This window comes from Bos grunniens, chromosome 16 (genome assembly GCF_055505025.1).
Source record: "Bos grunniens cultivar Pamir isolate PY7600 chromosome 16, Bosgru_T2T1.0, whole genome shotgun sequence".
Lineage (NCBI taxonomy): Eukaryota > Metazoa > Chordata > Mammalia > Artiodactyla > Bovidae > Bos > Bos grunniens.
This window is the reverse complement of record NC_141180.1, coordinates 81,622,668-81,681,097: the sequence shown is the minus strand read 5'-3', so window position 1 is coordinate 81,681,097 and position 58,430 is coordinate 81,622,668. Positions and strand designations below refer to the sequence as shown.

The window sequence follows — 58,430 nt, the reverse complement described above, 5'->3', positions numbered from 1 at the left end:
CTAATTCACTTGAAAAGACCTTGATGCTGGGAAGGATTGAAGGCTGAAGGAGAAGGGGGCAACAGAGGATGAGATGGTTGGATGGCATTACCAGTTCGATGGATATGAGTTTGAGCAAGCTCTGGGAGTTGATGTTGGGCAGGGAAGCCTGGCGTGCTGCTGTCCATGGGGTCACAAAGAGTCAGACACATATGAACAACTAAACTCAACTGCATGGAGCAACGAAGCACACACGTTTGTCCAGAATGCTGTGTGTGCATGCCCTTCTGTTCCATATTGGTCGATTTAAGTCTTTGTTCTGGTCCCAGAACTGGGTTACAATAAATCTTCAGTTTAAATACCTGTAAAATGAGGTTAATAATTGACCCAGACTCCTCTGGCAACTAGGACTTCCCCAGTGGCTCAGCAGTACAAAATCTGCCTGCAGAGCAGGATACTCAGGAGACAAGGTTGTGATCCCTGACTTGGGACTATCCCTTAAGGGAAGAAATGACAACGCACACCAGTATTCTTGCCTGGAAAATCCTATAAACAAGAAGCCTGGCGGGCTACAATCCAAAGGGTACAAAGAGTCAGACATGACTGAGCGCACACATTGGGCAAAAGAGCTTAGGAGCAGTGGGCCTGGATTCTCATTCTAAAGCAGAGAGACCGTCCTGCTGCTGCTGCTGCTGCTAAGTCGCTTCCGCCGTGTCCAACTCTGTGCAACCCCATAGACGGCAGCCCACCAGGCTCCCCCGTCCCTGGGATTTTCCAGGCAAGAACACTGGAGTGGGTTGCCATTTCCTTCTCCAATGCGTGAAAGTGAAGTCGGTCAGTTGTGTCTGGCTCTTAGCGACCCCATGGACTGCAGCCTACCAGGCTCCTCCGTCCATGGGCTATAAGCGTACTGGAGCGGGGTGCCATTGCCTTCGTGAGCAGAGCTTTTAAGGCAGGGAAAAGCTCTTTTCTGCTGCCATCTAGTGTGCATCTTGGGAATAACACTTGAGTGGAGGTTACCAGGAAAAGTTCTCTCCAAAGGTTTCTGAGCCAGTGAATCAGATCCAGGGCCATGCCCCAGATGCAGTCATCTGTACCCGGGATGCGGCCCACTGGAAAATGGAGTCTTCAAGGAGAGACCTAGAGCAGAACCTGACATACCCTGCATGGACCACCTTCTCACCGGGCTCTGACCTAGGCATACCTTTTGTCACCTCCCACTCTTGGTTCTCTGCCTTCCTCAGGGTAGGTTTTGAACTAACAGAGTGCTCAGATAGCCTCTGTAAATTATCACATCTGAGGACAGTGAGGTGCAAGCCAAAGATTTATTTTTCAAGTAAAATAAGGCAGCCCAGGAAGAGCAGAACGGGGCTGCTGACAGAGGCTGCCCAAGGCTGAGAACAGAAAGCTTGGATGAGGAAAGACGCAGGAAGCCTGACTGTAGCCACCAGGGAGCGCTAGGGAGGTGGGTTGGGGAATGGTCCTGGGCCCTTACCCAGGTGCTGGGGCTGAAGGGGCCTTGGAGACTCAACTCCAGGTGCAGAGTTTGCAAGAGGAGCTGAATACCAGGCTCCTCGGGCTGCTTTGCTGGAACAACCACCCCCTGTACAACTGTAGTAACTGGACCGCTCCAGAGGGTTGGGGTGAAGCCCATCAGCTTTGCCCTGGCATGAAGCGTCTTTTCCAAGGCTGGAACCATGCTCAGGTTCAGAGGGCTGGGGTGGTGCAGAAACATCAGGTTCTGGGGGGGTCTAAAGGCATATATGGAAGACCTGGGGAAACAGCAATGATTCAAACAAGACTCCTCCAAAAGATCTCAAACCCACAGGCCAACACACAGACAGCACAGTCAGTAGGCCGTAGTCAGGCAGCAGTTCAACATGCCATGGCCTAGGGCCAGGGAAAGTCAGACACCCCAGGTAGAGAACAGCCATTCCTACAGCTGGAGCACAGCTCTACAGGAAACACCAGGGCTGCAAGTGCCACAGGTGGCCATCATGTGCAGATCCAACCAAGTAACGGTGAGGGCCAGTGGGGGCCACACTGAAGGCTGAGCACAGGCTTCCTCCTTGAGAAGACAGGCTGAGCGCCCTCTGCAGGGAAGCGCTGGTCACCAACACCCTTGGCCAGCACCGGCACAATCATAAGGAGGAAGAAGAAAGTGTGAAAAGAGAACGGTTGCAACAGCTTCCTCAGCTCCTGGGGGAAGAATTTGAGAAATCACAGTACTGGGGCAATTATTTCCTCAGAAGAAGCCAGAACCTAAGGTTCAGGGAGGTGGGGCGGGGAGGGGGGTATTCATACTTTACCCAGAATTTTGCCTCTGGCTCCTAGCCCCTTACTCACTCAATTCCTACTGCAATGTCTTGATGAGGGGATACCAACTCTGGTTACAGAAGAGGCCAGCAAAATCATCTGTGTCCAGTTTCCAAACCATGGACCCTGCAGTGCTCTCTGTTTCAGAAAGCTGAGCTGTGTGAGGGTGAGACCGTGGTGGAGGAGCCCAGGGAAGCCTGGGCAGAAGCCCAGAGCCAGCTTTCTCATCTACGCAGAGTTCTCTTCTCCACACCCCCACAGGACCACGAGTCCTGATTCCTGCTAGGAATGATTCATTCTGGAATCTTATGCATAATATAAGCACAGTGGGGGTGGGCATGAGGGTAGGGGTATGAGGAATATATAGGTTTGTGGCCTTCCTTAGACTGGAAGCCTTAACATCTCAGCCTTTTCTGTTTGGGGTGCTGTCTGCTAATTGTGAGGAGTTCAGTTACCATAGGGAATGACTAAGCTTCCCCAAAGACCTGAATCCATTTCATCTTCACGTATTTTTCCATCCCAAGGGCCTTCTGTCCCCCACCAGTTCTCTGGGGCTTCTTTAGGGGATGGCTGTGTGTCCCTTCCGAGTAGGCTTTCCTGGCCCCAGCCCCGTTAGGGGGCCAAGGCTTACCTCTAGTGTGGTGCTGGCGTTAGAAGGTAGGGGTGGTCTGGCCCCAGTCTCCCTCCCTTTTGACACCAGTCCCCACTCAGGCCTCCAACTTGTTCTCAGAGGCCATCTTCCCCTTTCCCCTCCACCATGTCCTTCTCTTGCACTTTCCTCCCCAGAAGGCCCAGCTTCCCTGCTTTAAGACTTCCACAAAAGGTCTTCCACCACAATCCATCCTCTCATTTTCCCCAGCCAGGATCATGCTTCCTCCTCAGTTCCTCCAGGGCATTTTGTCTACACCTCCGGAAGAACCTGCCTCTGTCTGCCCTTCATAACTGACATGAGACACGAAGATGAACAAATGCAGGTCCCTCTACAGGAACCGACGACCTCACTGAGGAGAAAGACGTGGAGACAAGTAAATTACTCAAGTTTTGAGCCACCAACTTTGGGCAGCAGTGGAGAGGGTGTCATGTAAGTAAATCAAAGGGTCTATAATTTGAACATTCACCAAATATTGTCAATGGATTGAATAAAATGACATGACTTAAGGAGTTTCAAAAGGGAGGAGTTATGTGTCTACCTACGGCTGATTCAGACTTCCCTAGTGGCTCAGGTGGTAAAGCGTCTGTCTACAATGTGGGAGACCTGGATTCGTTCCCTGGGTTGGGAAGATTCCCTGGAGAAGGAAATAGCAACCCACTCCAGTACTCTTGCCTGGAAAATCCCATGGACGGAGGAGCCTGGTGTCCATGGGGTCGCAAAGAGTCAGACACGACTGAGCGACTTCACTTCACTTATGGCTGATTCATGTTGAGCTTTGACAGAAAACACCAAAATTCTGTAAAGCAATTATCCTTCAATAAAAAATAAATTCATTTTTAAGATGATATGCCTTACTGTATGCAGTTTTCCTCTTATATGACTGTATAATTAGTATTTAATAAAATACGAGTATTTTCAGAGTGACACTCAGTACAGAGCAGTTTTTGTCATTGTGTCTTTTCTTGCCAAGTGATAAGGGTACAGAGTGTTATCACATGGGGTTCTGTGAGATGCTGGGATATTTCTTCCTGAAGAGATATCTCTTCTTGAAGAAATAAAAGGATATTTCTTCTTGTAGAGATTCTTAATACTGTCGTTGTTTTCGACAGGCCTTGGGCACAGAACCACCTTCTCCTAGAAGGGCTGAGTCTCACCTTAGTTTTGAAGCTCTCCACATCATCAAAACCTACCCACTATGCCCTGAAAGACATAGGGCACCTTCTGGTCCTTGATTCTGTGCTCAGCAACACCCTTCCAGGAGCAGACCTGTAGGAGAAGAAGGCAGAGCTGGAAAGGCGATGAGAGGCACTGCATGCATTGTCTCCTTGTTATGAGGAGACTCAGTTCAGTTCAGTCACTCAGTCGTGTCCGACTCTTTGCAACCCCATGAACTGCAGCACGCCAGGCCTCCCTGTCCATCACCAACTCCCAGAGTTCACTCAAACTCATGTCCATCGAGTCAGTGATGCCATCCAGCCATCTCATCCTCCATCGTCCCCTTCTCCTCCTGCCTCCAATCCCTCCCAGCATCAGAGTTTTTTCCAATGAGTCAACTCTTTGCATGAGGTGGCCAAAGTATTGGAGTTTCAGCTTCAGCATCAGTCCTTCCAATGAACACCCAGGACTGATCTCCTTTAGGATGGAATGGTTGGATCTTCTTGCAGTCCAAGGGGTTCTCAAGAGTCTTCTCCAACACCACAGTTCAAAAGCATCAATTCTTCGGTGCTCAGCTTTCTTCACAGTCCAACTCTCACATCCATATATGACCACTGGAAACACCATAGACTTGACTAGATGGACCTTTGTTGGCAAAGTAATGTCTCTGCTTTTCAATATGCCATCTAGGTTGGTCATAACTTTCCTTCCAAGGAGTAAGCATCTTTTAATTTTATGGCTGCAATCACCATCTGCAGTGATTTTGGAGCCCAAAAAAATAAAGCCTGACACTGTTTCCCCATCTATTTTCCATGAAGTGATGGGTTCTGGCTGCCTAAAACCAGCTTGAACATCTGGAAGTTTATGGTTCACGTATTGCAGAGGCCTGGCTTGGAGAATTTTGAGCATTACTTTACTAGCATGTGAGACAAGTGCAATTGTGTGGTAGTTTGAGCATTCTTTGGCATTGCCTTTCTTTGGGACTGGAATGAAAACTGACCTTTTCCAGTCCTGTGGCCTCTGCTGAGTTTTCCAAACTTGCTGGCATATTGAGTGCAGCACTTTCACAGCATCATCTTTCAGGATTTGAAATAGCTCAACTGGAATTCCATCACCTCCACTAGCTTTGTTTGTAGTGATGCTTTCTAAGGCCCACTTGACTTCACATTCCAGCATGTCTGGCTCTAGGTGAGTAATCAACATCGTGATTATCTGGGTCGTGAAGATCTTTTTTATACAGTTATTCTGTGTATTCTTGCCATCTCTTGTTAATATCTTCTGCTTCTGTTAGGTCCACACCATTTCTGTCCTTTATCGAGCTCATATTTGCATGAAATGTTCCCTTGGTATCTCTAATTTTCTTGAAGACATCTCTAGTCTTTCCCATTTTGTTGTTTTCCTCTATTTCCTTTCACTGATTGCTGAGGGAGACTTTCTTATCTCTCCTTGTTACTCTTTGGAACTCTGCATTCAGATGCGTATATCTTTCCTTTTCTCCTTTGCTTTTCACTTCTCTTCTTTTCACAGCTTTTTGTAAGAGCTCCCCAGACAGCCATTTTGCTTTTTTGCATTTCTTTTCCATGGGGATGGTCTTGATCCCTGTCTCCTGTACAATGTCATGAACCTCCATCCATAGTTCATCAGGCACTCTGTCTATCAGATCTAGGCCCTTAAATCTATTTCTTACTTCCACTATATAATCATAAGGGATTTGATTTAGGTCACACCTGAATGGTCTGGTGGTTTTCCTACTTTCTTCAATTTAAGTCTGAATTTGGCAATAAGGAGTTCATGATCTGAGCCACAGTCAGCTCCTGGTCTTGTTTTTGCTGACTGTATAGAGCTTCTCCATCTTTGGCTGCAAAGAATGTAATCAATCTGATTTCAGCGTTGACCACCTGGTGATTACCATGTGTAGAGTCTTCTCTTCTGTTTTTGGAAGAGGGTGTTTGCTATGACCAGTGCATTTTCTTGGCAAAACTCTATTGGCCTTTGCCCTGCTTCATTCCGTACTCCAAGGCCAAATTTGCCTGTTACTCCAGGTGTTTCTTGACTTCCTACTTTTGCATTCCAGTACCCTATAAAGAAAAGGACATCTTTTTTGGGTGTTAGTTCTAAAAGGTCTTGTAGGTCTTCATAGAACCATTCAACTTCAGCTTCTTCAGCGTTACTGGTTGGGGCATAGGCTTAGATTACTGTGATATTGAATGGTTTGCCTTGGAAACGAACAGAGATCATTCTGCATTTTTGAGATTGCATCCAAGTACTGCATTTCGGACTCTTTTGTTGACCATAATGGCTACTCCATTTCTTCTAAGAGATTCCTGCCCACTGCCGCTGCAGTCGCTTCAGTCATGTCCGACTCTGTGCGACCCCATGGACTGCAGCCTACCAGGCTCCTCCATCCATGGGATTTTCCAGGCAACAGTAATGGAGTGGGATGCCATTGCCTTCTCTGTTCCTGCCCACAGTAGTAGATATAATGGTCATCTGAGTTAATTTCACCCATTCTAGTCCATTTTAGTTCGCTGATTCCTAGAATGCCGACGTTCACTCTTAGCATCTCCTGTTTGACCACTTCCAATTTGCCTTGATTCATGGACCTAGCATTCCAGGTTCCTATGCAATAATGCTCTTTACATCATCAGACCTTGCTTCTACCACCAGTCACATCCACAACTGAGTATTGTTTTTGCTTTGGCTCCATCCCTTCATTCTTTCTGGAGTTATTTCTCCACTAATCTCCAGTAGTATATTGGGCACTTACCGACCTGGGGAGTTCCTCTTTCAGTATCCTATCATTTTGCCTTTTCATACTGTTCATGGGGTTCTCAAGGCAAGAATACTGAAGTGGTTTGCCATTCCCTTCTCCAGTGGACCACATTCTGTCAGACCTCTCCACCATGACCCACCCATCTTGGGTGGCCCCACACGGCATGGCTCAGTTTCATTGAGTTAGACAAGGCTGTGGTCCATGTGATCAGATTGGCTAGTTTTCTGTGATTATGGTTTCAGTGTGTCTGCCCTCTAATGCCCTCTCGCAACACCTCCCGTCTTACTTGGGTTTCTCTTGCCTTGGATGTGGGGTATCTCTTCAGGAATGCTCCAGCAAAGCGCAGCCACTCCTCCTTACCTTGGACGAGGTCACCCGTCTGACCTTGAATGTGGAGTAGCTCCTTTCGGCCCTCCTGCGCCCTCGCAGCTGCCACTCCTCGGACGTGGGATAGCTCCTCTCAGCCGCTCCTGTGCCATCGCAGCCTGGCACTCTTGGTCCCATGAGGAGACTAGAGACTAAAAATTCATGTCTGAGAAGCCTGGAGAACCGAGGAAGTTCTAGACTGAGTGATCTAGAACTGTGGATTTAGTGAGGCACCTGGGCTTAAGGATAAAACCAAAAGGACATACATGGGATGGAATTTATCAGACCAGAATTCACTATGCCTGGCATCCTAGTTCAGAAGTTACGGGAGAAGGAGCCCCTGCTCTGCACAGTACTCAGGGTGGTTCTGGGTTTTCTTACTTCATGGTAAGCTAGCAGTCTTTGGTTCCCCTCCGTCTTTGGTGAAGGGATCAGGAATTCCATGCCCTGTGGCTTGAGCCCTCACTGTGGTGTCCAACGAGGAGGCCAGGGTAAAGGATCGTCCGTAGGTGGGCATAGCCACCATTGTGTGGCAGAGTCCTGGTAGTAGATGAGGAGTGTCAGGGTTAATTTTCTTTGCCTTCAAACTGGGTCTGCTCATCCAAGGCTGGTGGCTCCAGAGGAGTTTCATGAACCTTTACTGGGGCTCCAACCCTGCCACCATCCTCTTTAGATCCTATCTTAGACCCTCAACCCAGTGAGAGAAGCTACATGGACCTATAGCCAAAGGCTTGGGCTCTGGAGTCTGATGGTCATTGACTGAGTAAATATTTATTGAAGGCTTGCTGTGTGCCAGGTACTGTCCTAGATGCTTGGGATAACTCAGTGAGCAAAGATCCCTGCCTTACTCAGCAACTTATTTGACTGCTAAGCCTCAGCCTTCCTATCTATAAAATGGAAGTAATAAAAGTATTTGTCTCTAAGAGCATTGTGAAAATTAAAAGATATAATGCATGTATAAGATCTAAGACAATGCAATAAAGGGGAGCTGTGATTATGATCATTACAATCACTGCTGTTTCACCTTCAGTACAAGAGCAGAGAATTTTATTTATCTCTGTATCCCCAGTGCCTAGAACAACACCTGACACTGAGATGCACGAATAGAACAAATGAGCACAGGGCTTCTTCACCACCTCTGCACAAGGCCTTCTCCCATCGTGTACTGCTTGACATAACACCCCCAGGCTTACAACATGAGGAGGTACACCATACAGCCCTGTAAAATAAACAAATAACGAAGACTCTTCCTTGCCAGGATGATGGGCTCATTTTCTCCAAGAAGCCATTCTGCTTTAGTCCAGATTTCCTAGTTACTCTAGCAACCTCTTAGCACTTAGGTTATTTTCACTGTACTGACTGACGTGTATTTCTTTTTGATGGTCTGTAAGATTTACCTCTTTGATCAAATTAGAGCTTTCTGAAAGCAGAGATCAGAGCACCCTGCTAAGCTCTGTGGCGTTTTTATCCAAATTTGGAAAATTCACCCCTCTGATCAGAAGCAGTCTGACAGGGCACACAGTACGCAGAGTAGAAGGCCTCTTTGTAGGAGGGGAAAGGCCTCCATTCCCCCAGATTGACCCAGAGCACACAGTTTGGAGGGCACCATGCCAGTGGGGGTTCTACCCCCTCACTTCTCAACTGAAGGGCTTTGTGTGTCTCCCCACATACCCGGGCTGGCTTCCCCTGGGACCCATACAGTTTTCCAGGTGAGAGTGGAGGGTTGGGCTGTGTGAGATCTAGACACCTGGCCCCAGTGCCTAAAGAAGTATACTTTATTTGTGAAAGAGTCACACAAGTCCTTAAGGTTCCACCTAGCTGACACACAAAGATGTGGGCTCCTCAGAATTAACAAATACTTTAATTTAGGACACTTTGTTGTTCTTGTTTATGCTAAGAAGGAGAAATGATATGGCCAGTCTTGACTTTTAAAACATAGGATGGGCTTATAAAACCATCTAGCCTACTCAGTGAGGAAGAGCTGGGCAGGAAACCCCCCCACCCCTACCCCAGTCTGGATTCAGGTCTGCCCTTTCCAGGGACTGGGGTGGGGTAGGGGTGGCTCTTCCCTGAGTGACGTCCCCTGAGATGCTGTCAACTTGGGAAAGCTCTTGCCTGTTAAAGCACTTTCCAGAATGTCAGTTAGTGACAAGGAGCAAAAGTTATCCATTATTGTGAAGGAAACGGGATTGAGGGTATATGAAGGGAGCAGGAACCATTTGAACTGGAAACTTGAGCTCAAAGACAGCCTCCCAAATAGTCACTGGTTTATATGATACTGTTAGATTGGTTTATTGTGTCTAATATAAGCCAAAATGCTACACATTCTGTCACATCAAGAAGAATAAAATACCTAGGAATAAACCTACCTAAGGAGACAAAAGACCTGTACCCAGAAAGCATGAAAGCTGGCTCCTGCATGGAACACTAAAAACCAACTTTTATTATCTACAAGAAGTGCCTATCTTAACACTGAACGTTAGTGAAGACTTTAAAGGAAAACATGACAGTCTGGTTGAAAAGGTAAAAGACTTTTTGAGCACTTTGTGATCTCGCTAAAGGCTACACGCAGCCAAATGATTCCACCTTCTTCAGCTTTGTATCTGCATAGGTCCATTTTCATATGACTCTCTTCTAAACCCAAGTTTTTAACTACTTTTGTTCCAAAAATATTTTTTTTATATGAATCCTATACAAAAGTTAAGGTCTGCCTAGTCAAGGGTATGGTTTTTCCAGTGGTCATGTATGGATGTGAGAGTTGGACTGTGAAGAAGGCTGAGTGCCGAAGAACTGATGCTTTTGAACTGTGGTGTTGGAGAAGACTCTTGAGAGTCCCTTGGACTGCAAGGAGATCCAACCAGTCCATTCTAAAGGAGATCAGTCCTGGGTGTTCATTGGAAGGACTGATGCTGAAGCTGAAACTCCAATACTTTGGCCACCTCATACAGAGAGTTGACTCATTGAAAAAGACCCTGATGTTGGGAGGGATTGGGGGCAGGAGGAGAAGGGGATGACAAAGGATGAAATGACTGGATGGCATCACTGACTCGATGGACGTGAGTCTGACTGAACTCCGGGAGTTGGCGATGGACAGGGAGGCCTGGTGTGCTGCGATTCATGGGGTCGCAAAGAGTCGGACACGACTGAGCAACTAAACTGAACTGATATAAAAGTTTATAACTAGCTTCTCTCTCTCTCTCTCTCTCTCTCTCTCTCGGGGATTTAAAGAAGCAAAGACATTTAAGTATCCCTTACAAGAAGGAGTCTGGGGGTAGGTGGTTCCAGAATCATTATAGTAGTTAAACTACATCATAAAGGATCCAGCCTCCTTCTGTCTTTCCTCTATTATCCTCCTCAGATGGTCGACTCTTTCTTTTTTCCTGGTGCTTCTCATCTCACTAACCAGTTTCTTAGCTGGAAACTTTAATGCTACATAGCAAATGGTAATATGTCCTGTGTAAGTAAATTAGTGTATCTATTAAAAATTGAAACATGTAATTTAAGGAATCCCTTGTGGCTCAGCTGGTAAAGAAACCACCTGCAATGTGGGAGACCTGGGTTCGATCCCTGGGTTGGGAAGATCCCCTGGAGAAGGGAAAGGCTACCCACTCCAGTATACTGGTCTGGAGAATTCCGTGGACTGTATAGTTCATGGGGTTGCAAAGAGTCAGAGTTGACTGAATGAATTTCAGTCACTGAAAACTATAAGATGCTGATGAAAGAAATCAAAGAAGACACAAACAGATGGAAAGATATATCATGTTCATGGATTGGAAGAATTAATATAGTCAAAATGTCTATATTACTCAAAGCAAACTACAGATTCAATGCAATCCCTATCAAATTACCAACATCATTTTTCACAGAACTAGAACAAAAAATCTCAAAATTTGTAAGGAGAAACAAAAAACCCCAAATACCCAAAGCAATCTTGAGAAGGAAAAGTGGAGCTGGAGGAATCAAGCTCCTGGCCTCAGACTATACTACAAAGCTACAGTCATCAAAATAATACAGTGCTGGTGCAAAAATAGAAATAGAGATCAATGGAACAGGATAGAAAACCCAGAAATAAACCTACGCATTTATGATCAATTAATCTATGACAACAGAGGCAAGATTACAATATTGGAAAGATCCCTTCAACAAAGGTACTGGGAAAACAGGACAGCCACGTGTTAAAAAATGAAATTAGATCTTTCTTTAACTCATTTACAAAAATAAGCTCAAAATGGAATAAAGACCTAAATGTGAGACCAGACACTAAAGATCTCCTAGAGGAAAACATAGGCAGAATACTATCTGACATAAATCACAGCAACATCTTTTTCAATCCATCTCCTAGAACAATGGAAATAAAAACAAAAATAAACAAATGGGACCTACTTAAACTCAAAAGTTTTTCTTTTGAAAACTTAACCAAGTTTTCAAAAGAAAACAATAAACAAAATGAAAAGACAACCCACTGATTGGGAGAAAACATTTGCAAATGATTTGACTGGTAAGAGATTAGTCTCCAAAATTTATAAACAGCTTATAAGGCTTAACAGCATCAAAGCAAACAATCCACTCAAAAAATGTGTAGAAGACCTAAACAGATATTTCTTTAAAAACAAAATACAGATGGTCAATAGGCACATGAAAAGATGTTCAACATCACTAACTATTCAGTTCAGTTCAGTTCAGTCACTCAGTCGTGTCTGACTCTTTGCGACCCCATGAATCACAGCACGCCAGGCCTCCTTGTCCATCACCAACTCCCAGAGTTCACTCAAACCCACGTCCATCGAGTCAGTGATGTCATCCAGCCATCTCATCCTCTGTCGTCCCCTTTTCCTCCCACCCCCAATCCCTCCCAGCATCAGAGTCTTTTCCAATGAGTCAACTCTTCGCATGAGGTGGCCAAAGTACTGGAGTTTCAGCTTTAGCATCATTCCTTCCAAAGAACACCCAAGACTGATCTCCTCTAGAATTATTAGAGAAATGAAAATCAAAAATACAATGAGATATCACCTCACATCAGCCAGAATGGTTATCTCCAAAAAAATCCACAAAAATGCTGGAGAGGATGTGGAGAGAAGGAACCCTCCTACACTGTTGCTGGGAATGTAAATTGGTACAGCTACTATAGAGAACAATATGGTGGTCCTTGAATAACTAAAATTATAGCTACCATTAGATACGGTGTTATGTCCAACTCTTTGCAACCCCAAGGATTGTAGCCTACCAGTCTATGAAATTCTCCAGGCAAGAATACTGGAGGGGGTAGCCATTCACTTCTCCAGAGAGCTACCATATGACCCTGCAATCCCACCCCTGGGCATATATCCAGAGAAAAACATGATTTGAAAAGATACATGCATCCCAATGTTCATTGCAGCACTGTTTACAACAGCCAAGACGTGGAAGCAATCTAAATGTCCATCAACAGATGAATGGCTAAACAGGATATGGTGTGTGTGTGTGTGTGTGTGTGTGTGTGTGTGTGTAAGAATGAAATGATGCCATTGGCAGCCACATGGATGGACATAGAAAGCTCATACTGAGTGTAGTACATCAGACAGAGAAGAGGAAATATCATATGACATCCCTTATATGTAGAACCTAAAAAGAAATGATACAAATGAACCTACTACAAAACAGAAAGAGACTCACTTAGAAAGTGAGACATGGTTGCTGGGGGAAAGGATAGTTAGGGAGTTTGGGATGAACATGTACACACTGTTATATTTTAAATGGATAACCAACAAGGACCTACTGTATAGCACCTGGAACTCTGCTCAATGTTATGTGGCATTGGATAGTAAGGGATCTTTGGGGGAGAATGGATGGACACATGTATATGTTGTGACTGAGTCCCTGTACTCTTCACCTGAAACTATCACAATATTGTTAATCAGCTATTGCTGTTCAGTCGCTCAGTCATGTCTGACTGTTTGCAACCCAATGAACTGCAGCACAACAGACTTCCTTATTCTTTACTATTTCTGGGAGTTTGCTCAATCTCATGTCCATTGAATTGGTGATGCCAGCCAACCATCTCATCTTCTGTCATCCCCTTCTCCTCCTGCCTTCAATCTTTCCCAGCATCAGGGCCTTTTCCAGTGAGTCAGCTCTTTGCATCAGGTTGTCAAAGTGTTGGAGTTCCAGCTTCAGCATCAGTCCTTCCAGTGAATGTTCAGGGTTGATTTCCTTTAGGATTGACTGGTTTAATCTCCTTGCAGTAGAAGGGACTCTCAAGGGTCTTTTTCAGCACCACAGTTAGAAACCATCAATTCTTTGACACTCAGACGTTTTTATGGTCCAACTCACATCTGTACATGACTACTATAAAAATCATAGATTTGGCTATACAAACCTTTGTTGGTGAAGTGATATCCTGCCTTTTAATACTCTGTCTAGATTTGTCATAGCTTTCCTTCCAAGGAGCAAGCGTCTTTTAATTTCATGGCTGCATTGATTTTGGAATTAAAAAAAAAAAGCCTGTTACTGTTTCCATTGTTTCCCCATCTATTTGCCATGAAGTGATGGGACTGGATGCCATGACCTTATTTTTTGAATGTTGAGTTTTAAGCCTGCTTTTTCACTCTCCTCTTTCACCTTCATCAAGAAGCCCCTTAGTGCCTCTTCACTTTCTGCCATAAGAGTCGTAACATTGCATATCAGAGGTTATTGGTATTTATCCCGGCAATCTTTATTCCATCTCAAGCTTCATCCAGACCAGCATTCACATGGTGTGCTCTACATATACGTTAAATAAGGAGGGTGACAACAAATAGCCTTGATACTCCTTTCCAAATTTGGAACCAGTCCATTTTTCCATGTCTAGTTCTAACTGTTACTTCTTGACCTGCATATATATTTCTCAAGAGGCAGGTAAGGTGGTCTGGTCTTCCCATCTCTTTAAGAATTTTCCATAGTTTGGTGTGATCCACACAGTCAAAAGCTTTAACAATGAAGCAGAAGTAGATATTTTTCTGGAATTCCCTTGCTTTCTCTAGGATCCAATGAATGTTGGCAATTTGATCTCTGATTCCTCTGCCTTTTCTAAATCTAGCATGTATATCTTAAAGTTCTTTGTTCACAAACTGTTGAAGCTTAGCTTGAAGGATTTTGAGCATCACTTTGCTAGCATGTGAAATGAGTGCAATTGTGTGGTAGTTTGAACATTCTTTGGCATTACCCTTCTTTGTGGTTGGAATGAAAACTGACCTTTTCCAGTCCTCTGACCACTGCTGAGTTTTCCAAATTTCTAATGGCATATTGAGTGCAGCACTTTAATAGCATAATCTTTTAAGATTTGAAATAGCTCAGCTGGAATTCCATCACCTCCACTAGCTTTGTTTGTAGTAATGCTTCCTAAGGTCCACTTGACTTCACACTCCAGCACGTCTGAATGTAGGTGAGTGATGATACCACTGTGGTTATCCCAGTCATTAAAACCTTTTTTGTATAGTTCCTCTGTGTATTCTTGCCTCCTCTTCTTAATATCTTCTGCTTCTGATAGGTCCATATTGTTTCTATCCTTTATTGTGCCCTTTTTTGCATGAAATATCCCTTGGTATCTCTAATTTTTCTTGATGAGATCTCTAGCCTTTACCATTCTATTGTTTTCCTCTATTTCTTTGCACTCTTCACTTAAAGCCTTCTTATCTCTCCTTGCTATTATTTGGAACTCTGCATTCAGATGTGCATCTTCCTTTTTCTCCTTTGCCTTTAGCTTCTCTTCTTTTCTCAGCTATTTGTAGGCCTCCTTAGATAACCATTTCCCTTTTTGCATTTCCTTTTCTTGGGGATGGCTTTGGTCACTGCCTCCTGTACAGTGATAGGAACCTCTGTCAGTAGCTCTTCAGGCACTCTGCCAGATCTAACCCCTAATCTTCCAGATCTAACCCCTTGGCCCTATTTGTCACTCCCGCTGTATAAGCATAAGAGATTTTACTGAGGTCATACCTGAGTGGCTTAGTGGTTTTCCCTGCTTTCTTCAACTTAACTCTGATTTTGCAATAAGGAGCTGATGATCTGAACCACAGTCAGCTTCAAATCTTGTTTTTGCTGACTGCATAGAGTTTCTTCACCTTTGGCTGCAAAGAATATAATCATCTAATTTTGATATTGACATCTGGTGATGACCATGTGTAGAGTTCTCTCTTGTGTTGTTGGAAGAGGGTGTTTGCTATGACCTGTATGTTCTCTTGCCAAAACTCTGTTAGCCTTTGCCTTGCTTCATTATGTACTCCAAGGCCAAACTTGACTGTTACTCCAGGTATCTCTTGACTTCCTACTTTTGCTTTCCAGTCCCCTATTATGATAAGGACATCCTTTGGGGGTGTAGGTTCTAGAAGGTCTTGTAGGTCTTCATAGAACTTTGGCATTAGTGTTGGGGTACAGGATTGAATTACAGATGTTCAATTCCAGATGTTCAAGCTGGACTTAGAAAAGGCAGAGGAACCAGAGATCAAATTGCTAATATCCATTGGATCATTGAAAAAGCAAGAAAGTTCCAGAAAAACATCTACTTCTGCTTTATTGACTATGCCAAAGCCTTTGACTGTGTGGATAACAACAAACTCTGGATAACTCTTAAAGAGATTGGAATACCAGACCACCTTACCTGCCTCTTCAGAAATCTGTATGCAGGTCAGGAAGCAACAGTTAGAACTGGACATGGAACAACAGACTGTTCCAAATTGGGAAAGAAGTAAGCCAGGGCTGTATATTGTCACCCTGCTTATTTAACTTATATGCAGAGTACATCATAAGAAATGCTGGGCTGGATAAAGCACAAGCTGGAATCAAGATTGCCAGGAGAAATATCAATAACCTCAGATATTCAGATGACACCACCCTTATGGCAGAAAGTGAAGAACTAATGAGCCTCTTGATGAAAATGAAAGAGGAGAGTGAAAAAGTTGGATTAAAGCTCAACATTTAAAAACTAAGATCATGGCATCCAGTCCCACCACTTCATGGGAAATAGATGGGGAAACAGTGGAAACAGTGTCAGACTTTATTTTGGGGGGGCTCCAAAATCATTGCTGATGGTGATTGCAGCCATGAAACTAAAAGACGCTTACTCCTTGGAAGCAAAGTTATGACCAACCTAGACAGCATATTAAAAAGCAGAGACGTTACTTGGCCAGTGAAGGTCTGTCTAGTCAAAGCTATGGTTTTTCCAATAGTCATGTATGGATGTGAGAGTTGGACTATAAAGAAAGCTGAGCATTGAAGAATTGATGATTTTGAACTATGGTATTGGAGAAGACTCTTGAGAGTCCCTTGGACTGCAAGGAGATCAAACCAGTCAATCCTTAAGGAAATCAGTCCTGAATATTCATTGGAAGAACTGATGCTTAAGCTCCAATAATCTGGTCACCTGATGCAAAGAACTGACTCATTTGAAAAGACCCTGATGCTGGGAAAGATTGAAGGCAGGAGGAGAAGGGGACAACAGAGGATGAGATGATTGGATGGCATCACCAGTGCAATGGACATGAGTTTGAGTAAGCTCTGGGAGTTGGTGATGGACAGGGATGCATGGCATGCTGCAGTCCATGGGGTCACAAAGAGTAGACATGACCGAGTGACTGAACTGAACTGAACTGACTGTGATATTAAATGGTTTGCTTCAGAAATGAACTAAGACCATTCTGTCATTTTTGAGATTGCACCCAAGTACTGCATTTCTGACTCTTTTGTTGACTATGAGGGCTACTCCATTTCTTATAAGGGATTCTTGCCTACAGTTGTAGATATATTCATTATCTGAATTAAATTTTCCCATTCCCATCCATTTTAGTTCACTGATTCCTAAAATATTGATGTTCACTCTTGTTCCTGCTTGACCACATCCAATTTACCTTGATTCATGGACCTAGCATTCCAGGTTTCTTTGCAATATTGGTATTTACAGCATTTGACTTTGCTTTCACCACTGGACATATCCACAGCTGGGAGTAATTTCCTCTTTGGCTCAGCCTCTTCATTGCTTCTGGAGCTATTTCTCTGCTCCCCTCCAGTAGCATCTTTGACACCTACTGACCTGGGCAGTTCATCTTTTAGTGTCTTATCTCTTTGCCTTTTTATATTGTTCATGGGGTTCTCAAGGAAAGAATTCTGAAGCAGTTTGCCATTCTCTTCTCCTGTAGACCACAGCTTGTCAGAACTCTCCACCATGACTCATCTGTCTTGGGTGACCCTACATGGCATGGCTCATGGTTTCATAAAGTTACACAAAGCTATGATCCATGTGATCATTTTGGTTAGTTTTCTGTGATTTTGGTTTTCATTCTGTCTCCCCTCTGATGGATGAGGATAAGAGGCTTATGCAAGCTCCCTGATGGAAGGGGCTAGCTGTGGGGAAAACTGTGTCTTGCTCTGGCAGGCAAGGCCATGCCCAGTAAATCTTTAATCCAATTTTCTGCTGTTGAGTGAGGTTATGTTCCCTTGCTGTAGTTTGGCCTGAGGCCAAACTATGGTAGGGGTCATTGTGACCTTCTCCAAAGGGACTTATGCCAGTTCACCATGCCTCCCAAGACTGCTGCTGTCTGTGTCCCTGACCCTGCGGCAGCCCACTGTTGACCCACGCCTCCACCAGAGACTCCCAAACACTTGCAGGCAAGTCTGGCTCAGTCTCTTTTGGGGTTACTGCTCCTTTATCCTGTGTCCTGGTGCACACAAGGTTTTGTTTGTGCCCCTCCAAGTCTTGTTTCCCCAGTCCTGTGGAAGTTTCTCCTCGGCAGTGACATGCAACAGGAAAATAAAGCAAACAAACAAGCATGAAACAGACAAATCCTGTCTTCTCCATGCCTTGCTTGGTATCCTGCTTTTCCCTTCCATTAGGTTTCTTAAGGCTGGAAAGGGGCCACTGGAAAGGGCCTGTGCAGGGCGTTTTCTATCACTTCACACCTTGAGCCTGTCCATGACGCCACACGCTCCCTGCCTCTTAGAGAGGGAGCTGTCGTGCCCTGTAGTCTTCTCCCAAGAGCCATGGAAGTCATAGGCCATCAGGCTTTGGAAATCCAGGTTCCTGCATGAGGCATGGGAAGAGAGGGTGAGGGGCTAGTGAGTAGGGTGGAGCTCTCCCCCTTGCTCACTCCTTCCTTCCCCGCACGGTGTGTGGCCTGGGGAGAGACCAGCCAGCCACACGCTGGGTGGTGGGAGCAGGCTCTCTCTGGCTCTGGGAGACACGAGACCCCGGTGGCACTCCCCAGTCACTGCATTATCCAGGCCATTCTCATTCTTGGCAGCTCGCGTCTTTAGCATGCTCCCCCATCTGTCCCCTCAGCACCCTCAGGACAGAGTCCATTCAGGATGCCTTATGCTATTTTGAAGGGAAATCTAGTTCAGCATTTCTCAAATTTTAGTTGTACAAATAAATTACCTGAGAATCTCATTAAGGTAAAGGTTCTGATTCTATAGGTTTGGGGTGGGAAGGAGCTAGACAACTCATTCTCCTAGAGATGCTAAGGGCTTCCCTCTTTCCCCTCCCAGGAGTATTTCAAGACTGAATTCTTAAGGGAAGGTCCAGGGCTCCAAAGAGAGGGACTCCAGAGGAGTGAAGTAGCAGATATGGTAAGCAAATCCTTTCTGGGTCTGCTGGTGGTACAGGTGAGTCCCCACTCTGAGGGAGGCTTAGCTTGCCCTTGGTCTCTCTCCCCTGCAGAGAACACAGAGTCCACGCCATCTGCCTGAGACTCACAGAGCAATTTTGTCCACCTCATTCATATCCAGCTTCTTTGTAGGGTCGTCCTGCTGGGATGGCTCAGCTCAGCAGAAGGCATGCCTTCCTTGAGGTCTGGGCTTCCTGCTGAAAGGCATTGACCAGGTCCTGCAAGAGTAGCTCAGAGTAAACACACAGGCAGGGACCATGTAGCACAGTGAACCCCAAGCAAATTTTCCCATGCAGGAATCTGAAAACTGACCACAGGTCGATACTTTGTAGATAAATAAAGCAGCTGAGCCTGGGGCAGAGCAGCACCTATGTGTCCCCCTGACCAACTAGATCTCTCCTACCTCACCCAATCATACCTGCACCAGGGCGGTGAAGTGCTGCTTATCTGAAGGAGGGTTCCCTCAGCTTCCTGGGTACTCCCAGTCAAGGACAAGGCCATCAAAGTCATATTTGTGCAGAAACCTGATGGCTGAGTCGACAAAGGTCTGCCAGTTGTTGACTGTAGCTACCATGTCTGTCCTGAATATTCACTGGAAGGACTGATGCTGAAACTGAAACTCCCATACTTTGGCCACCTGATGCGAAGAGCTGGCTCATTTGAAAAGACCCTGATGCTGGGAAAGACTGAAGGCAGGAGAAGGGGATGACAGAGGATGAGATGGCTGGATGGCATCACTGACTCGATGGACGTGAGTCTCAGTGAACTCTGGGAGTTGGTGTTGGACAGCGAGGCCTGGCGTGCTGCAGTCCATGGGATCACAAAGAGTCAGACATGACTGAGCAGCTGAACTGAACTGAACTGAAGTGAACCAAGTCCGTGAACCTGTGGGGTGATGAAGGGCAGTGTGGGCCTGTCTTCATGTGGTACAGTGGGTCATGCTTCTTCAGAGTCATGAGAGAAACTTCTCAGGATATTGGCACTCAGCTATCTAGGCCAGCACAGTGCTGGAGGCATGCTTCAGAAGCTGCTGGCTATTTGCTGGGGGGTATAGGCCCGGCTAAGGGAAAGGGACAATGTAGAAGTGTGCTCTGCCTCCAAACACTGACATCAACAGGGGCACACTGACTCATTAAGAGCTCTGCTTCCCAAAATTTCCTCCAGAAGCCTACTGCCACTTCCCTGCCCAGAGATTTATCCTACTCTGAATCAGAGCTGGCTGTCAACCTAGCATGGAGGTTGGGAAAAAGGAGAGGAGTCAGTTTCTAAGATGAAGAGGAAGAGAAGCCCAGCAGGTTAGTGAGGATCTGGGTAATCTTGAGAGCCTGCTGGGCTACTTCCTTGGCAGGATAACACGGTCACTTTTCTTCTAAGTCACATTTGTAGAGTGCGTCGTGGCTATTATTATTACTGTTACTAATCCAGAGCTCTTTAAAAATCCTAAGGTGCCCCAGGAACTACCCCACCACATCCCACTTTCTCAAGAAGTCCCTGGACTACTTGGGGGTCTTGAGTTTTTAAAGACTATTTCTATCTCTATTTTTTTTATTTATTAATTTGACTTATTTAATAGCATCAATTTTTAAGTGGGGTTTGTGTGCCCAGGAACTCCAGGCTAAGAACTCTGAATTTCAATGAAAAATCTATATAACTAGTGTTTTGGGAAGGGGAATCATAAAATTCATCAGGTTTTTAAAAGCGGTCATGATCCAAAAATATTAGAAAGACTGGCTTAAAATTTAGGGGACCACATATTTATGACTTTCTAGGAAAACTCTGATTCCAAATATACCATTCCACTATCTCCATAAATAATCAAAAATATCTTAGAAATGTCAATATTCTGCTATCCCAGCTCGATCTCACTGACTGTCTTTGACACCCAGAAAGGAAACAAAAATCCCCAGATATACTGTTTCAGAGCTCAGAAAGTATAGACATTAAATGTTGTCTGGGATTAGTTGAGACTCTCCCTCTACCCATTTCATGGAGGAAAAGGCTGAGGCCTGAGACGAGGTCAGAATCTCTGGGTCGCATTTAAAGCAAGACAATATACAATGGCCTGGAGCTAAAGCCACTCCACTGCCTCCCAGTGAGGTAGCAAGAACTCAGAAGGAAGCTCAGCTCTCAGAGTCCACTCTTCCCTCTCACCCCCCCTCACCCTGGCCACACCTTAGCATGGCTGATTCCCTGACGGGGGTCTCTCTGGCCAGTTCCCCATCAGGGACCCTGCCATGTAAATGCCCACAACAACTCACTTCTGAGTGCCAAAGCTCCAGCCCCCAATGGCCAGCAGCGTCTTCAGCTTGGAATTCCTAGGGAAGACAAGAGAAGGGCCAGGATTGATCCAGCCAGATCCTGGGACTCATTTCACTAACAAGGAAGCAAGGAGACTTGCAGGGCTGATGGGGTGAGGTTCAGTTCAGTTCAGTCGCTCAGTCGTGTCCGACTCTTTGTGACCCCATGAATCGCAGCATGCCAGGCAAGATTGGGGACATCTAAATCCCTATGCTCAAAATCAGTACCAGGGAAGCTCTAGATTGGGAAAGAAAAGACATATTCTGGCCTTTAAGGACCTCTTCTCTGGCTGGGGAGCTGTACACTCAAGGAACTCAGAAAGCAAGAGATCAGGGCAGATCTTCAGACAGGCTTTATTAAGGTAGTAATAACACTTGAGCTGGGCTTCCCTGGTGGCTCAGCAGGTAAAGCGTCTGCCTGAAATGCAGGAGACCTGGGTTCGATCCCTGGGTCAGGAAGATCCCCTGGAGAAGGAAATGGCAAACCACTCCAGTACTCTTGCCTGGAAAATCCCATGGACAGAGAAGCCTGGTAGACTACAGTCCATGGGATCACAAAGAGTCGGACACGATTGACCAACTTCACTTTCTTTCTTTCTTAACACTTGAGCTGAAAGATAGATTTTAGGAGAAATAAGGGCACTCATTCCCAGCAGAGGAAAAGTTTCACAATCCAGATTCCATGTAGACCTAAACTGGAAGGGCCCTAAAGAAGTCTTTATCTACACTCGCCTCTTCCATATAAGAACAAGAAGCTCAGAGAAGAGATGAGGTTTGCCCAAATCCACATAGCAGGTCTGTAGCTAGATTGCAGTGCTGGGGAAGGTTTCTGGCTTTGAGAGGAGGCACCTGCTTTCTCCACCTCCCACCCTGACTCCCTCCACTGCAGCTCACATCTTCCGCAAGCCATGGAATTCCTTGTAGAGTGTCTCTTCATTCCACTCTATGGAGCTGAGCTGGTGACTGTCCATGCCAGCAAAGGTACGGATGAGGTGGGTATACAGACTGGGGTCCACATCCTTGGGTAAGAAGCAAGCAGCCCCCTCTCTGTACTGGACCCAGTTAGTGAAGTAGCAGACCAGTTTTGCAGCAGAGCCTGGCCAGTCGGGGCAAAGAAAAGAAATGGCAATCAGAAAGGCCTGCTGTGGACTGGCACCTTCTGCCTGGAGGCAGAACCTACGTCATGCCAGAGTGTGTTAAACATGGCCCTTTGTCAACTGAAGGCAGAGGCGGGACTTTTAAAACACAGCTTGGAATACTTTAGAATGTTAATTAAAACACAAATACATAAGGTAGCAGAGAGGAGGCCACAGGCGCAGGCTGAGTTTATGTTTCTTTAGTCTTGCTTCAAAGAGGTTTGCGTTTACTTTTATCCCCATGGGGTTGCAAGGAGTAGAACACGACTGAGCACCTTTCAGTTTCACTTGCAGGGCACCTGTTTATTAATATTACTGACAGAAAGTAAAAGTGTTAGTCACTCGGTCGTGTCCAACTCTTTGCAACCCCATGAACTGTAGCCCTCCAGGATCCTCTGTCCATGGGACTCTCTAGGCAAGGATACTGGAGTGGGTTGCTGTTCCCTTCTTCAGGGGATCTTCTTGGCCCAGGGATCTAACCTGGTCTCCTGCATTGCAGGCAGATTCTTTACTGTCTGAGCTACTAGGGAAGCCCAAGGTTCTAATAAAAAGTGTATCTTCTCTAAGAAACGGCAGCTTGTTTCTGGCACCCTCACAGCCTGTGGAAGGAAGGACTCTGTGTGTAGGGCTTCTCCTTCCAGGTAGGAGGTTGTCTAGCAGTGATGGCTCCCACCAAAGGCAGCACTGTGTTAATTTGGCCAGAACATCAGGAAACAAGGATCTCTGCAGCTGCCAGAAATATACTTTGGGCTGATCTTCTCTTTAGCCTTGGCTTAGAGGTCCCAATCTGAAAATGACAGTTTGGTCTCTGAGGGCTTGTTTAGCCTCGAGACTATGATTGTGTGTGTTATACAGGCCAACATTTTATGCCAGAGACTTGGCAGAGTGAGTTTGGACTGGAGCATGTCTGTGGCCGTGGTCTAGACCCTAGAATTTCGTTTTGCACAGACAGCTTCTCTCAGCAACCCCCTCCAGTCCCCATGTGAGCAAAGAGAGGATGGGGTGGGGGGGGCAGTGATGAGTGGCTATAGGAGGGTGTGTGGGAACCCAGAGCATGGAAAGCTGGCTGAGACCCCCCACCCCCAAGCCCATGGAGCACTCCCAGGAGGGGGAGTCAGAACCCTCAGGTTGTCACTGGCCCTAACCAGTGGTACGTGGGGGTGAAGTTTGCCTGAGTGATATAGAAGGAGGATTAATGACTTTCCCAAAGCAAAAGAAGGAAGGAAGGGATTAACCCATAGAACACATACCTGGGACCATCTAAGAAGAAGTCAGGAGGCTTTTTTAAAATTTTGTATCATCTTGCCATAGCATATGGAATATTGTGCATGTATTTTTGTACTATATAAGCAACGAAGTCTGGTTAACAACAGGAACCTTGGAATTTCATGCCTAGGTTGAAATCCCAACTCTGCAACTTTTTAGCCAAATAATTCAACTCTCTCCTTCATAAAATGGGAATGATGATTTTTCTTATTTCCGGGGCTATTGTGTGAATGGAGATGTGTGTGAAACACACAAAGGAATGTTGCCTTGGTAAGTCTGTTTTACATGCTTTACGTATATTAACATTAACCCTTCATCCACACAAGATTCTATTGTCATAAGTAAGAGTCACACAGCAAATTCCCACTAGCTATCTATTTTACATATGACACTATATAGGTTTCCATGCCACTCTCTCCATACATCCCACCCTTTCCTTTCTTCCAACCATGTCCGCAAGTCTGTTCTCTATGTCTGCATCTCCAATGCTGCACTGCAAATAGGTTCATCAGTATCATCTGTCTAGATTCCCTGCTGCTGCTGCTAAGTCGCTTCAGTTGTGTCCGACTCTGTGCGACCCCATAGACGGCAGCCCACCAGGCTCCCCCGTCCCTGGGATTCTCCAGGCAAGAACACTGGAGTGGGTTGCCATTTCCTTCTCCAATGCATGAAAGTGAAAAGTGAAAGTGAAGTCGTTCAGTCGTGTCCGACTCTAGGGACCCCATGCACTGCAGCCTACCAGGCTCCTCTGTCCATGGGATTTTCTAGGCATGAGTACTGGAGTGGGCTAGATTCCCTATATATGCATTAATATACCATATTTGGTTTTCTCTTTCTGACTTTAGGCTCTAGGTTCATCCACCTCATTAGAACTGACTCAAATGCCTTCCTTTTATGGCTGAGTAATATTCCATTGTGTATATGTACCACAGCTTCTTTATCCAGTTATCTGTCGATGGACATCTAGGTTCTTCCGTGTTCTAGCTATTGTATATAGTGCTGCAATGAACAATGAACATGTGTCTTTTTCAATTTTGGTTTCCTCGAGGTATATGCCTAGGAATGGGATTGTTGGGCCATATGGTGGTTTTATTCGTAGTTTTTAAAGGAATTTCCATACCGTCTTCCATAGTGGCTGTATCAATTTACATCTAAACAACCATGCAAGAGTGTTCTCTTTTCTCCACACCCTCTCCAGCATTTATTGTTTGCAGACTTCGGATGATGGCCACCTGACCGGTGTGAGGTGATATCTCATTGCAGTTTTAATTTGTGTTTCTCTAATAATGAGTGATGTTGAGCATCTTTTCATGTGTTTGTTAGCCTTCTGTATGTCTTCTTTGGAGAAATGTCTGTTTAGGTCTTTTTCCCCACTTTTTGATTGGGTTGTTTGTTTTTATGGTATTGAGTTGTATGAGGTACTTTTATACTTTGGAAATTAATTTTTGTCAGTTGTTTCATTTGCTATTATTTTCTCCCATTCCAAGGGCTGTCTTTTCACCTTGCTTATAGTCTCCTTTGCTGTAAAAAAGCTTTTGAGTTTAATCAGGTCCCACTTGTTTACTTTTTTGTTTTTATTTCCATTACTCTAGGAGGTGGGTCATAGAGGATCTTGCTTTGATTTATGTCATCGAGTGTTCTGCCTATGTGTTCCTCCAAGAGTTTTATAGTTTCTGGCCTAACATTTATGTCATTAATCCACTTTGAGTTTATCTTTGTGTATGGTGTTAGGAAGTGTTCTAATTTCATTCTTTTACAAGTAGCTGTCCAGTTTTCACAGCACCATTTATTGAAGAGGCTGTCTTTGCTCCATTGTATATTCTTGCCTCCTTTGTCAAAAATAAGGTACCCATAGGTGCATGGGTTTATTTATGCACTTTCTATCTTGTTCCATTGATCTATTTTTCTGTTTCTGTGCCGGTATCATACTGTCTCGATGACTGTAGCTTTGTAGTATAATCTGAAGTCAGGAAGGTTGATTCCTCCAGCTCCATTCTTCTTTCTCAAGACTACTTAGGCTATTAGGGGTCTTTTGTGTTTCCATATGAATTGTGAAATTTTTTGTTCTAGTTTTGTGAAAAATGCCAATGATAATTTGACAGGGATCACGTTGAATCTGTAGATTGCATTTGGTAGCATAGTCATTTTCATACCATTGATTCTTCCTACCCAGGAGCATGGAATATCTCTCCATCAGTTTATGTCATCTTTGATTTCTTTCATCAGTGTCTTATAATTTTCTGTGTACAGTTCTTTCACCTCCTTAGGTAGGTTTATTCCTAGGTATTTAATTCTTCTTGTTGCTATCGTGAATGGTATTGATTCCTCAATTTCTCTTTCTGATTTTTCATTGTTAGTTATAGAAATGCAAGTGATTTCTGTGTATTGATTTTGTATCCTGTGACTGCTAAATTCACTGATTAGCTCTAGTAATTTTCTGATACTGTCTTTAGGGTTTTCTACGTACAGTACCATGTTATCTGCAAACAGTGAGAGCTTTACTTCTTCTTTTCTGATCTGGATTCCCTTTATTTCTTTTTGTTCTCTGATTGCTGTAGGACTTCCAGAACTATGTTGAATAATAGTGGTGAAAGTGGACACCCTTGTCTTGTTCCTGATCTTAGGGGGAATGTTTTCAGTTTTTAACCATTGAGAATAATGTTTGCTGTAGGCTTATCATGTATGGCCTTTATTCTGTTGAGGTAGTTCCTTCTATGCCCATTTTCTGAAGAGTTTTAATCATAAATGGGTGCTGAATTTTGTCAAAGGCTTTTTCTGCATCTATTGAGATTATCATATGGTTTATATCTTTCAGTTTGTTAATATGGTATATCACATTGATTGATTTGTGTATATTGAAGAATCCTCACATCCCTGGAATAAACCCAACTTGATCGTGGTGTATGAGCTTTTCATTGTGTTGCTGAATTCTGTTTGCTAAAATTTTGTTGAGGATTTTTGCATCTATGTTCATCAGTGATATTGGCCTGTAGTTTTCTTTTTTTGTGTTTTTTTTTTTTTTTTGTCTGGTTTTGGTATTGGGATGATGGTGGCCTTATAGAATGAGTTTTGAAGTGTTCTTTCACCTGCAATTTTTTGAAAGAGTTTTAGAAGGATAAGCATTAGCTCTTCTCTAAATGTTTGATAGAATTCTCATGTGAAGCCATCTGGTCCTGGGCTTTTCTTTTTTGGGAGATTTTTGATCACAGCTTCAATTTCAGTGCTTGTAATTGGGTTGTTCATAATTTCTACTTCTTCCTGGTTCAGTCTTGGAAGATTGAACTTTTCTAAGAATCTGTCCATTTCTTCCAGGTTATCCTATTGTCATATAGTTTTCATAACAGTCTCTTGTAATCCTTTGTATTTCTGCACTGTCTGTTGTAACCCCTCCTTTTTCATTTCTAATTTTGTTGATTTGATTCTTCTTCTTCTTTTTTTTTCTTGATGAGTCTGGCTAAAGATTTGTCAGTTTTGTTTATCTTCTCAAAAAACCAACTTTTACTTTTATTAATCTTTACTATTGTTTCTTTCACTTCTTTTTCATTTATTTCTGCTCAGATCTTTATGATTTCTTTCCTTATACTAATTTTGGGGTCTTCTTCTTCTTCTTCTTCTTCCTCTTCCTCTTCTTCTTCCTCCTCCTCTTCCTCCAGTTGTTTTAGGTGTAAAGTTAGGTTGTATCTTTGATGTTTTTCTTTTTTCTTGAGGTAGAATTGAATTTCTATAAACTTCCCTCTTAGAACTGCTTTTGCTGGATCCCATAGGTTTTAAGTTGTTGTGTTTTCATTGTCATTTGTTAGTAGAAAGTTTTGATTTCCCTTTTGATTTCTTCAGTAATCCATTGGTTATTTAGAAATGTGTTGTTTAAATCTCCATGTGTTTGTGTTTCTTACAGTTTTTTTTTTGTAATTGATATCTAGTCTCATAACATTGTGGTCAGAGAAAATGCTTGATATGATTTCAATTTTCTTAAATTTACAGAGGTTTGATTTGTGACTCAAGATGTGGTCTAACCTGGAGAATGTTCCATGTGCACTTGAGAAGAAGGTGGATGCTTCTGAATTTGGATGGAATGTCCTGAAGATATCAGTGAGATCCATCTCATCTAACATATCATTTAAGACTTGTGTTTCCTTATTAATTTTCTGTTTTGATGATCTGTCCATTGGTGTGAGTGTGGTGTTAAAGTCTCTTACTATTATGGTGTTACTGTCAATTTCTCCTTTCATGTCTGTTAGTATTTGTCTTATGTATTGAGGTCCTCCTATGTTGGGTGCATAGATATTTGCAATTTTTATGTCTTCCTCTTGGATTTATCCCTTGATCATCATGGAGTGTCCTTCCTTATCTGTTGTGATATTCTTTATTTTAGGATCTATTTTGTCTGATGTGAGGATTGCTACTCCAGCTTTATTTTGTTTCCCATTTGCAAGGAATATATTTTTCCATCCTCTCACCTTCAGTCTATGTGTGTCTTGAGGTCTGAAGTGGGCTTCTTGTAGACATCATATATATTGGTCTTGTTTTTGTATTCATTCAGCTAGTCTGTATCTTTTGGTTGGAGCATTTAATCCATTTACATTTAAAGTAATTATTATTATATATGTTCCTATTTCCATTTTCTTAATTGTTTGGGGTTGATTTTGTAGATTTTTTTTTTCTTCTCTTGTATTTCCTCACTATAGAAGTTCACTTAACATTTGTTGTAAAGCTGGTTTGATGATACTGAATTCTCTTAACTTTTGCTTGTATGAAAAGCTTTTGATTTCTCCATCAATTTTGACTGAGATCCTTGCCAGGTACACTAATCTTGGTTGTAGGTTTTTCCCTTTCAGTACTTTAAATATGTCCTGCCATTCCCTTCTGGCCTGCAGAGCTTCTGCTGAAAGATCAGCTGTTAAGCATATAGGGTTTCCCTTGTATGTTACTTGTTGCCTCTCCCTTGCTGCTTTTAATATTCTTTTTTTGTGTTTAGTCTTTGTTAGTTCAATTAGTATGTGTCTTGGCATGTTTCTCCTTGGGTTTATCCTGTATGGGACTCTGCGCCTCTTGGACTTGATTCTCTATTTCCTTTTCCATGTTTGGGAAATTTTCAACTATAATCTCTTCAAAATTTTTCTCATACCCTTTCTTTTTCTCTTCTTTTTCTAGGACCCCTATAAATTGAATGTTGGTGCATTTGATATTGTCCCAGAGGTATCTGAGACTATCCTCAATTCTTTTCATTCTTTTTACTTTATTCTGCTCTTCAGAATAAAGTTATTTCATTTTGGTGGAAATAAGTAATTAATGATGGTGGAAGTTATTTCCACCATTTTATCTTTCAGCTCACTGATTTGTTCGTCTGCTTCAGATATCTGCTATTGATTCCTTCTACAGTATTTTTAATTTCAGTAATTGCATTGTCTGTCTCTGTATGTTCATTCTTTAATTCTTCTAGGTCTTTTTTAACTGATTCTTGCATTTTCTCCATTTTGTTTTCAAAGTTTTTATCATCTTTACTCTCGTTATTCTGACTTCTTTTTCAGGTAGTTTGCCTATTTCCTCTTCACTTATTTGGATTTCTCTGTTTCTAGGTTATTCCTTCAGTTGTGCAGTATTTCTCTGCCTTTTCATTATTTTTTTTAGCTTATTATGTTTGAGGTCTCCTTTCCCCAGGATTCAAGGTTGAATTCTTTCTTCCTTTTGGTTTCTGCCCTCCTACAGTTGGTTCAGTGGTTTGTGTGAGCTTCGTATAGGGTGAGATTTGTGCTGAGATTTTTTCCTCTGATGGGCAAGGCTGAGTGAGGCAGTAATCCTGTCTGCTGATGACTGGGTTTGTATTTTTGTTTTGTTTGTTGTTTAGGTGAGGCATCCTGCACAGGGTGCTACTGGTGGTTGGGCCATGCCAGGTCTTGTATTCAAGTGGCTTCTTTTCTGTGAGTTCTCACTATTTGATACTCCCGAGGGTTAGTTCTCTGGTAGTCTAGGGTCTTGGAGTCAGTGCTCCCACTCCAAAGGCTCAGGGTTTGATCTCTGGTCAGGAATGAAGATTCCACAAGTGGTTTGTTATGACATTGACATTGACATTGATGTCACTCAGTTGCGTCCGACTCTTTGCGACCCCATGGACTGTAGCCTACCAGGCTCCTCTGTCCATGGAATTTTCCAGGCAAGAGTACTGGAGTGGGTTTCCATTTCCTTCTCCAAGAGATCTTCCCAACCCAGGGATCGAACCCAGTTCTCCCGCATTGTAGGCAGACACTTTACCGTCTGAGCCACCAGGGAAGTCCCAACAAATATCCAAAAACGAGAAACCAAAGATGAACCCCACGTAAGTGGCAGTTACAAAATCAGGCAAATAATAAATAAAATAATGGAATATACACATATACATGTACACCCATGAGCAAAGTCAAAACAGTCCGACAAAAATAAAGTACAACAGATTGACCTAGATAACAAAGAAAATCAAACAATATATTTACCAGTTAAGAACAAAACTAGCTAAAGCACAAACTGGAAAACAAAACTAAAGCAAGGTGCCAACTGGAGAATAAAGCAATGAAAATAAAACTAACAAATATGTTGAGAGGAAAGGAAATAAAGAAAAGGAAAAAAGAATAGATATGCAATGTTAAATAGAGGTAGATAAAGAAGATTTATATATATATATATATATATATATATATATATATATATCAAAGGTTAACTGCAAGGGGAAAAGAACAATAGGAAAAGCAAACAAAGGAATAAATTTAGAAAATATAATAATAGGTTTAAAAAATTAAAATTATAAAAAGAGGAAAACTCCACAGAACTGCAAAAGCCTAATGTAGAGGCAGAGGTTTATAAAATCAATAAAAATTGTTGACTGAAGAAGAAAAAAAGAAAAAAGAAAGCTCAAAAGCTTAATCAGACTTCATAGTGCCATTAAAATTGACAACAACAACAGAAGGGGAAATAAAAGAAAAAAATCAAATGAATCTACAAAGCAAGTCAAAACATAATATTCTTATTTATTATTCCATAAATGTTTCTCTTGAGTCACTGCTGTCAGAGTCCTTTCCCTCGCTGGGAGTCACTGTCCACCTCACCTCCCTAGGATGCCCTCCAACACTGTGCCCGTCCCTGGACCTGCTGTGGGGACAGCTCACATTCTAATCTGGTCCTACTCCTGTGTGATCTTGCCTCCAATGCACACAGCTATCAGAACTAGTGCGTTTTCTTTTATGGGACCTCTCAATGGCCTTTTATATATTCCATAGACACAGAGTCTGCCTAGCTGATCGTGTGGATTTAATCTGCAGCTGGTGGGAAAGTTCTGGGTCTTCTTCCTTAGTTACACTGCTCCTGGGTTTCAATTATGCTTTTGTTTCTACCTCTGCATGTGGGTCAGACTTTCCTTGTGGCTCAGACAGTAAAGCATCTGCCTACAATGTGGGAGACTTGGGTTCGATCCCTTGGTTGGGAAGATCCTCTGGAGAAGGAAATGGCAACCCACTCCAGTACTCTGGTCTGGAAAATCCCACGGACAGAGGAGCCTGGTAGGCTACAGTCCATGGGGTCGCAAACAGTCGGATACGACTGAGCGACTCACTTTCACTTTTCACTTTCTGCATGTGGGTAGTCCACTGGGGTTTGCTCCCGAGGCTGCACTGAGGGACTTTGGCTTGAAACTGTGAGGGCCAGGTGTGGAGGCGGTGCAGCTGCTTGAGTTGCAGGGGTTCTGGCAGCACCAGGTTCTCAGAGGGGCTGGCAGCTAGAGAAGCAGGAAATACAGTGCTCTAGAAGGGTATGGCAACCAGTATTGGCCAATGTGCTCCAGTATTCTTGCCTGGAGAACCCCCCTCCCTGACAGAGAACCCTGGCAGGCAACAGTCTACAGGGTCACAAAGAGTCAGACACTACCAAAGTGATCCTGCGCGCATAGACACAGGACATGTTTTGCCTGTGGCAGCTCTGCCCTAGTGACTGTTGAATGTGAAGGTGGTGCAGCTGCTTGGCTTGTGGGGACCCTGGTGGTGCCAAGTGTTCAGGGACACAGACCGCCTCTGACACAGGAGTTATGGCCCTATCAGAGTCTTTTTTCAAGCCTCTTGTAGCTGGCGATCAGAAGGCCTCTTTGGCCAGTCTTTCTCCATAACTCCACCTGTTCAGGCACTTAGAGGGCTCCCTTGCCTGGGGTCCTTCTCTGTTGTTCGTGTGTCAGGCACATAGAGGGGTCCCCCTGGCTGAGGTCCTACTCTGTAGATCGGCACATCAGGCACTTAAAGGAGCACCCTGGGTGGGGTCCTACTCTGTAGTTCAGTGCGTCAGACGTTCGATGGGCCAGCCTCTCTATTGTTCAGCTGCTGATGCTGGCCAGTGGGGAAAGAGAGGCTATGGTGATGGCTCCACCCCTTACGTGTGACTCAGCAGTATCGCCTTGCTTCCATGGCTGCCTGGCTTTCCTTCACCACTATCTCCTCCCTTGCATCCCCTCGATCTCTCTCTCTGCAGTCAACAGCAGCCCTTGCCCTGAGATTGCTCCACAATCCCCAATCTCCAGCTCCTAGCCACTCCCTTTCCAGGAGACCTGCGTTCCTGTCCGGTGTATGTATGGCTGCTGCAAGGACTGTCTGATTCTCATTCCATTTAGGCTGCCGCAGATCAGCTGTTTCACTCCCAGCCTTAAATGTTTCTCCTCTGACCCAGACAGTTGCCCCGATGCGGGGATGGGACTCCTGCCTCAGTTCCCCCACCCGCCGAGGGCAGGTCCAGTCCTACTAACACTCCTGTTTTCCCCCTGGTTCCTTCATCCTCCCGAGTTTTGCGTGGGTCTATATATTCTTTTCCACTGGTCAGATCCTCCTGTCCACTCTCAGCTGGTGCTCTGCATGCACGTCTGTGTCTGGAGGTGTATTCCTGATGTACCCGTGGAGAGAGATGTACTCCATGTCCACCTACTCCTCCATCTAGTTCTCCCCCTCCCCGCCCCCCACAGATCTTTCTTTATCTTGATTCCCCATTCTTAGCCTAGAGTGCTGAGGCAGTGTATTCAGTGAAAGATCAACCTCTTTGTGAGCAGTTTTTTTCAGTTCTCCTTTCCTGCTCCTGGCTTATTCGCTTCTTTCAAACTAAGAAAGCCTAGAAGAGTCTGGAATAACTATTGATATAATCCAATTTCAGAAATTAACATGTTTCTGGGTCACCCAGATGACTTTGACCTGAGCTGCTGTATGTAAGAGCTAGATGACTTATGCCTGTGATACGGCACTTTTGAATTCTAACCTAAAGTGTGTGTGCACACATGCACGCGCATGAGTGTGCACGTGTTGGGATTGGGAGAGGTAATTTTACAAAGGTTCCCACTCTTAGTGGATCCTAGACTTCAATTCCAGCCCCGTGAAGCTATCAAAAGTAATACTTAACCTCCCATCTGCATTTTCTTGATTGGGCAAAAGGGGCCCAGATGCAAAGCTCAATTTCAGCAGATAAATCCATGATTCTTCAGTACTTTATTAGTGTTTCCATGCTCTCGAGCAGGTATTTCATTCTTTTGATCTGTTCTAGTTATTCTCAGTGGGATACTACTGCTTCATTGATTACACTAAAGCTTTTGACTGTGTGGATCATACCAAACGGTGGAAACTCTTTCAAGAGATGGGAATACCAGACCACCTTACCTGCCTCCTGAGAAATCTATATGCAGGTCAAGAAGCAACAGTTGGAACCGGACATGGAACAACAGACTGGTTAAAAGTTGGGAAAGGAATAAATCAAGGTTGTGTATTGTCACCCTGCTTATTTAACTTATATGCAGAGTTTATCATGCAAAATGCTGGGCTGGATGAAGCACAAGCTGGAACCATGATTGCTGGGAGAAATATCAACAACCTCAGATATGCAGATGACACCACCCTAATGGCAGGAAGTGAAGAGGAACTAAAAAGCCTCTTGATGAAGGTGAAAGAGGAGAGTGAAAAAGCTGGTTTAAAATTCAACATTCAAAAAACTAAGGTCATGGCATCTGGTCCCATCATTTCATGGCCAATAGATAGGGAAAAAATGGGAACAGTGGCAGATTTTATTTTCTTGGGCCCCAAATCATGTGGACAGTGACTGCTGCCATGAAATTAAAAGACGCTCCTTGGAAGAAAAGCTATAACAAACCTAGACAGCATATTAAAAAGCAAAGACATCACTTTGCCAACAAAGGTCTGTCTAGTCAAAGCTACAGTTTTTCCAGTAGTCATATATGGATGTGACAGTTGGACCATATAGAAGGCTGAGTGCCAAAGAATTGATGCTTTTGAACTGTGGCGCTGGAGAAGACTCTTGAGAGTCTTCTCTGCAAGGAGATTCAATCAGTCAATCCCAACTGGAAAGCAATCCTGCATATCCATTGGAAGGACTGATGCTGAAGTTCCAATACTCTGGCCACCTGATACAAAGAGCCAACTCATTGGAAAAGACCCTGATGCTTGGAAAGATTGAGGGGAGGAAGAGAAAGGGGTCACAGAGAATGAGATGGTTAGATAGCATCACTGACTCAATGAACCCATGTTTGAGAAAACTGCAAAAGATGGTGAAGGACAGGTAAGCTTTGTGTGCTACAGTCCATGGGGTCACAAAGAGTTGGACACGACTGAGCGACTGAACAACACAGCCAATTAACAATGTTGTAATTGTTTCAGGTGGACAGCAAAGGGACTCAGCCATGCACATACATGTATCCATTCTCTCCCCATCTCCCTTTCCATTCAGGCTGTCACAGAACATTGAGTTGATTTCCCCATGCTCTACAGTGGGACCTTATTGGTTACCCATTTTAAATAAATCAGTGTGTACATGTCAACCCCAAACTCCCTAATGATCCTTTCCCCTCCTCCTCCCCACTGGCAACCATAAGTTTGTTCTCTAAGTCTGTGAGTTTGTTTCTGTTTTGTGAATAAGTTCACTTAGGGTACTTATTTTTAAAATCTCTTAAACATATTAACATCAAGAATAAAACCATAGCTATTGACATCGCTTATGACAGATGAAAAATTGAACACACTCCCCTTGCGACCATCCACTTTTTGTCAAGGTAATTTGTGATATTAAAATCTGAATCGTAATTATGAAGTCTTTATTATATATAATTGTAAGGATCTCATTTTTCTTGAGTTTTATATCATATTAATCAAAACAATTTTACTTACATAGCTTTATTAGTTTTATTGATTTAATTATTCTTTGCCTTTTGCACTATCATCTTTGGGGTTCTTCATTTGGATTCATTTCTCAGGTGGCAGGAATATCTCATAAATATATTCTCCAGAACTGTTTTATGGAAAAATCCCCGACCCCCAGTTGAGCTCACTAATATCCAGTATCAGTTATCAATATATTACCTTTCAGCTCCAAATGCACCCTATATACATGTCTGGGCTGTCTTCTCCCTGGCACATGCAATGCTTTATCAGCAGAGGGCACTGGAGGGACAGGAGGAGAAGCGCCTCCTCCTGGTTCCTTTGCTTTCCGGCTGACTTATTCTCAGGACTCTGAAGTCTGGTGGAGCTTACCCCCAGCAAGTTTCAGCAGTTCACCTGCTCGTGGCATCTCCATGGCTAGTTTTATGGACATCTCTTCTAGTTTCCCAGCGGCAAGTTTAGCTACATCCTTCATGGGTGGATTCCTGATGAAAGGCAGGGGTTCCTGGAAAGTCCCACAAGCAACATTCTCCCAAAGAGATTTCTCAGTGAGTTCTTTGGGAGCCCTATGTGGCTTCACCATGATCAGCTGCATTCCCCTAAAACAACTTCCTGGGAATTTTATGGACACTCAGCAGGACACTCAGCTGGCAGCCCAAGACTGTAGTTCTTGCCCATCAGTCTAGGATCTCTGACTATGGACCAGTTTTGTCCAAAGACAACTCAGAGAATTTCTCTGCCATCCATGGGCTGCACCCACACCTTCCCCAACAAGGGCTGAACCCCAGCCTTGAGGAACCCCTCTCCTCTTCCTTCCTGTGTGTTCCTTCTTTCTGTACTCTCATCAGCCTTAGGAGATTTTTTTAAACAATCCCTTTTATTCCCACTCTGTAGTTAATTCCCTGAAAATAATTAATTTTTATATCAAAACTTCCCTTTTCAAATGACTATGCAATTTCTCTCTCCTAATTCAACTGTGATTGGAGCACTACCACTAGTTCAGAGGCAAGGGAAAACTGGGAAATTCCTACCTAGACTTCTCTACTCAGAATGGAAAGAAGCAATGGAATCTTACCACTGTTAACATCTTTAAACATTGCACTTGTGTCTGGAATCTGCACAGGGAAGGAATCTGCAGAATTACAGCTTGCTTGAAAGGTGCTGTGTTGGGTGAGGCCACTGCAGACAAAGTTATATATAGTGAAAAGTGAAGTGAAGTGAAAATGTTAGTCACTCAGTCATGTCCAGATCTTTGCAACCCCATGGACTATATCCCGCCAGACTCCTCTGTCCATGGAATTAATTCTCCAGGCACGAATACCAGAGTGGATAGGCATTCCCTTCTCCAGGGGATCTTCCTGACCCAGGGATCGAACATGGGTCCCCTGCATTGCAGGCAGATTCTTTACCATTTGAGCCATGAGAGAATCCTGAAGTCATACCTAACAGACAGTCAAACCAGTTGGAGAAAGTGTTGTCAGTGTTCCATAAAAACTATGTCCCTTCTGACTTCTGACTTGTATCCACTGTTCTCCTAAGACCCCTTGGCTGGAATCTCAGTCCAGTTTCTCTCGTTGGTGTCCTTAGCTACTCTCACTGCCATTGCTCTATCCAAGATCTGGTCACCTAGCTAGGAATTCCCCCTGGAAACGCTCGCTGCTTTCCCTCCATAGGTTCCTGAGTGCCAGCTCAAACTTCACCTCCTAGAAAGCTTCCCCATCAGCTTGGCTCAGTGGTTCTCCTCATCCTGACTTTTTCTAATGTCTGTACAGATCTTAAAGCACTTTCCTAAGTCTACTCTGCCACATAACTGGGGCAAATCAACACATTCCCGATCAACCTGGGCTGCCTTGATGAAACCTGATTCAGATTAGCAGAGGAAAATAATGCACTTATTTGTATAGAAATGACATCCTCTGTTGGTAAGTATATATAATGACTGGATTTTTTCATAAGCTGTATAAGGACCTTCACTCCCCAAAGCTGAGAAAACCAAGGAAACTCAGCTGCCCCTCTCTGCTCACCTCACTCCCTCACAGGTAACATTCAATCCACTGACCCGCTCACCAGATTTCTACCCCTTCCTAACACAAAAGAGGTCCCTGATGCCAAAGTCTCTTGGATAACAATCTGTAACATTTACTGAGTACCTGCTGTATGCCATACATAGGATTAATTTCCTTAAGTATGGTATATCATTTTATCCTCATAGAAACTTTATGAGGTAGACACTTGGGAAAGGCTCCCTGAAGCAAACTTCAGCATGTGTTAGCCGTTTAGCATTTGTCCAACCCCTGCCATATACCATGCCTGGGAAAGTGATCTGGCTGGGCACAATGTGCCAAAGAACAGAAATTCTCATTTCTGCCACACAAATGCAGAATCGTAATCTTTTGTATTTATAGATTCTTCATATTTTGTATCTCACTGAATGTTGCAATAATCATGAGACATAGTGATTATCATTCCCATTATACAAACCAGGAGAGAGACAAGCTAGGAGACTCGCTCAAGATCAACCCTCCAGTTAAATGTGTCCTGTCTGTTTGGGAATACCACTTTCCTAGATATGTAGCCAGCTGTTGTCAGTCCTAGCTCAGACTCTCCTCCGTGATGTGCGGGCTCTGAGACTTTACCAGTGGGATATTACAGCCCTTTTAACTCAAACTCCTACTCAGCCCTGAAGCTGATAACCACTTCTCATGAGATCAAGTAAGAGAAAATATACTTCCTGACTGGAAGAGAGCCATGCCTTGCCAACCTGACATTTAAAAACCCCTGTGGCAAAAGAATGCACCTGGGGCATTCCTCACCTTTTCAGCAGTTTTCCTTAGCCAAGTTTCATTAGAGGGGACCCAGTAGACCAGAGTCTGTCAGTGGAAATGGAGGGACCCAGGGCTACCTGAGTACAGCTTTCACCTGCCACACAGGGTGGCTGTGTGGCAAGTCTTGTGGCAGAGAGCTGGGGTTTCCTGGATCTTAGGGGAGCTGTTATCTCCCCCACCCTCTCAGGGTCCTGGGTTTGGTCCCCAAGTTCCCTCTGTTTCCGTCAAATGCCCATGAACTGTCTTTGGAATGAATGAGTATAAAGAGTCGCATCAGACAAGCTCCCCTCCTCCAATTCCCACCCCCTTACAGTTCCACCTAAGAGACGATGGGGGTACAGCTGGAGCACACACAGGGCCCGAGAAGCATCAGATTGTGGTGGGATAGTGTGGGCTTAAGATCTCATTGACTCAGGTTCAAATTCCCCACTCCATCACTTACTAAGCTAGGTAGCTCATCAGGATAAGGTACAAATGAAGGTAACAGAAAACCCACAACAACAAAGCCTTTAACAAGGTACAAGCTTATTTTCCTCTCACATAAAAGTCCTGAGAAGGAGTTCAGGACAGGTGCAATGCCCCAGTCTCCTCCCAGACCGTTACTCTGTGCTCTCAGTGGTTCAGGGTGGCTCCCACCTTCCAAACAGCAAAATAGAGGGAGGGACAAAGAAGGGCCGCCAACCTCTAGAGTAAGCAGCAAAGACTTGTCTTACCTTCACGTCCACCACTGTGACATCTATGAAAAGAGAATCTTCTCACTCACCTTTCTGATACTGCTAGCAATTTTGTAAGGAAACACCAGCCCAGCCCCTCACGGGAGCCCCAGATCTGATTCTTGCCCTGGTGCAGGTGCTGAAGCCCAAGAGAGCTGAGACTTAATTCAAGGAGAGATCTCAGACGTGCAAAAGCCTGTGGGAAAGCTGAGGCAGCGCCAGTGAAGAGGGCTCGCTGGGCAGGGACCAGCTTCTCTCACACATCAGTGTCAGACTCATCAAATCTCTCTAAGGCAGTGAGAGCGACCTTTAATCACATAACCACTGACCCCCACGTTTAGAGTATAACCCAGAGCAAGTGACAATAAATAAAAACACTGCCTTCAGTCTTCTCTTTTTTCTTTAAAATTTGTTCAAATTTTACATCAGTAAAGTACTTACATTAGGTTCCATACATATGAACCTTCAAGCTGTGAACTTTCAAAGATGTGAAACATCAGGCGTGAGTGAAATTGCAGCTTGCTCTCCGTCTCCTTTCACTGCCTTTCTCACCTCCTCTCCCTCCTCCAGTCAGTAAGTCTCCCTGCCAGTTCACTTGACACCAGCCTCCGTATGCCAGCTATTATACTGTACTACTGTGCGTTTCAAGATACCATACTGTAAGATTCAAAATGTTTTTATTTTTTGTATTTGTTTATGTATGTAGTATTTGTGTGAACAGTATTATAAACCTTTTATGGTACACTGCTATATAGATAATTGTGTCTGTTGAGTACCTAGGCTAACTTTGTTGGACTTACAAACAAATTGAACTTAGGAATGTGCTCTCAGAAGGGAACTCATTCATATACAGGGGCTTACTGTAGTTACTTCAAAATGTGTGTGCGTGCTAAGTCTGCTCAATCTTCAGGGACTCTCTGTGACCCCATGGACTGTAGCCTGCCAGGCTCCTCTCTTCATGGGATTCTCCAGGCAAGAATACTAGACTGGGTTGCTGTGTCCTCCTCCAGGGGATCATCGTGACTCGGGAATTGAACCAGGGTCTCATGCAGCTCCTGCATTACAGGTGAATTCTTTACTGCTGAGCCACCAGGGAAGCCCATTACTTCAAAATATATTTCCCTAAATGCTGCAACTAAATTTACACTCCAGAAGTGTATACCACGTTTGTCCTTTACCTTCGCTTGTCCTCAGCCCACTGTTCATGCCCTTTGGAGTCATGGCATCATCCCGTATGTTCGTGTACAATCCCATGTGATATGAACTATGACATGGACGGACAGATTTGGAAATTGAGTTTGAGAGGTTACCCAGACTGCCAAAAGAAAGACAAAGAATAACTGGTTGAAATGGCCCCTCTGGCTCTAAATCCTTGTCCTGTAATCATCATGTAAGAAAGTAGGGGCTACCCACCACCTGGTAATGGAACCTGTTGCTAAGGGCTCTTGGCCATTCAGGGGAGTCAGCAAGGAAGGGGTCCAAGGAAGGAAGGCCTCTCCTAGATGACGAGATTGAGCTTCAGGAATTGTGGGCCATTGACTCCAGGAGTTACCACCAAATCAACCTACCAAGATGCCTGAGGCTAGAGAGATGCTTCAACTAATAGCAGGGGAGCAGCTTGGGATTTGTTTGGGACTCTTTTGCATATTGCCCTGAACTCAAGGGTAGAGAGCCAGGACCAGATAGGACTGGGAAGAGGTCCTCACCACTGTTCAGTGACCCTGAAAAAGGCAAGATCCTTGGTGAGCTACAGTCACTCATGAGGGCTGATTTCAGCCTGAGGTTCAGGAGTTCCTGGGGGAACTGAGGCCCATGGCGCCAAGAAAAGCAAGACATGTGCACTGTCTCTCCGTTACTAGAAGGGTACACAAATGCCTCATGTGATCCTGGAGATGCCGAGCACGGAGGAGAGTTTATAGGGAATTACGGTAAGGAGGCGATGATCTAGACCTGGCTGCCTGCTAGAGACACCAGCCTATTTCAAGCCATCTTCTGACTTCCTCTGGCCATGGGTTTGGAAGTGGCTGAGTGCAGAGAAGCCCGAGGCCGGCAGTCTGGGGGATTCCTGGTGTGCCTCCGGGCTTTGTCCTGAGCTGTGGGTGCAGCTTCTCCCATCAGCTCATGTCCAAGGCCCCAGGCAGCAGCCAGGCTGCACACTTCTGCACTCAGAGAGGCTGCTGATGCTGCAGAGGAGTCCCAAACCATTCACCTCCTTGTCCAGCCCAGAAAGAAGTTATTCTGTAGGCCCTGCAGGAGGATGGACCAGGCACAGAGACAGTCCTGGGAGGAAGTCCAGCCCCTGACCTCTGCAGCAGCTCCCCACCCACTTCCCTCCACCCTTTCTCCTTCCTGCTCTCCAGGTGATCGTGGGCCCAGGACAGAAGAAAGGAGCTTCTTTCTTGCTTTCTTTCTTGCTTTTCTTTCTGGCCTTGCTTCTCTGGCCAGAGGAAAGGAGCCAAGAGATTGCAATAAAGCCCTTGGGTTCTTGGACAAGAAGGCAAAACAAAACACAAAAGAAAGCTCAGTGAGATCACTGTCCTGCCCAGAGGCAAGTCATTGCTCAAGTCAAGTCAGCCAACCTGGCCTCTATCCCTGCTGAGTCCCAGAGAGAGGCTGCCTGGCTGGGCAGTCTGATGGGGGTGGGCGGGGGAGCACAGCCCCTGCCCTGGAGCTCCTGGCCCAGGGGACGGATGCTGCCTTCCTCTCAGAAAACCACAGGAGGGAACAGCTTGCAGGACCATTTTCCACCAAGGATAAATCAGGCTGTTTCCAAAGGGGCCTGCGGCCAAGTAAGGCAGAGATGAATCTAAACCACAAAGCATTTAAACTCAGACAAATGGCTGAGTCCCTTCCCATGGCCCAGTCAGCGGTTCTCTGGTCTTCTGACCGCCCAGGTTATCCCCTTTCAAACACTTACCAAAGGGCCGCTGTGGGCCTGTCCTCCCCAAGCTGGGGGTACAGACAAGTAGCTTGCAGAGTAGGGTGGGTGCTGGGCTATTCCCATGGAGCGACAAGCTATGTAGGAGGCTTCTGCCTGGGGAGAGGTATTGGGTCTGCCTCCCAACATCTAAAAGGAAGTGATACTCACACTGAAGGGAAACCGCAAGGAAGTGATGCTCACACTGAGGAGGCAGAAAAATGATCAAAATGATCTGGGTAGATGACAGGAGCAAGACCCCACTGAAGCTCCCACCCCAGAGGGACCCAGGGTCAGTGCCAGGCAGACACATGCAACTGTCAGTATAACCCATGGAAGACCACAGAGCACTTTAGCTCACCGAGTATTTCATTTACCTTTATTCTGTGACATAGATCAGAAAATAAAGTTCAGAGAAGTGAAATAACTAACCCCAGGACACACAGCAAGAAGCTCTGATCCCACATTCCAAGCCTCAACTAGTTTTTTATTAGCCTCTACCCCCAACTCCCAGAGACAGAACCCTGTTGAAAACGTGTCTAGAACTTGTTTTTTTCAAGTTGGTTCACATATGGAGACCCGGCTCATGCCAACCAAACACACAGGAGGTGGATGGGCAAACAGAAACCCAGTATGCTCATTTACAGGCAGCATAGGTTTGTCATTAAGGCTAGTGTTGACAATTTGCTGAAGCCACCCATTCCTCCATGGCAATGCCCAGAAATGCAGAGCCCAAGCAAATGGAGCCAGCCCATTCTGAAGGACTCACCAGTCCATCAGATCAAGTGATGGAGAAGCAGGATGTTCTGGAAGCTTGAAGAAAGGTGACTCTGGAGCAACCTGGGTTGCAATCTCATCTCTACCAGCCTCTGATTGTGTGTCCCTGGCAGGTTACTTAATCCTCAGCTTCTTCATCTGCTAGATGGAGACAATCATAGGACAATGCAGAATTGTTGAAGTGGATTAGACTTGAAATGTATATGACACCTTGTCCAATATGTGGGGGAACTTAATAAATGGTAACTGCTTTGTCATTATGATAGTGGTGTAGGTTTTACAAGCTTCAGGTTCAGAGACCTTGTCTATGTAACCATGGTGTAACTGGAGTATACTAATGACAAGATCTTTTTTTTTTTTCTTATTTTAATTGGAGGCTAATTACTTTACAATATTGTAGTGGTTTTGCCATACATTGACATGAATCAGCCATAGGTGTACAAGTGTTCCCCATCCTTAGCCCCCCTCCCACCTCCCTCCCCATCTCATCCCTCTGGGTCATCCCAGTGCATCAGCCTTGAGCACCCTGTCTCATGCATTGAACCTGGACTGGAGATCTGTTTCACATATGGTAATATACATGTTTCAATGCTATTCTCTCAAATCATCCCACCCTCGCCCACTCCCACAGAGTCCAAAAGACTGTTCTATACATCTGTGTCTCCTTTGCTGTCTTGCATATAAGGTCATCATTACCATCTTTCTAAATTCCATATATATGTGTTAATATACTGTATTGGTGTTTTTCTTTCTGACTTACTTCACTCTGTATAATAGGCTCCAGTTTTATCCACCTCATTAGAACTGATTCAAATGCATTCTTTTTAATAGCTGAGTAATACTCCATTGTGTATATGTACCACAGCTTTCTTATCCATTCATCTGCTGATGAACATCTAGGTTGCTTCTATGTCCTGGCTATTGTAAACAGTGCTTTGATGAACGTGTCTCTTTCAATTCTGGTTTCCTTGGTGTGTAAGTGCAGCTATGGGATTGCTAGGTTGTATGGGAGTTCTATTTTCAGATTTTAAGGAATCTCCACACTGTTCTCCATAGTGGCTGTACTAGTTTGGATTCCCACCAACAGTGTAAGAGGGTTCCCTTTTCTCCGCACCCTCTCCAGCATTTATTGTTTGTAGACTTTTTGATATTAGACATTCTGACCAGTGTGAGATGGTACCTCATTGTGGTTTTGATTTGCATTTCTATGATAATGAGTGATATTGAGCATCTTTTCATGTGTTTGTTAGCCATTTGTATGTCTTCTTTGGAGAAATGTCTGTTTAGTTCTTTGGCCCATTTTTTGGCTGGGTCACTTATTTTTCTGGAATTGAGCTTCATGAGCTGCTTGTATATTTTTTAGATTAATTCTTTGTCAGTTGCTTCATTTGCTATTATTTTCTCCCATTCTGAAGGCTATCTTTTCACCTTGCTTATAGTTTCCTTTGTTGTGCAAAAGCTTTTAAGTTTAACTAGGTCCCATTTGTTTATTTTTGCTTTTATTTCCAATATTCTGGGAGGTGGGTCATAGAGGATCCTGATGTGATTTATGTCAGAGAGTGTTTTGCCTATGTTTTCTTCTAGGAGTTTTATAGCTTCCGGTCTTACATTTAGATCTTTAATCCATTTTGAGTTTATTTTTGTGTATGGTGTTAGAAAGTGTTCTAGTTTCATTCTTTTATAGTGCTTGATCAATTTTCCCAACACCACCTGTTAAAGAGATTGTCTTTCCTCCATTGTATATTCTTGCCTCCTTTGTCAAAAATAAGGTGTCCACAGGTGCGTGGATTTATCTCTGGAGATCTTATACGTGAATTGCTGTTAGAGCTCATGGGTGGAAAAGTTAATTTCACAAAGAGGAAGACAGGGGAGGTTCCTTGTGGGCATTTGGACCAGGTCTGCTCACACCCGTCCCCTCGTGTGTCTCCCCCATCACTGTCTTAGATCCCGCTTGTCCCCTTCAGAGCATCCACAGTGCGATCTGAGGAAAGGGGGTGGGGAGAAGGACGCCCTGCAGGACGGTCCGCTCCCTGAGCCCCATGTCACCAGGGCATTTCTAGCCTGGAGACCTGAGGGCTCTCCAGGAGTCTGGGGATTTGGGATCGGGTGGGTAGAGAAGAAGCTGAGGCAGGAAGACTGAGGCCTTTCTGAAAAGCCTTTCTTCTCCCTGACAGACCCCCTCCCTGCCTCTACCCCCACCCCACACTCTCTGTACACAAACTCCTGAAGGAGGCAGGCAGTCTTAAAACAGGTCTTCTCAGGGACACCACCTCAGGCACAGCTGCCAAGAAAGCACACTCATATCTGCTGCCCATCTGCTGTGATTTGGAGCCAGTGGGTATGGATTAGGGGCTTCCCAGGTGGTGCCAGTGGTAAAGAACCTGCCTGCCGATGCAGGAGACACAAGAGACACAGGTTTGATCCCTGGGCCAGGATGATCCCCTGGAGGAGGGCATGGCAACCCACTCCAGTATTCTTGCCTAGAGAATCCAAGGACAGAGGAACCTGGTGGGCTATAGTCCACAGGGTGGCAAAGAGTCAGATAGGACTGAAGCGGCTTAGCAGCAGCCGCAAGTGTGTGACTGCGTAGGACAGTGGCGGCGCGCATGCTTGGGCTGCACACGTCCGACGAGCAGTGCTGTGGGGCAGGCATTCGGGAGGGGCTTGTTGGCTTCTCTTCACAGTTCAGCAACTGTTATTAATGGTCCCTAAACCACAAGACTCAGAAGAGGTTTTGTGACAAGTACTAAATGTATAATGACTTATATCTTGTGCATTTAAATTAAAATTCTACCAGATTCTAGACTACATTCAACCATCTCCATTTCCTAATGCTGTGAGGTTTACTGCCTTTGTTTCCACAGACTTGGTGCTCTGGCGTCAGGTACGGAGCAGTCTATACTGTGGCATAGGCTCTGCACTTGAATATTTGGGTAACACAAGGATTTGCCCTACACCAGCCTCGACACAGAGGCAACTGTCTTCCAACCCAAAGTCGATGCAACCGAAGGAACTGGAATTTAAACTTAGTGTTAAAGTGAATGGCTTTATTCAGATGTTAGAGTTTCACATCCTTAATCAAAAGCTTTCACTGCACTGCAGCAGCCCTTCACTGATTCTGGGAAGGAAGAAAGGCAGCAAAGAAGTGAAGTTAGAGGCACAGACTGCAGAGCCAGATGGCCCAGGTCCAATCTTGGGTGGGAGACCTAACCTCTCTGCCTCAGTTTCATCATCTGTAAAATGGAGAACAGATTTTTTTAATTTTAATTTTAAATCTTTATTGAAGTATAATTGGCATATAACATTTTAATTTAATTAACATTAATTAAAATTAATTAACATTTTAATTTTAAGTATACAACATAATGATTTGGCATTCGCATATACTGTGAAGTGATCACATCCACCACCATACACAGTTAGAAAAAATTGTTTTTCTTGGGGTAAGAACACTTAAGATCTACTCTATTAGAAACTTCAAATAGGCAATACAGTATTATTAACTGTAATCACCATGCTGTACGTTAGTTAATCCCCATAATTTACTAATTTGATAACATTTTGACCCCCTTCACCAATTTTGCTCACCCAAACCCTTCCAATGACAACCACCAGCCAGTTCTCTGCGTCTATGAGCTTGGAGTTTTGTTTGTGCTTTTTTTTTTTTTTTTTTTTAGATTCTGAGTGTAATACCACACAGTAACAAATATTTTATTCCCATTTTACAGATAAAGAGATTGGGGCTTAAACAGTAAGGGACCATATTCCTCACTTTAAAGTCATATGGAGAACAGGACTCAGCTCTCTCCCAAGATAAACTCAGTTTCTACTGGTCCCAGACAAGCTGGAAGGCCAAGGAGGGCAGCGTGGCTGACACACACCCAGCTTAGCTGCCTAGTGAGAGATGCCAATCCTAGCGCTCCAGAGAGCAGGTGGGTGGCCAGCCCTTCCCCACCCAGCTTCCGACCACTGAGACAGAGCTCAGCCTTGAGAAGAGCTGTCAGAAACCTGAGTTCTTTGGCCTGGAACAGAACAGAAGCACAATAAAGGACAGAAATGGACCTAACAGAAGCTGAAGATATTAAGAAGAGGTGGCAAGAATACACAGAAGAACTATACAAAAAAGATCCTCATGACCCAGATAACCATAATGGTGTGATCACTCACCTAGAGCTAATAGGTGGAGAAGCCCATGGGGAAACAGTGGAAACAGTGAGAGACTTCTTGGGCTCCAAAATCACTGCAGATGGTGACTGCAGCCATGAAATTAAAAGAGGCTTGCTCCCTGGAAGAAAAGTTATGACCAACCTAGACAGAATATTAAAAAGCAGAGATATTACTTTGCCAACAAAGGTCTGTCTAGTCAAAACTACGGTTTTTCCAGTAGTCATGTATGGATGTGAGAGTTGGACTATAAAGGAAGATGAACGCTGACAAATTGATGCTTTGGAACTGTGGTGTTGGAGAAGACTCTTGAGAGTCCTGGGGACTGCAAGGAGATCCAACTAGTCCATCCTAAAGGAAATCAGTCCTGAATATTCATTGGAAGGACTGATGCTGAAGCTGAAACTCCAATACTTTGGCACATGATGTGAAGAAATGACTCATTTGTGAAGACCCTGATGCTGGGAAAGATTGAAGGCAAGAGAAGAAGGGGATGACAGAGGATGTGATGGTTGGATGGCATCACCGACTTGATGGACATGAGTTTGAGAAAACTCTGGGAGTTGGCAATGGACAGGGAAGCCTGGCATGCTGCAGTTCATGTAATCGTGAAGAGTCAGACATGAGTGAGAGACTGAACTGAACTGACTGAGAGCCTACCTTCACTCTGAGAATCCCTGTGAGTCTGAGTTTTCCCTGTTTCACTCTAACTCTGGGTTTTTTGTTTTTTTTTTTTTTTTTTGCTTTATTTTGTTTTGCTCCAGAGCTGACAATAAGGGAGAGAAGCGGATACAAATTTCTGAGCTAGGAATATGGAAGGGGAATCGGGCTGGACTCCACTGCATATCAACGTTAATTCTGTGAATCAATTTTAGCAGGTCTGCCCTAATTGGGACCTTGAGGATTATCATGGTTGAAAATATTTGATTGCCCCATCTTCTATCTCTGTCTGTCTCTTCCCCTGTTTCCTGTGTCTGTCTTTGTCTCTTTCCATAGATACAAATATACATATATACTTACATACACGTGTGTGTGTGTGTGTGTGTATATATATATATATCAGTTCAGTTCAGTCACTCAGTCGTGTCTGACTCTTTGCGACCCCATGAATTGCAGCACACCAGGCCTCCCTGTCCATCACCAACTCCCGGAGTTCACTCAGACTCACGTCCATCGAGTCCGTGATGCCATCCAGCCATCTCATCCTCTGTCGTCCCCTTCTCCTCCTCCCCCAATCCCTCCCAGCATCAGAGTCTTTTCCAATGAGTCAACTCTTCGTATGAGGTGGCCAAAGTATTGGAGTTTCAGCTTTAGCATCATTCCTTCCAAAGAAATCCCACGGCTGACCTCCTTCAGAATGGACTGGCTGGATCTCCTTGCAGTCCAAGGGACTCTCAAGAACCTTCTCCAACACCACAGTTCAAAAGCATCAATTCTTCAGCGCTCAGCTTTCTTCACAGTCCAACTCTCACATCCATACATGACCACTGGAAAAACCATAGCCTTAACTAGATGGACCTTTGTTGCCAAAGTAATGTCTCTGCTTTTCAATATGATATATATATATATATATATATATATACACACACACATGTGCATACATGTGTATTTCTCTGTCTCTGTCTCTAAACACTGATCTAACTTGAAGGATCACAGATGTGGATGGGACAAGAGTTTTCTCAAACATTCACTACAGGTTGGTTCTTGAACCACTGGATGTGGGTCAGATTTTCAAACAAAGTCCCACTTCTCACCGCTAGGAGTCAGTCCACACTTAGCCTGAATCTGACGGTTTCAAATTCCCTCCTTAGGCCAAACTCACATCCTTTGTACTGCAGTTTGAATACTCACTTTAGTGTGCTAGGGAAATAGTGATAAGACAGAGGTCAGAAACTGGCCTTGCCTGGTGGGTAGTGAAGCTTGATGCTCTATGGGACTAAGGCACACCAAGAGAAGGGAAGAAAATGGCCGAGCAGCTCGGGGAGGGTGGCAGGCTGCTGTCATGGCCCTGTATGAATCCCAGCCAAGTGTTGGGTGCATTTATCGTCGCGCACACACACGTGCGCGCGTTCGTGGGAAAGCACTGTTTGTTTCCCGGAAACAGGTGCCAGTTCTCGCTGTTTCACCAGATACCCCAAGTCGCGTCATCCTGAAACAGGGAAAACTGTCTTCTCCCTGGCATCCACCTGTGAAGTGAAGAGAGATCTTTGGAAAACAGACCTAAGCACCTCTCTTCCCTTTGGAAGACTGCAGGGATTTCCCCTTGTCTTCAGGGTAAGCTTTCCCCGGCAGGCCTGACTGCCCAGTTAACTGCTCCAGCCCCAGTCCTGCTTCCTAGGGCTCCCTGAACCTCTCCCAAATCCCTGTATGTCCAGTCTTCTGAATGCGGCAGACTCCCTCATACCTCTCTCCTTGACATGCAGTTCCCCCAGCCCGGAAAGGTTTTCCATCCCTTATTCTCCTGGCAGAGTCCTACCTGATCTCCAAATCCAGCTCACACTGTCCCCAGGGACATAGTTATGCATTCCTCTGAGGGTTTAGGACTCTGCCCTCTTATCTCACTGTTGTGTTTCTATTCATATCTGTCTCTTCCTCCCATATGACCTCTCCAAGGTCAAGAACTCTCTCTTACTCATTTCTGCCTCCTCAACATCTGGGCCAGTGCCCGCAGCAGAGTAGATGTGCACTGGAGAGCTACTGAGTGAATGGATGGAATGTTTACAGCTGCTAAGAGCTCAGGGCCTGCTTTTGGTGGAAGATTGGATTGAAATACCAGCTCCACCACTTGCTAGTCACAGGATTTTTCCAGTCACTTAGCCTCTCTGTCAGCTTCCTAATCTGTAAGGTTGTTGTTTTTGTTATTTAGTCATTAGGTCGTGTCTGACTCTTTTGTGACTCCATTCACTGTAGCCCACCAGACTCCTCTTTTCCAGGCAAGAACACTGGAGTGGGTTGCCATTTCCTCTCCAGGGGATCCTCCAGGACCAAGGACCAAACCCACATCCCCTGGATTGGCAGGAGGATTCTTTATCACTGAGCCACCTGGGAACCCCACTTATGTGAAAATTTAATGATGTGTGTACAAGCGATTTCCTGGCATCAGTTCAGTTGCTCAGTCATGTCTGACTCTATGCTACCCCATGGACTACAGCACGCCAGGCCTCCCTGTCCATCACCAACTCCTGGAGTTTACTCAAACCCATGTCCATCGAGTTGGTGATGCCATCCAACCATCTCATCCTCTGTCGTCCCCTTCTTCTCTTGCCTTCAATCTTTCCCAGCATCAGGGTCTTTTCCAATGAGTCACTTCTTCGCATCAGGTAGCCAAAGTATTGGAGTTTCAGCTTCAGCATCAGTCCTTCCAATGAATATTCGGGACTGATTTCTTTGGAATTGACTGGTTGGATCTCCTTGCAGTCCAAGGACTCTCAAGAGTCTTCTCCAACACCATAGTTTGAAAGCATCGGTGCTTCGGTGCTCGCCTTTCTTTATGGTCCAACATTCATACATGACCACTGGAAAAACCATAGCTTTGACTAGATGGCCTTTGTTGGCAAAGTAACATCACTGCTTTTTAATATGCTGTCTAGGTTGATCATAGTTTTCCTTCCAAGAAGCAAACGTCTTTTAATTTCATGGCTGCAGTCACCATCTGCAGTGATTTTGGAGCCCAAGAAAATAAAGTCTGTTTCCATTGTTTCCCCATCTATTTGCCATGAAGTGATGGGACCAGATGCATAATCTTATTTTTTTGAATGTTGAATTTTAAACCAAATTTTAGGCTCTTCAGTTCCTCTTTGCTTTCTGTGAAGGGTGGCGTCATCTGCAGATCTGAGATTATTGATATTTCTCCTGGCAATCTTGATTCCAGCTTGTGCTTTGTCCAGCCCGGCATTTCTCATGATGTACTCTGCACATAAGTTAAACAAGCAGGATGACAATATACAGCCTTGATGTACTCTTTTCCCAATTTGGAACCCGTCTGTTGTTCCATGTCCAGGTCTAACTGTTGCTTCTTGACCTGCATACAGATTTCTCAGGAGGCAGGTGGGATGGTCTGGTATTCCTGGCATAGGCACATACTATTTTTCTCAAAACCCACATTTTGTCTATCAGCAAACCCTGCAGGATCCTCCTTTAAAATATTGAGCCACCTTTTACCTTTTGAATGCTAATAGCCCAATTCAAACTACAGTCGTTTCCCACAGACATGTTCTGGTGGCCTCCTCTCTGGTCTCTCTGCCTCCTTCCTTGTCCCATATCTATTTTCAACACAGTTACCAGAGGCAATCCCTTAAAAACATAAATCCAATCAGATCACTCTTCTGCCACAATCTGCCTTTGGCTTCCCTTCCCCACTGCAGACAACAAGGTTGCTGCTACCTCTGATTCCATCTCCTCACTCTCCCCCTTGCTTTCCCAGCTTCAGCCACAATGGCCAATGTGTTATAATTCAAACCTGCTGCATACCTCCCTGCCCCAGTGCCTTTGCACTTGCCATTTCCTTGGCCCAGAATCCTATTTCTCCAGAAAGCCTCATGCCTCCTTTGCTTACTTAGTTTTCATTTTCAAAAGTCACGTTCTCCAGGAGACTCTCATTGGCTATTCCATCTAAGCTTTCAACAATATTCACTGAACTTTCTGTCCCACTTCCCTCTTTATTATTAGCCTTTATCATTAATAGAAAGACATTTTTATTATTTTGTTCACCATCTGTTCGCCTAGTAGAATATAAGCTTTAAGAAGGCAGAGGCCTGTTTTGCTCACTGCTGTACCTCCGGCATCTAGAACCATATCTGGTACAAAGTACATGCTCAGTACGTACTTTGTTGAAATGAAAAGATAAAATCTTAGATTGCTATAAAATACAGGGACAGCAGTGTCTGGGCTGAGCTTGGGCCACTCCTTGCTGGCTCCAGGCAGTCAGAGCTGACTCAGGAAGCAGAACGCCAATCCTCAGACTGGATTTTCCTCTTTTTCTAGCCCAACCCAGCTCTGCCCTGCCCAGTAGAGGGCTTGGCTGGGAACTCCAAGTTCCTCCTATTCTCTACAGAGACAGGGGCATAGTACAGGCTGCAGGAAGGAGTGGCATGTGAAGATACCCTAGGACTTGAAGGCAGGGGGACACTGCTGAAGCTGCCTTTTGTTCCATTTTCTTGGGGTTCCCACAGGTAACTTTCTCAGGAAAAAAATCAGTGCTACCCTTCTTGGACTTGTTTTCCCAAAAAAGCAACGCTCCTCAGTGTGGGTCCATGACATCACATTTCTGGGCCCAGCTCCAGGCCTACTATCAGACTCTCTGTGCAAGCCAGGAGATTCTTTAAACTCAAATGAGAGCCACCCATCAGATAGTGGCCTCCTGGGGGTGGGGATTGCGGCCTTCTCACAGCCCAGCCACCTGGTCCCAAGTTTCACCCCCTCCCCTGCTTTATTTTCCTCCTTAGCACTTAACACAATGTAATCTAACATAGAATGTACGCATTCCACATACTTATCCTGTGTATTATCTGATCCTCCACCACCCCCTTGTACACACCAGGAAAGGATTTTTTGTCTGTTTTATTCGTTGCTGTATTCCCAATGCATAAACACCTGACACAGAGTAAGTGCTTTGTAAGTAGTTGTCCTATGAGTAAATCCTTATCCAAAGCCCTCCATACTAAGAGCTCATTACTGAGGGAGGCGAGGGCAGAGGGATAGTACTCCTCTTACAGTAAGAGTACCCTTGCCCTCAAGGGACTTCCAGAAGCCACAGGATTCCAGAAGCGATCCTGGCGAACTCCTCCTGAGTCACCGATGCACCTTTCACCTGCTGACCTAAGGGTTGGACCACTTTGTGAAGAGTAGGGATACATTGTGATGGGGCTTAAAACACGTAGTCCATCTTCTTCCCTCCCAGGACTTCCTTTCTTTTGCCTTATAGTTACCATCCATTCTATAGGCCCCTTCGCACCCAGCAGGCCCCTTTTCCTTCTGTGAGCCCTTAGGAGCACCAGGGGGCAGTACCATCATCTGAGCACCGATGGCCGGGTTGGCTGCTGCACTGTCGGTGGGCCCTGCACAGACATCCTGCTTCTTCCACACTAAACAGACTGTGAGTTTGCCGACAGTGTGCGCGTGCGCGCTAAGTTGCTTCCATTGTATCTGACTATGTGTGACCCTATGGACTGTAGCCCGCCGGGCTCCTCTGTCCATGGGATTCTCCAGGAGAGAATACTGGAGTGGGTTGCCATGCCCTCCTCCAAGGAATCTTCCCAACCCAGGGATTGAACCCATGTCTCATGTCTTCTGCATCAACAAGTGGGTTCTTTACCACTAGCGCCATTAGCTGACAGTACAGACTGTCTAATTTACCTTCATCTGCCAGTACCTATGTCACTTATATGCAGAGCACATCATGCAAAATGCTGGGCTGGGTAAAACACAAGCTGGAATCAAGACTGCCGGGAGAAACGTCAATAACCTCAGATATGCAGATGACACTACCCTTATGGCAGAAAGTAAAGAAGAACAAAAAAGCCTCTTCATGAAAGTGAAAGAGGAGAGTGAAGAAGTTGGCTTAAAATTCAACATTTAGAAAACTAAGATCATGGCATCCAGTCCCATCACTTCATGGCAAATAGACAGGGAAACAATGGAAACAGTGACAGACTTTATTTTCTTGGGCTCCAAAATCACTGCAGATGTGACTGCAGCCATGAAATTAAAAGACACTTGCTTCTTGGAAGAAAAGCTACAACCAACCTCAATAGCATATTAAAAAGCAGTGGCATTACTTTGCCAACAAAGGTCGATCTAGTCAAGGCTATGGTTTTTCCAGTAGTCATGTATGGATGTGAGAGTTGGACTATAAAGAAAGCTAAACGCTGAAGAAATGATGCTCTTGAACTGTGGTGTTGGAGAAGATGCTTGAGAGTCCTGGGGACTGCAAGGAGATCCAACTAGTCCATCCCAAAGGAGATCAGTACTGGATGTTCATTGGAAGGAATGATGCTGAAGCTGAAACTCCAATACTTTGGCCACCTGATGCAAAGAAGTGACTCATTGGAAAAGACCCTGATGCTGGGAAATATTGAAGGTGGGAGGAGAAGGGGATGACAGAGGATGCGATTGTTGGATGGCATCACCAACTCGATGGACATGGGTTTGAGTAAACTCCAGGAGTTGGTGATGGACAGGGAGGCCTGGTGTGCTGCAGTCCATGGGGTGACAAAGAGTCGGGCACGACTGAGCAACTGAACTGAACTGCCAGTAGCAACATTATAGTAGAGGCCCACTGAGTCATGAATCTGTGGCTTTATAAAAGAAAAGCACATGGAATGCAGTTATATTCAGGGTTTGGTGTATGCTAGGGCACAGAAGGGGCTCAACAGTGGAGTTTTCCTTTCTGTGAAGCTCTATCATACAAGGATTAACTATGGAGGGGGGACTACATAGCAACTTGCCTTGATGTTAGAACTAAATTGCCTACCTATTTCCTCTTACTATTACCTCCAGGAATAACAGCTCACATTAATATAATATTTACTGTGTGCTAAGTACAGTTCGAAGCATTCCACAAGGATTATCTCATTTAATTCTCATAATATTTCAAGATAGGGAACATTATTATACACGTGACATGCATTTCAGAATCAGGGCTATTTCAGGGATAAAGACTATGAAGTGTTGGTGGGAAGGCCAAACTTGTGTGCTGAGAGATCAATGAACAGATCAGGAAAAGGGATTTCATCAGTGTGTAAACCCCACATATATGAGGTAGCATAACATTTTCACAGCAGAGTCAGTTCCATCTCTATCATCCCTTAAGTCCTGATACGTCTTAGGAATGTCATTCAGAATTTCCCAGTTCTTGAGGTTTAACCTTCAAAAACCCAACCTAGGAATCAAGGGTCCAATGTTTGTGAACATTTATTTGTATGCTGGCCATTTTTGACTTTTTCAACTGGCTTTCTTCCCATTTGAATTGGGAGTGAAGTAAATATGAAATCACCCTTCCCTGTCCTTATTTCCCACCTGCTTCCCATAGAAGTCTTCCTAATAAAGGATCCTGCCCTCTTTAACTTCCACCAGACAGAGGCCCTATGGGGCAGGGCCATGTCAACCCACCCAGTGGGACCTCTCTGCCCCTCCTTGCCCCACCAATCCCATGACTAGGAACCTCTCTTGATCCTTTGTCACTAGTGGTGAGCCCTTGGCCCCTCTCCCAAGCACCTCTCTCTATCCTGAGAACACGCTCTCTGGGCTCCCAGCTGGGAGTGACACATCAGATACTCCTGGGTGCTCCTGAGTAGTAGAAAGAAGACGGAAAGGCAAGGACTGGTGACGGGGTGAGAAAGCCAGAGGGCAGGAGAGACTGGAGAAGGCAGCAAATCCATTCCCCTCCCTCTCAGCTTGGAAACTGGGCTTGTAAATAACATCTGAGTTGTCTCTGCTGCTGTGTTTGAATCATGACTTTCTACACCCCAAATAGACCTTGACTATCTGCTCCAGGCATTCCATGGGCACCCGGGGTAAGACCGGACCCTGTCACCCCCACTCAGGGCACTCTAGCGGCAGGATCCAGGACTCATAGGCTAACGGCAGGGTTCTGCTGAAATATGGTCAGTGTGACCTTTGCAACAGGCCTATGTCCCTGTTTTCAACAGTTCATAAGTGTGACAAATGTTGCTGTATTTTCCCCTGGAAAAAAACAGATTCAGATGTTCAGGGGGCACAAGATTGGGCTCAAAAGAAATGTGTGTTTAAGCCCTATAGAAATCCATCCACTCACACCTTCCCCTCAACAAGTTTTGGGTCTCCCAAGAAGACTCTGAATGGGCAGTGAAAAGACCCCGTGCAATTGCTGCTGGAAATGGCTGAGAGGAGGCAGGGTGGAGGAGAGGACGGTCAGAGCCATACAAACACGCAGCTGGGTGTTCTGACCACTATACTGTCTCTCCCTGCCACTCTCCATGCCTCCTGCCCTTTCATAGTTTATGCTCCAACAATTTTTCTTCCTTCTGCACAGCAAAGAAGTGAAGACTGAAGCAAAGACTGAAGAATCTGCCATCTGCTGCCTCCCCCAATGCCCAGCTCCCTGTGCTAAGGTAACCCAAACAATTTAGGAAAGTGAGATAAGATTCTTGGTGCCATTAAACATGGACAGGTCAGAGCATGGTGCTCAGCTGCCGTGAAACTCCCTGGCTGCTGCTGCTGCTGCTAAGTCGCTTCAGTCGTGTCCAACTCTGTGCGACCCCATAGACGGCAGCCCACCAGGCTCCCCTGTCCCTGGGATTCTCCAGGCAAGAACACTGGAGTGGGTTGCCATGTCCTTCTCCAGAAACTCCCTGGCTAGTCTGCAGGGCAACAGGGAGACCAGAGCAGCTGGGCCATTAAACATGGATGGAAACCAACCCATGGAAGAAAGAGGTGGCACTTCCCCTGTTGGCCAGAGGGAGGGACAAGGAAGATTTAGCAAAGGTCAGCAGGGCTCATACTGAGCAGTATTCGGTCTCAGCTACTCACATCCTTCACATTCTGTCAGTTGGACAAAAAAAGCATGGCCTCTAGAGTCAGGCTGACTTGAATTTAAGTCTCCATATGGCTTTAAGTACCCTGAATCTTAGTCTGCTCAATTCTGTGCTTGCGTGCTAAGTTGCTGTTCAAGTATAAAATGGGCTTAATACTTAATTCCAAAGATTCATCCAAAGATGAAATGAAGTAGCATTTATAAGATATATAGCACAGAGTTTGGCCAAAAGAGGTTAGTACTCAAGGTTAATCCTCCTTCCCCTTCTTCCTGGAGGGGGATGAGTTTCTTCCCAGGGACACCTGACTCCTGCGACTTCCAGAAACCCTGATCGCATTACAGTGTGCTTGAGATGGTTGGATGGCATCACTGACTCAATGGACATGAGTTTGGCTAGGCTCTGGGAGTTGGTGCTGGATAGGGAGGCCTGGCATGCTGCAGCTCATGGGGTCACAAAGAGTTGGACATGACTGAGCAACTGAACTGAACTGAATTGAACTGTCTTACCCCACTAGTCTGGAAGCACCTTGAAAACAGCTATCTTGGCACTACTGATTTTCTACTACCCAGCTCAATGTCTAGCATATAATAGTTGTTTGGAGAATGTTGAATTAAACTGAAAAAAAATTTTTTTTAAAGGATGTAAATTGGATCAATGAACTAAAGGCAAATTACAAAAGATGAAAGGAATTGAGGTCATTTTGCAAAGAGAAGGTCATCACAGCCTGTCGAAGCTCACAGGGACCTTAGGAACAACTGGTTCAACACACTCACTCACTGTGTAGTGGAAGGGACTGAAGCTCAGCAAATTGATGGCAGAGCCTGAAAGTTCACAGGGCTCTTGAGTCCAGGCTCCACGCTGGACGACCAGCCTCTGTCCCCCTTCTCTGTGAGCAGGGCAGGACACGGCCCTGCTCAGGTGACCAGAGAGGTTGTGTGACTCTCAGCCACACAGTCTGCCCAGGGTGGACCTGGACCCAGCCAGCTCTCCGGACATTCAGGCCAGCGCTGCCAGCCCTGGGGCACCTGGCGTGTCTTGTCTGCAGGCTGAAGGGCACTCAGCTTTGCCATCTTGGTTCTAGCAGTGGTGTCACATAGTTCCTGTACTTTGTGAGGTCAGGGGTTAAGTGGGAGGATTTGAGGAGGGGAGAGGAGTAGCCCTTTTCCCTTCACACTGTCTGCTCCCAAATAACCCACTACCTGTTATGAAGTCCCCCTGTCCTTGTGGGACTCTGAGCTCTGCCCCCATGGAGCCACCTTGCAGCTTCTGCAGTGGAATAGCCCAGGGCCACACTGGACGGGCCCCTCCTCACTCTGAGTGGCCTGCTAGAGCTGAGGTCCCAGGGGGCCTCTCTGATAATATCTTCACAGGCTATTCCGTGGGACCATTATGGAGGTTAAATGACACAACATATATGAAAGTTCTGGAATATAAACACCGTCATTATATAAAATATTTGTCAGGTGAGGGACTGAAAACAATCAGGTCAGGGACGCTCCACCAGGCAGATTTCTTACACTGAAAAGATTCTCAGACTTTCTACCTCCTGGTGCCCAGAGCGACTGCTATCCCATCATCACCCAAAGGAAGGGACTGAACTTTTTGCTCTTGCTGAACCAGGAGTTCAGAAGCCAAAAGATGTGAGCGTGTGCGCACGTGTGCTTGATTCAGAAGTGTCAGAATCAGGGAGAGAACTTTCTTTCATAATAGCAGAGAAACAGAATAGGAGACTTCTTGAAGTCCTTTCTCATAATAACAGTATTCATTGAGCCATAAGTGTTACGTACCCCTTACCTCATCAGTCACAAACAATCCTATGTGATAGAAACTCCTGTAGTTCCCATTTTACAGGTGGAGGGGTTGAGGCACAGAGAATATTAGGTTGCTTGTTCAAACTAAGGTTTGAGCCCAAGCAATTTGACACTGCAGCCTGAACCCTGACCCCCCATTACACAGTTCTGACTATTACAGAAGATCATTCTGGGGGTGCTTGCTGGGTGAAGAGCAGCTCTTGTTACAACAATCAACCGCAAGGAAATTTCTCTGGACCTTTGGAGAGAATTCAAAACCCCTCTCCATTCCAGTTCTAGGTCTGCTTAATAAGCCAAGAACAAAGCCATCCTGTGCCTTCTAGAAACTTCTGCTCCTTGGGGCAGCAGGGAGTTTATTTGGCCAAGGATTGACACTCTAGAGGCTCATTTGGGCCAGCAAATAAGGGCAGCTCACAGATGGCATGCAGTGCCAGCCAGCTTGGACAGGAAGCTGCTGGGTATGCTTGCTCTCTGCCACATCTCTGAGAGATGACATGGCCTGGGAGGGACACTCTTCAGAGCTGGAACCATGACACTTTATCCTCTAAAAGGACGGACTCCCCCCCACCCCATCCACAGGGTTTGGCTTTGCTCAGTTGCCTGGTGGCTCAGCTGGTAAAGAATTCGCCTGCAATGCAGGAGACCTGAGTTCAATCCCTGGATTGGGAAGATCCCCTGGAGAAGGGAACTGGCTACCCACTCCCGTATTCTGGCCTGGAGAATTCCATGGATTGTATAGTCCATAGGGTCGCAAAGAGTCAGACACAACTGAGCGACTTTCACTATCTGGCCTCCTCCTGGAGGCAGCTGACTTTTTGAATGCCTACTACTACTACTAAGTCGCTTCAGTCGTGTCCAACTCTGTGCGACCCCATGGACTACAGCCTACCAGGCTTCTCCGTCCATGGGATTCTCCAGGCAAGAACACTGGAGTGGGTTGCCATTTCCTTCTCCAATGCATGAAAGTGGAAAGTGAAACTGAAGTCGCTCAGTCGTGTCTGACTCT

General features: G+C 44.9%; 1 protein-coding gene across 1 annotated transcript; it reads right to left on the bottom strand.

Moving 5' to 3' along the window:
- Nucleotides 1–1,506: 1,506 nt before the first annotated feature.
- On the bottom strand, nucleotides 1,507–35,300 carry CHIT1 (chitinase 1). The gene is given in 18 exon segments (XM_086342948.1): nucleotides 1,507–1,577; nucleotides 1,580–1,727; nucleotides 1,729–1,751; nucleotides 2,326–2,424; nucleotides 2,427–2,451; nucleotides 4,102–4,141; nucleotides 4,143–4,213; nucleotides 7,623–7,649; nucleotides 7,651–7,770; nucleotides 12,051–12,090; nucleotides 18,145–18,267; nucleotides 18,940–18,962; nucleotides 18,964–19,068; nucleotides 19,269–19,431; nucleotides 21,109–21,165; nucleotides 22,042–22,323; nucleotides 31,188–31,290; nucleotides 35,078–35,300. Coding segments are annotated over 18 exon segments (1,743 nt in total).
- Nucleotides 35,301–58,430: the final 23,130 nt, after the last annotated feature.